The sequence below is a fragment of the Lycium ferocissimum genome, chromosome 6 (genome assembly GCF_029784015.1).
Source record: "Lycium ferocissimum isolate CSIRO_LF1 chromosome 6, AGI_CSIRO_Lferr_CH_V1, whole genome shotgun sequence".
Lineage (NCBI taxonomy): Eukaryota > Viridiplantae > Streptophyta > Magnoliopsida > Solanales > Solanaceae > Lycium > Lycium ferocissimum.
This window is the reverse complement of record NC_081347.1, coordinates 16,395,770-16,467,858: the sequence shown is the minus strand read 5'-3', so window position 1 is coordinate 16,467,858 and position 72,089 is coordinate 16,395,770. Positions and strand designations below refer to the sequence as shown.

At 36.1% G+C, this 72,089-nt stretch overlaps 2 protein-coding genes and 1 non-coding gene across 3 annotated transcripts; 2 read left to right on the top strand and 1 right to left on the bottom strand.

The window, feature by feature from the left end:
- The first annotated feature begins 21,957 nt into the window (after window positions 1–21,957).
- Window positions 21,958–50,022, top strand: LOC132061166 (probable LRR receptor-like serine/threonine-protein kinase At3g47570). The gene is made up of 4 exons (XM_059454024.1): window positions 21,958–22,315; window positions 22,565–22,714; window positions 22,801–23,117; window positions 49,927–50,022. The coding sequence occupies exons 1-4, from the start codon at window positions 21,958–21,960 to the stop codon at window positions 50,020–50,022; spliced, it is 921 nt and encodes a 306-aa protein (XP_059310007.1).
- Window positions 48,888–59,826, top strand: LOC132059427 (E3 ubiquitin-protein ligase RKP). Its single transcript, XM_059452055.1, has 11 exons — window positions 48,888–49,049; window positions 49,927–51,626; window positions 53,002–53,817; window positions 54,794–54,954; window positions 55,098–55,236; window positions 55,957–56,040; window positions 56,390–56,674; window positions 56,779–56,910; window positions 57,718–57,917; window positions 58,686–58,887; window positions 59,184–59,826. Exons 2-11 carry the CDS (start codon window positions 50,124–50,126, stop codon window positions 59,481–59,483), a joined length of 3,822 nt encoding a protein of 1,273 aa, XP_059308038.1. The 5' UTR covers window positions 48,888–49,049; window positions 49,927–50,123; the 3' UTR covers window positions 59,484–59,826.
- A 2,747-nt stretch (window positions 59,827–62,573) lies between these two features.
- TRNAW-CCA (transfer RNA tryptophan (anticodon CCA)) lies at window positions 62,574–62,645 on the bottom strand. The gene has a single exon. It is a non-coding gene; the product is annotated as a tRNA-Trp (tRNA).
- Between the last annotated feature and the right edge of the window lie 9,444 nt (window positions 62,646–72,089).

Here is a 72,089-nt window from a genome sequence, read left to right as displayed (position 1 = left end):
CTATTTCATTCGAATGTGCCTTTTGGTATAGATTCTTTTGTGTATATATTCATGGGCACGGCGGGGTCTGATGTACCCTTCTTAGAGGCTCGTAGACATTGTGTATATGGTTAGATATGTTCGGCCTTGTCGGCCTATATTTTGGGATGTTGTTTTGATCGCCTTGTCGGCGCATGTGCATTTATATGGGCCTAGATGTTAATGATGATATAGATATGTTGTCACCCGATCAGATTAGAATGATGATGAATGAAAAGTATGATGTAATTATGTGGCTCACCTAGAATATGATCTAAAGTGCGTTAAGGGGTGCCCGGGTGGGATAGCACTGGGTGCTCGTCGCGGCCCTCAAGTTGGGTCTTGACATTCTTAGAGGCTCGTAGACAGTTGTATATGATTAGATGGCCTTAGCCTTGTCGGTTCATATTTTGTATATCATTTTGATAGCCTCATCGGCTTGTGTATATGGATATGGGTATTGTTAGTGATGATGATATAAATGTGTTGTTCCCTAACGAGATTAGCACTATTGATGCATGTAAATTATGAGTAAGCCATGTGGCTCACCTAGATGTGAATATGAGAGTACGATAAGAGGTGCCCGGGTGGGTTAGCACCGGGTGCCCGTCATGGCCCTCCAGTTGGGTCGTGACACTGGAACAATGCAATCAATCTGCAATAGCTTTCCCCTTTCGCAAAGATTTAGAACGTTCAAAGTCTAGCAATCATAATGCTAAATGAGTAACAGATCATCTACTCAAAGAAACAACAATTAGGGAAGAGAACCCAACTACTTCTACCCTTTTCAAATAGGTGAACTGTCACTAAATGTGAATTCATCGTAAAATCAACCTCAACCATCATACTATTCCCAATCATGGGTTTTCTAATCAATTCAACCCTTTTACAAGCAGTTTTTATGCTAGAGTTACCATCTTTATGAAATCCTAAGTCTCAATACATTATTCTCATCCATTAGAACTTGAATTCCCACCCTAGGAAATGATAATTTATAACCTTAGATGAATAAATAACAATAAAATCACTAACCCATTCGTTGTTCAAGGGTTTCTTAAGTTCTAGGGCTTTAGTCCTTTCATTAACCATTAGAGAACCTGTAACTAATCATGGAACTTAGTAAGTTGATGGAATGAACAAAGTAAAGGGTTGAGACTTACCTTTCAAGAGTATTTTATCCCTAGCCGTAGAAATTCGCCACAAGAGTTCTTGGGAGCTGTTTTGGAGTTATGTGAGGAACGGGTTCGGAAATAAGAATATAAAACGTTGATTCTGCCTCCCGTCGACCGCTGCAACGGTCGACTTCTCCCTGTAGGGGTCTCACTATAGCGGGAAAAGTCCCGCTATGGAAGACCCCGTTAATTCCCTCGCCCCACAACCCCGGTCCCCTACCTGCTACGACGGACTCGCTTCAACGGTCCCGCAACCGCTGCAGCATTCCATTTTGACCAGTAGCTCAGGTCTTTCCACCGGTTTCTCACCCAAAATCCCAACACCAATCTGAGGCCCTACACACGCAAACCAAACATGCACATATACATTAAAACACGCTATAGACTCACCCGCGGCCTCAAAATTTCCAATGAAGGTCTAGTTTACTACGTCATCCCCATTACAACCTAGCAGGTCATTACAATAGGACTCGGTGTCATCGTACCCAACTGCAGTGGTATGCACAATAGGTGTCGTACCTAGCCGACTATAGCGCGGCTCGGTGTCATAAAATAGATACGTATATATATATATATAAAGCATGCATGAGAGCACAAAGAAGTGTTACGGCTCTATCAGAGTGACGTAAGGTCGGTAAACCTCCAATTACTATTATGGAACTAGCATCGTCAACATATCTCACCTTGAAAAAATCAATGACCATAAGATGATATCAACAACAATAAGACAAGATCAATAACCATGAGGAAAGATCGATAATATCACGAGAAAAGATCAATAACATGATAAGAACATCAAGAACATCAGCTTCTAATATTTCTAAGAGTGGAGTCATTGTGAATATCATTCGTATACGTTCATATCAATATGATCATGCCAAAAGAAAGGAAGGCGCAGCCTTAACATACCTCGTCTTCTACTTAAACACTCAACGTCTACCTTTCCAAGCTCGCAAATCTACATTCAAGATTATTCACACCAAGGTTAAGTCGTTGAAACACTCCTAAGGTCAAGTTAAACTAGTAAGTGAGCTAACGGAAATTGGACAGCATTTCCCTTATACCATATACTTCCTACCAACTCCAAAACAACTCCAAAACATCAATATCAACATTAATAATACCATAGCCAAGAGATTACATTCACACTGGACTCAAATCATTCCAAAATTTCCTTCCAAATTCAGCCCATAGCCAACAACTTCAACACAACACCTTATGATCATTCCATCATGACTCTTTTCACTTTTAAGACTTGTTAAACTTTCAAATCAACTCAACATAAGGAATAGAATGAAGAAAATACCTTATGGATTGAATAACTTCAACCCACTCAACTTACTCGTAGACTTAGTCACCACAACTTCAACTAGAAGCAAGACAAACACCTTCTACGGAATAGCTGAGGATTTTAGAGCTTGATCTTCTCTTGTATGATGGATGGAGAGCCTATGAGAGGGTTTCGAGGATTTTAGGCTTTTGATTTTTGGGAAAAAATGAGGTCCAAGTCGTGGACCACCTCTATATAACTTAACCAAAAAATTAACTGACATGCATTTCACGAGACCAATTCACGGCAGTGAAATATTTCACGGACCGTGGATTGGTCCATGGAATGATTCCAGTAACTCCACCCACTGCCACAATTCCACGGTGGCCCAACACCACTTTAATGGTTCGTAAAATTATTCACGGTCCATGGAAGTGACCGTGGAACTGCCTTGGTCCAATTTTCCGACGAAACGTATTCTTTCCGATTCGTTTGATGCCTAACCTTTATACTCTTCTCCAAACATGTTTAAGAATTTATATAACTCTGAGATGTACCCGTAGGCCTCATACACTGTCACACCCCGGTCTTACTAGGGTGTGATGGGCACCCGACCCCATATTCGGAGCCGAGCGAACCCGCTAACTCTTATTACACATATGAACTTATGAATCAGTTAGAAATGAATACATAGAATTTTTTTTTTCCAAGTAAAATCTGACATCATATAAGACTCGTGACACGAAACATAATAACATATCGGTTCCGGGAGCCGCTTCACAGTTGACAACCCAATACCCACGACTGCGTACGCAAAGTCTCTAACCGAACAAAGCATCATAGCATCTATACTCGACTCGGCGAAAGCGCTTCGGGACAAGTGGAGCCTACCAACTACTGGAACATCCTCTGTGCTAGATTCGGCCTAAATGCAGGTGCCTGCGCGGCATGAAACGCAGCCCCCGAAGAAGAGGGGTCAGTACGAGCAATGTACTGAGTATGTAAGGCATGAAAAATAAGACAAACAGGAACATAAGTATGAATACCATGGGATCATAGAACATGTGATGAGATAAAAGGATAACCTGTACATGTGAATGCCTTTTTGGCTGGATACCATGCATGCTTTGTCTTTCATTTGAAAAGCGAGTTCTTTTCCATATACATAGAAAGTAGATCTTATATCGTATCATGTTATATCATAGCATATCATATCATATCATATCATATCATATCATATCATATCATATCATATCATATCATATCATATCATATCATATCATATCATATCATATCATATCGTGTTATATCATATCAAGTCATAGTGTATCATATAGTATCGTAGCACCGAACAATCGGCTCGCTCGCCCACATTGCGCCGAAATACTCCGCTCCCATAAATCCGCATCCGGGATGAAGAACCGTGACAGTGTGGCAATGAAACATGTTTCCTTCCCATTCCCGTGTATCCCTTCCCCCCGCCCGTGTGCATATATATATCTCATATACGTATGTCATATAAACATGGGGAGAGCCCAAAGAAAGTCATGTATCCATCGGAGTGACATAAGGTCGGAAACCTCCGATTACATTATGGAATAACAAGGGTCGTCCTGTCTCACCTTAGAGGAACGATTATCATAAGGCGAGACTATCAACGGAAAATAATATTAAAAGAAAACACGGAATGAAATCATGGACATCATAAACGTTAATTTGTATGCTTTGAAATCTTTACAAAATAGTATCATAACTAAGGAGTAGAATTAAGGATCAAGAACTAGTTATTTCATACTCGCATTGGATTCTTGACTTAAGGCTCTTAGTCATGGAATCATTCTTGTCATACTTATCATAGACATATCCTCTTCCTTACATCATCGTTATCATTATCATCATAGAAATATTCTCATTAGAATAGTTACAACACTTATCGTTTGATTAAACGGAGCAATAAAGAAAATCCGAGCCGTGGGCCCACCTCGAGTCAAATGAGGTGGCGTACACAATTTACATATGTTACATTCAAGACGTCACTTATGAGAGTTTTAAGGTAGTCGGATCCTATTTATGCGAGTTCTAGGTGTTTAGTAACTTTCCAACATTTTATGCGAAATTTTAATTCAATTCTATTGAATGAAAAAGGGTTAATTTCAATCTCGGATTTCTAGGGAAGGAATTGTCCCCGAGGCCCGTGTCCAAACCTACTACGTCTAAGACATGCCAAGAAAGGAAGGTGAAACCTTACATACCTTTTCCGCCTCTTACGCTACTCCAAATTCCAGTTCCAAGTTCGCCAAAATCTACAATTTGGTCACATTTACCAATCGTCAATTAGAGCATTTAGAAGTTGAATCTTAAGGTAACACTTGCCTACCGAAATTTCGGCAGCATTTCCCCTGTAAATACTCCATCCCACCAAGTTCAACTTGGCTAATTTTAATCAACAACAATCCGGGAATTCAACCCAGCCAAACCACCCACAATAATGCCAATAATCATACTAACAATTTCAATAATCAACCCAAAGTACATTCTAACAATTTAATCACATACTACTTCCTTCAAGATCTTTTAACTCCATCTCTAACCATATTAAATCTTCACTTTTCATCATAAAATTTTTCACAACAACAATTAACATACCAAATGAAATTAGTCCATTACTTCCACCCAATGCACATATCTACACGGCCACAACAACTACATGCATGCTTTCATGAATTTTCATGCATTTTCATCCATTTCTATTCATTTCAACAACAATCAACATACTACATGTATTTAATTCATCTTCCCTACACAACACATACACCCACATCACACGGCCATATCAACTACTTTCATTTTTTCATGAACTACATCCTTTTCTACATATTACAACAACAATCAACACATTACATAAAATTAGTCCATTCTCTCTACACAAGACAACCATCCACGGCTACAACCAACATGCATACGCTTCATGAACTCCATCCATTCCTCAATACTATAACATGCATAAACCACCCATAACATAAAAAAGGGGGTGAACTCTTACCTTTTTCCCTTCAAGTTTCCTCTTGGTTGAGGTCATGAATTTTTCCAAACGCATGATTTTCATGTTCCAACAACTCTTCCATGTTGTAGAGGACCTTCCATTTACTTGAAATGCAAGAAGAAAATAATTTTTGGCAATCAATATCCATGGCTTCCATTTTTTTTTTCCTTTCCATGGTGGCCGAAACATGGCCCCTTGTTCTTTCTTCTTTCTCTCTTCTCTTGAAGTTTCATGAACTTGTGGGAATATATAATATCTTATAATTCTTCCCCTCCACTTATCTATATTTATAAATAAGTCCCTCAAAATAAAATATAAACACATGACCCCCTTCTTTCTTCTTTTCTAGAATATTCTTCCTTTTTCTTTAAATTAAACAAAGAAGACCAAGCTTCTTCTTATGTAAGCTTTGTCCCTTCAGAATTTTCTTGAACTTTTGTGAAATTACCATTTTGCCCTAGCCTTGTACAATATTACCATAAGCCATTTTGCAAATTTCCTTTTTACCCTTGGCCTTCCTCGATATTTCCATACTAATAATATTCATAAATAATATTCATAACCAACTTGCTCATTAATAAAATTTTGGAAACGGTCTTGCCCTCGACATTCCTCGACTATCTCGAAATATTCGAACGTACAAAGTACGGGCTATAACATACACAACTTCCCAAATGGTTTCTAATATGAGCCTACGATGAATGACGTAAGACGAAACTTTAGCGTACGCAAAAGACGAGGTGTAACACATACACAGTTGTCATTTAGGTCAACCAAGATACCTTGTGTAGAATTAGGCATTAGAGGGATTTATGGTGCACCATGAACATGACCATGGGACATGAGTCGTAGCTAAAAGAAACACATGCCATTACCCCCTCCCCTTAAATGGAGACATCCTCGGTGCCTTCCCGTAAGATATTCTTCAATCAGGTTCTTGAAGGCTTTGAGGTCTTTCACTTTTTCCCATATGTTTTCCTCAGCATCACATCCTTTCCATTTAGCTTGGAGTTCCTAATGGTTCTTCCTTAAAGAATGATCACCGGGTCATCAAGTGTATCTTCCACGTCTCTCTTGTCTACTAACATGAAACTTTGCGATTTGATATCTTTTTGGTTTTCTTTTTATTTTTTCTATTCTAAGAAAAAGACATAGGATATTGAATATCTTTGCTAAAAATATCACTTCTACATAAAATTGTGTGGGAGATTTACATGTACATTCCTAAGATTTGTACTTGTAACATGTATTTCTCTTTTGATTTCAAATATTACACATACCTATTTTTTCATGTTTTCAGTAACACTACAACAACAACATACCCAGTGTAATCTCAAAAGTAGGGTCTGGGGAGGGTAAAGTGTACGCAGACCTTACCCTACCTTTGCAGGTAGAGAGGTTGTTTCCGATAGACCCTTGGTTCATGTAAAGTAGATACACAACAATTTATGAAAATAAATACAGTAACAACAGCATGATAGTAAGAAAATCGGGACAAAAGAGACAATAAGTAGAACTAGAAAACTAGGAATAAGAATTACTAGAATACTAAAATAATAAAATTGACGAAAATAATAGTAATACTACTGGTAAGGAAAAGAAAAACGTGCAGCTACTCACTACTAGTCTTCCACCCTAATCCTCGACCTCCACACACTCCTATCTAGAGTTATGTCCCCGATAAGCTAAAGATTTGCCACGCCCTGCCTGATCACGTCACCTAAATGCTTCTTCGGCCTACCTCTACCTCTCCTCAAACCATCCAGCACCAGCCTCTCACACCTCCTTACCGGCGCGTCTGCACATCTCCTATGAACATGTCCGAACCATCTCAGCCTCGTCTCTCGCATCTTGTCCGTCATGGAGGTGACTCTCACCGTGTCCCATATATCCTCATTTCTGGCCATATCTCTCCTATCATTCATGTTTACTGTAATAAGAATGATATTATAATAAAGAGGCAAATAGCCCAGATTATATGAATTTTCCACCAAGTTGGGATATCAACACATCAGACAACTTTCAAAATGTGCATGAGAATAGACAAAGGTCATGTACTTCTGCAATAGGTGAGGGTTATGAATCCCTTCAAGCAAGTATTTCTTTTGGATTTTCACCATCACTTTATCTCCAACATTGTTACACCTCGAAAATTTTTCCGTTGATGCACAGTGAATAGGCTAATGAAGAGCACGAAGTATATGATATTTCAATAAGTAAGAAATAGCATTTGATAATTCTAAATAAGATTTTAAAGACATTCAATGTTAGACGAGAAAGTTGCCAAGAGAAGGCAATGTATACGATAAGTATCGGAAAGGATTTATGGGTAGTAAGTTGATGACAACTTAATGATGTTTGGGGAAGAGTTATAACACCCCTTAGATTGTTAATGAAGTGATAAACAAGTGCTAAGAAGGTTCCATAAGGATTGGAGATCAAACGAGGCGACGGGAACAACTACGGTGAAACTGTGAGTTTCACGACCATGTTCCACGGACCGTGGAAGGGTTCGTGGAACTGCCAGCAGAGATGGTGGCTGGCTGGTCATGAACCACGACCAGAACCACGGACAACACCATGTTCCACGGACCGTGGAAGTCCCGACGGGCTGAAATGTTCTAAGTCTTTATATGTGTTTCCAACTTCATTATTTCATTCCAACACTTCCCCACTTCTCTCTAAAGTCTCTAGAGCATTACATACATTTCATGAACAAGAATCCAAGGGAAATCAAAGGTTCTTATCATCAAAACAAGTGAATCAAAAGTAAGAAAACCCATTAAAGTTCATCAAAAGCAAGGAATTCAAGTGAAGGAAAAACTAGGGTTTTGCTCAAGCGAGGTATTTGCACCCAAGGTTCAATCCTACACTATCTAAGGTAAGTTTTATGACATCTCCATGTTATTTAAGGTATTTGGAAGTTGACACACTTGGATTGCAAAAGGATATAAGAAACGGGTCATGAATGTGCAATAGTGCCACTTTTGAGTAAATGTTTGGAATGAGTTATGATTCTTGATACATTATGAATATAATCATGTTATAAATGATGTTGAGAACATGGAATAGACCTTGAATATGAATGAACGGAATTATGTGATATGACCATGAATATGGATGAATTGGAGTGAATGGTGAAGTAAGAGTAATGTAGTTGACTAAAGGCTATTGTGATGATATTGTGAATGTTATTATTGATGTTTGGGAGTTGATATATGATATGGAGGAAGTCGTATAAATAAAGGAGATGCTGTCCAATTTTCTCTAGAATTAGTCATGAATGCTAAGCTATGCATTCTCTAATGTTAGTACAACTTTAATGAAGGTAAAACGTGAGCCTTGAAGAAGAACGTACAAGTGATAGAATAGTTGCACGGAAAGGTATGTAAGGCTAACCCTTCTTTCATAAGGCATGGTTCTTTGGCCAAAAATTTATCCTTCTATGAGTCTACGATAATCTCCAATGATCCTATCTCTAGAAGCTACTAAGCTTATCATGCTCAAGATGATACGATTGTACTAAGTTTCTTATACTGCGAGTAATCCTCTAAGGATAGAATGTAATAAATGAAGATAGTAAAGAATGCTACAGATGCTTATGAGCTTATATGTATATGTGCCCATGAGTGGCTATTGTGAACCCCGAGCTTATGTGGCCGGGTAGAATATAGTGAATATGTATAAATATATCTATATATGACGATGCGCGCGCACCACTGCAGTTGGGTACGGATAACCCTGAGCCTTGGTAGGGCCAGGTATGACACTGAGCCTCGGTAGGGCCAGTTATGTGAAAACACCGAACCTTCATGGTCGGGTATGCTATATAAATGCTATGTATATGACATCATTATGAGTACGAATATGCTAAGTATATGTAAGTGTTATGTAAAGGCTATGTATGGGCAATGTATATGAGACGTAAACGATATGAACATAAGTATGAATGGAAATATGAATACGAATACAAAAATGGATACGAAAGGTAAATGAGTACGAATATGGCTATATGTACACAGATACGCAATAGAAATGGAACGTCCCTATGGAAACAAGTAAGTGCTATGACGATGATGCTATTATCTCCCATCCTATGTTATTTCATATGTCATCTATTATGCTTTCATATTGATATTGATCATGCTTTACATACTCAGTACATTCTTCGTACTGACGTCCTTTTGTTTGTGGACGCTGCGTCATGCCCGCAGGTGGCCAGGGAGACAGACTTGATTCATAGCTATATTCTCAGGGACTACGTAGCGGAGCTCCATTTCATTCGGAGCTGCAGCTTTTGGTATAGATTCTTTTGTGTACATATTCATGGGCACGACGAGGTCCTGTCCCTCCCATATGTTATGATATGTCATATCTTTCTTAGAGGCTCGTAGACATGTGTATATGGTTAGATATGTTTGGCCTTGTCGGCCTATATTTTGGGATATTATTTTGATAGCCTTGTCGGCTCATGTACGTTTATATGGGCATAGTTGTTAATGATGATATAGATGTGTTGTTGCCTAATGAGATTAGAATGATGATGAAGAAAAGCATGATTTAGCTATGTGGTTCACCTAGATATGATGTGAAAGTATGTTAAGAGGTGCCGGGTGGGATAGCCGGTGCCGTCATGCGCAACGCCGGTTGGGTCGTGATAAACATGATACTCCACTAAGTAGTGATTCTAATCATCATGCTTTTTGGATCGAGCCATACATTCCTCGGCACTATTATATATGGATCGGGCCATACATTCCTCGGCACTATTATATATGGATCGGGCCGTATATTGCTCGGCACTATTATATGGCATATGGATTTGGCTGAACGTTCCTCAGCACTATGACCTATATATATATATGAGCATGATTATCATTGAGCGCATGCACGTTATTTGCCCATAGAGGCATTGCCAGCATACAGATTTATGCAAATATTTTCAGATACTTAGTCATACAGACGCAGCTAGACAGCCAGTCGGTTTCAGAGATCAGATTCAGCTCATGATTTTTATGTTTATGTTATTTCTATGCCTTACATACTCAGTACATTATCCGTAATGACTCCCCTATTGCTCGGGGGGCTGCGTTCATACCCGTAGGTTCAGGTAGACAGAGAAAGGATCCGGCTCAGTAGGACATCCCCTCAGCTGTTGTCGGTGCGCTCCACTCGATCTGGAGCTGCAGTCTATTTTGGTACATATTTTCGGATGTATATGCATGTATGGGTATAACGGGAGCCCTGTCCCATCCTTTCTACAGCTTGTACTCCTTTAGAGGTCTGTAGACAGTCATACATAGTTGGGATGTTATGTAGCCTTGACGGCTCTTATTTTGTTGTATAGCATATGTAGCGGCCTAATCTGCTTGCATTGTTCTTTCCATCTTATATATGTACAGATTATGCAGAGTTCATGACGACATTTCATGAGTCAATATAAATTCAGGTTAAGCTAGTTATGGGCCCTTGTTAGTTAATGTCATCCAGACATGAGTAGAGGGGTGTTTGGTCTCTAGAGATCAGGAACTCGTCACGACTCATCGATTTGGGTCGTGACAGAAGGGTATCAGAGCAGTTTTGTCCTAGGGTTGTCTACAGACCGTGTCTAGTAGAGTCTTATTCATGGGTGTGTCATGCACCACACTTATAAACAGGAGGCTAAAGGACATTTAGGATGTTGCTATTCTTTCTATCCTAGATTGTGCGATAGAGCTGTGAGGTAAGAATTTCCTTTCTAATAATTTGTTCTGATTTCAGTGTTGCCTCGTAAGAAAGCTACAGCTGCCCAGAAGGGCAAGGGAGTGGCTGGTGAGGCCACTAGTCGCGCTCAGTAGGCTACCAGAGCTCGGGGCGAGTCTCAGAGTGAGAGCCCATCTCAGGCTTCACATACCTCACCTCCAGCGCCTGCCCCAGTGCCCTCAGTTCCTCAGCCAGATGCACTGGGCCAGGATCTGCGGGATGCTGTACAGCTATTGACTAGATTGGTAGCTGCTCAGGCCTAGCGGCTGGGAGTTGGCATTGACCATGCAGACCGAGCTGGTAGTGCGAGGTTCAAGACTTTTCTTGGGTTAGACCCTCTAGAGTTCTCGGTGTTAAAGCAAAATATGGACCCTCAGGACTTTATTGATAGTATGCAGAGGACCTTGAGGGTTATACACGCTGATGAGGTTAAGTCCATGGAGTTGGCTTCTTATCGGCTCTATGATATTACAGTACAGTGGTATCAGGCATGGGAGCTGTCTAGGGGAGAGAATTCCCCTCCAGCTGTTTGGCGAGAGTTTTCAGATGCTTTTGTTCACTATTATTTACCACCAGAAGTCCAACAGGCCGAGCAGATAGGTTCGTGCATATCGAGCAGGGCACTATGAGTGTTCAGGAATATTGTGTACATTTTGATTTCTTGGCTAGATATGCCCCGATATAGTGGCTGATATGGAGGATCGAGTTCATCGTTTTGTGGTTAGTTTAGGACCACATTTGATTGACAATTGTATGACGGCTGCGTTACAGCCGGGCATGGATATTTCCCATATACAGGCTTATACGCAGAATCTGGAGGATCATAAGCGTCAGCAGAGGAAGGAGCGTGAGCGTGACCGGGGCCGCGATAAGAAGGCTAGGTCTTTAGATATCGGGGGTGAATTCAGTGAAGGACAGAGATAGCAGTATTCCCGGTATCTATTCCATTCGGCAGGGAGTGCACCTCTGTGATTTTCAGGTCCGAGATTTGACCCGTCTTCTTATTCCAGAGCGGGCCAGAGTTTTCAAGCATCGGGTTCTCAATACAGAGTAGAGTCAGCCCTGGTGAGACCACCCTTGCCCCATTGTGCCCAGTGTGGTAAGCAATATGCCGGACAGTGTCGATTAGGATCAGACGCTTGTTATGCTTGTGGTTAGCCAGGCCATAAGATAAGGAGTGCCTGATGAGGGGTGGCGCAGGCATCGTTTAGCCTACGGGGTCTATAGCTAGTTCTTCTTCATCTGTACGCCCTCCAGGGCAAGGTTTGCAGACCCCAGCTAGACGAGATAGAGGAAGGAGTGGAGCATCTAGCTCGAGCGGGCGTCAGCATCATGTTTATGCATTAGCCGGTAGACAAGATCGTGAGTCATCTCCTGACGTTGTCACAGGAATATTATCAGTTTCTTCCTATGATGTATACGCACTGATTGACCCCGGATCTACTTTGTCATATATTACTCTGTTTGTTGCTTGAAAATTTAGGATAGAGCTTGAGTCAATTAAACCTTTTGTGGTGTCTACGCCAGTTGGTGACCCAGTCATAGCTAGGCGAGTGAACCGAGGTTGCTTAGTTATAGTGTGTGATCGTTATACCATAGCGAATTTGATTGAATTAGACATGATCGATTTTGATGTCATCATGAGTATGGATTGGTTAGCCTCCTGCTATGCTAATGTCGATTGCAGAATGAAGGTTGTCCGGTTCCAGTTTCCAGGCGAACCAGTTTTAGAGTGGAAAGGTAAGGCTGCTTCGTCGAGAGGTAGGTTTATTTCCTACCTAAAAGCAAGTAAGTTGATTAGGAAAGGGTACATCTATAATCTGGTTCGGGTGCAGGATGTACAAGCAGAGTCACCAACCCTTCAGTCTGTTCCCGTGGTTAATGAATTCCCAGAGATGTTCCCAGAGGAGCTTCCAGGTATTCTGCCAGAGCGGGAGATTGATTTTACTAGTTACTATTGATCTATTACTAGATACTCAGCCAATATCCATCCCTCCTTATAGAATGACACCTACCGAGTTGAAGGAATTGAAGGAGCAACTGAGGGATTTACTTGAGAAGGGCTTTATTAGGCCCAGTACATCACCGTGGGGAGCACCAGTATTAATTTTAAGAAAGAAGGATGGCTCCTTATGAATGTGCATTGATTATAGACAATTGAACAAAGTGACTATAAAGAATAAGTATCCACTCCCGAGGATCGATGACTTATTTGATCAGCTGCAGGGTGCCAAGTATTTCTCAAAGATAGACTTGAGATCGGGGTATCATCAGGTTAGAGTGAAGGAGGAAGACATCCCGAAGACGGCATTCAGGACTAGATATGGGCACTATGAGTTTCGTGTCATGTCATTCGGATTAACTAATGCCCCAGCTGTATTCATGGACTTAATGAACTGTGTATTTTGACCCTTCCTAGATCTGTTCGTGATCATGTTCATAGATGATATTCTGGTGTATTCACCATCAGAGGTTGAGCATACAGATCATCTATGCACAATGCTTAGAGTTCTTCGAGATAAAGAGTTATATGCGAAGTTTTCCAAATGCGAGTTCTGGTTGAACTCTGTGGCTTTTCTTGGTCACATTATTTCAGATGAAGGCATCAGAGTGGATACTCAAAAGATTGAAGCTGTGAAGAATTGGCCAAGGCCTACGACACTAACGGAGATATGTAGTTTCTTGGGTCTACCAGGATGTTACAGAAAGTAAGTGGAAGGATTTTCTTCTCTTTCAGCCCCATTAACCAAGCTGACTCGTAAAATTAGCTAAGTTCCAGTGGACTGATGCATGTGAGCGGAAGTTTTAGACATTAAAGGATAAATTGACCTCAACACCAGTCTTGACTCTTCCATAGGGAACATATGGCTATGTGATATATTGTGATGCATCAGGTGTTGCATTGGGTTGTGAATTAATGCAACACGATAAGGTTATTGCTTATGCCTCCAGACAGCTGAAGAAGCACGAGAAGAATTATCCAACTCATGATCTTGAGTTAGCTGCGGTGATCCATGCCTTGAAAATGTGGAGGCACTGCTTATATGGTGCTCATGTTGATATCTATACTGATCGCAAGAGCCTCCAGTATATCTTTAAGCAGAAGGATTTGAACTTACATCAGAAGCGATGGCTAGAGATGTTAAAGAATTATGATGTTAATATTTTATATCATCCTGGAAAGGCTAATGTAGTAGCCGATGCTCTTAGTCGTAAGTTTATGGTTAGCCTGTCATATGTACAGCCAGAGAAGAGGGAGATGGTCTGCGAAGTTCACCGATTAGATAGCCTTGGAGTTCGGCTGTTAGATTCGGGTGATGCAGGAGTTACGGTTCAAGACACAGCGGTGTCATCTTTGGTAGCTGAGATAAACGAACGCCAGTACGAAAATCCTGTTTTAGTTCATTAGCGGGATACAGCTCCTAAAAAATAAAAGACACCTTTCGTGATCACAGGAGATGGAGTGCTCAGGTATCGAGGTAGATTGTGCGTTCCTGAAGTTGCAGGCCTCCGTCAGCAAGTTGTGGGGGAAGCCCATTATTCTATTCACCTGGGCATAATAAAAATGTACCATGACCTCAAGGAAGTTTATTGGTGGGATGGTATAAAAAGAGATATAGCAGAATTTGTCGCTCAGTGTCCAAATTGTCAGTAAGTTAAGATAGAGCACCAGAAGCCTGGAGGTTTGTTATAGGCTATAGAGATTCCGACATGGAAATGGGAGGTAATTAATATGGATTTTATTACAGGTTTGCCCCGCACTCAGCGGAAGTATGATTCAATATGGGTCATACTTGATAGGCTTATAAAGTCAGCCCACTTCTTGCCTGTCAAAACTACTTATACAGCTGAGGACTATACAAGGCTCTATCTTAGAGAGATCGTACGACTTCATGGTGTTCCTACAGCCATTATTTTAGATAGAGGAGCGCAATTTACAGCTAACTTCTGAAAATCTTTCCAGAATGGATTAGGGACTCAGGTGAGTCTTAGTATCGCATTTCATCCGCAGACAGACGGACAAGCAGAGCATACTATACAGACACTTGAGGACATTCTAAGATCTTGTGTGATCGACTTTCGAGGTAGTTGGGATGATCATTTGCCTCTTGTCAAGTTTGTATATAATAACAGTTACCATTCCAGCATCCAGATGGCTTTTTATGAGGCTTTATACGGGCGGAGATGTAGATCACCTATAGGATGGTATGAGGTTGGAGAGAATCAATTAGTAGGCCTAGTCTTAATACAGCAAGCGGTTAACAAGGTGAAAATGATTCAAGAAAGACTATTAGCGGCGCAGAGTCGACAGAAGTCCTATGCAGATAATCGGCGGCGCAAGCTAGAGTTTGAGATAGGTGATTGGGTTTTCTTATAGATCTCTTCTATGAAGGGAGTTATGAGATTTGGCAAGAAGGGTAAGTTGAGCCCTCGATATATTAGGCCATATAGAATTATTCGTACAGTGGGTAAGGTAGCATATGAGCTAGAGCTACCTCTGATTTAGAGTCTGTACATCTAGTGTTCCATGTGTCCATGCTCCGTAAGTGCATAGGAGATCCCTCAAGAGTCATACCAGTAGATAATATCCAGGTAACTGAGCAATTATCATATGAGGAGATCCCTATGGCTATACTAGACAGGCAAGTCCGTCGGCTACGAACCAAGGATGTGGCTTCTGTTAAGGTACTCTGGAGAAGTAATAACGTCGAGGAGATAACTTGGAAGGTGGAAGACGAGATGAAGACTAAGTACCCGCACTTGTTCCTGTTGTCCTAGAAGGCCCAGTTTGAGACATCATCATTCCCAGGTATTGGATTTATTTATAGCTATTGTGATTGGTCATGTGAAGTCATATTGTTGTAAATTTTAGCATGTGGCCCTGTGCAGCACTATTTTGGGTTGTTGTGCAGGATGGTAGTGATATACTTACAGGGGAAACTCTGGCAAAATTTTTATAGAAACCCCTAAGAGATTAACATTCGAGGATGAATGTTCCTAAAGGGGGAGGAATGTTACACCTCGTAAGTTTTGTACATTGAGATTCGCTAGGTGCTAGTCATTCAATTGTGGACATTGGAGTTACCTCCAAAGATATATGAGATTATATATGCTTAACCTATGAGTATGAGGGACAATTTTGATCCAACTTAGAGAAAGGATATCTTTTAGTATAGGAGTTTGGAGCAAAGCAAAAGCCTAAAACGAAGTTCAAAAATTCTAGCTTCCAACGCAACAAACCGTGCACCGATCGAACATCGAGATCAAGCGTTATCATCATTTTAAGACAGGCTGCCAGAGCAGGGATTAACTCTACGCGAACGCGCCTGGGGGTGGCGCGAATGCGTAGTCGAGCCAGGGGACAACTCAGCGCGAACGTGCCCCAAGGTGGCGTGAACGCGCTGAGTAATTTTTAGGTCTGTTGAGGTAGATTCTGGAATGTTATAAAAGGGGGCTTACCCCTCATTTTTCATTCCAAACACCTCAAATCCTATGCAAAATTCTGGAAACTTTCCCCCAATTCCCAAACACCAAATTTTAGCCCAAATCAAGTTTAATCTCCAGATTTAGGTTACGACGATATAGTTGCGGTTATAAAATTGTATTGCGGCGAGTCTTGGCTTGAACTCAAGGTGGAAAGTGAAGATATTGTGGTTCTAGTGGAGATAAGGTATGAATCTTTCTTTACTGATATTGATTTAGGTTTGTTTATGGAGATAAAGTTATTAAATAATCGTATATATTGTGGTTCTAGCGGAGATAAGGTATGAATCTTCATTTATTGATATTGATTTAGGTTTGTTTATGGAGATAAAGCTATTAAATAATCGTATAACAAGTTGGTTAGTTGAGAAATTTGGAAAACATCGTGAGGGATATTTTATGGAGCATATTGGTATTGATGATGTTATTGTTGATGTTGGTATTGTTGTTGTTGTTGTTGGTTGTTGGATTATGATTTCAGGCTAGGCATATAAACGGGGGAGATACTGCCCGATTTTCGGCAGGATATGAAGTATTTTAATTTGAAAGTTTGATATAAGTATACGACGATAAGTTTAACGATAGTATGAATTCTCTCAAATGTAGATTTGCGAGCTCGGGAGGATAAGAGTAAGTAGTAGGAGACAAAAAGGTATTGTGAGGTTGTCCCTTCTTTCATTTTTGGTATGATCCTATTGTATGAACAAACAAGCGAGTAAACGAGCTTCCATATTACTCTACTCTTAGAAGTATTAGGAATACTTCAGTCTTTGGTGATCCTGCACCCCTGTTGTTATGTTCCTTCTGTTCATGGGTCTTGAGATTTCATGTATTAGTAATGCTAGCTCAGCAGTTGTCCACCAGAGTTAGTGTGGTATCATATTATTCTGAGAGTTTTATTATTTCATCTTACATATGCATTACATTCATTATACACATGCATATTTACCCATGACCCGATGACGTTAAATACACGTATATTATATGTATATGGAGTATGAGAAAAGGGATAGGCGTTATATACTCAATACCACCTGATCAGCTGGTGCACCTGGATGATTATATATGGATCGGGCCGTACGTTCCTTAGCACTATTATAGATGGATCGGGTCGCACGTTCCTCGGCACTATTATATGGCATATAGATCGGGCTGAACGTTCCTCAGTACTATGATCTATATATATATACATGAGCATGATTATCATTGAGAGCATGCATGTTATGCGCCCACAGAGGCATTGTCAGTATACAGATTTATGTAAATTTTTTCAGATTCTTAGTCATACGAGACACACGCTAGACGATCGATCGATTTCGAGAGATCGAGATTCGATTCATGATTCTTATGTTTATGTTACTTCTATGTCTTACATACTCGCACATTATCCGTACCGACTCCCGTATTGCTTGGGGGCCGCGTTCATGCCCGCAGTTCGAGTAGACGAGAGAGAGATTTAGCTCGGTAGACTTCCCCTCGGTTTGTTGTCGGTGCGCTCCACTCGATCAGGAGCTGCGGTCTATTTTGGTATGTATTTTGGGATGTATATACATGTATGGGTATGACGGGAGCCCTGTCCCGTCCTTTCTACAGCTTGTACTCCTTTAGAGGTCTGTAGACAGTCGTACATAGTTGGGATGTTATGTAGCCTTGACGGCTCTTATTTTGTCGTACAGCATATGTAGTGGCCTAATCGGCTTGCATCATTCTTTCCATCTCATATATGTACAGATTATGCAGAGTTCATGATGACAACCTTTCATGAGTCAGTGTAAATTCAGGTTGAGCTAGTTATGGGGCCTTGTTAGTTAATGTCATCCAGATACGAGTAGAGGGGTGTTTGGTCGCTAGAGATCAGGCACTTGTCACAACTCATCGATTTGTGTCGTGACAGGCACTTAGACTTCATGAGTCACACTGTGTTATGCTACCGAGACGTCGATATTTTCGTCTGGAGTACATGTGTACACCTCATTTGCATGGCATTGCATAGCATCCATACATTATTGCATTGCATTGCACCCTAGGTTGTGATTGAGATGCTTGGTGTTGTACCTGTGATGTCGGATTTAGACTTGATGTATTCAGACTTGGCATGTTCGGGATTAGATGCTCTACTTAGGCGATGGCGTGTACTTAGAATTGATTTCATTTGATTTATACTTGTTGATTTGTACTTGTTGAATTATCCCGTAGAACCCTCCGTAGAATCAGTTACTTGATTGGTTTCTAAGTGATTTAGGATAAAAGGTGTTATAATGATGAGTTCACTCCTAGACTAAATGAACGATCTAATGATTTATGTATTGGGGAATTGCACTTGTAATATTTGACCTGTAGTTATTAGAGAGCAGTTGTGATTTAAGGGTATTGATGTTATGATACGCGGTAGATAGACGTATGACTTGATTCATTTATTATCATGGTTGTTTGTGAATTCTTTTACTGATATATGTTACTAACCATTGTTAGCCTATGATACTTACTTAGTACGCGTGGATTGTACTGATATTGCACTTGCTACACCCTTTTTGGGGTGTAGATTTTTTCAGGAGGTTGATTGTGATATGAAGCGGAAATGTGCGGTGCCTATCCGGAAGGCCTCCTCCCACTTCATTCCGGGACGGAGGTTGAGTCTTAGAATGTAGTGGTAATCTGAAATCATTAGTCGCTCTTGTACTAGTCTAGTCCAGGTCATGGGAAATTGGATCGAGTCTGTAATCATTAAATTGTTGTAATCATATTAAACCTTGAGTTTATTAATCATATTATGATGTTCCGCTGTTATTTCTAAATATCTATTGGTTAAAATGATTCGTCTTTATTTAATTGATGTATTATTCGATAGAGGGTTCGCCTACCGAGGTGGGAAAGGTAGGTGCCCGCGCGATCCTAAATTGGGTCATGACAACACTATTATTATTTCAAAAGTATTGTGTTTCTACCTTGTGTGATCATTAATAAAAGATACCGAGTTCAGAGTGAGATCCATGAAAAACATAATTTAATCTTCAAATTCAAGTTATTGGTTATAACTTTCGATTTTTGGCTATTTGTTATATTCCTGTTGTTATGTTCGTCCAATCTTTATTTATTGGAGTTGAAACTCAAATTGAGTAGTGATACTACAGATTGGAACAAGAATTGCATTTTCCACAGCAGATCATTTTGTGCCTTCTTTTTTATCCTTTTCTCCCTCTTAACGTAATGTCGCTTATAAACTGTATGGATCTTAGATTCAAACAAAACATAGGTAATTTAATTTATTTTTGATATGGTTGATGTCATCGATTGTCGAACACATGCTTCCTTTTTCCAATTCAAGCATCTTATCATGAAAACACTTCAAACATTTTTCTAAAGCAATTAGAATCTCAGGAGCCAACTATTGAATTTGTCTCTCCTAAACAACCATATGAGAATTTGTTACATCAAGAAGTAGAACTTTTGCTAATTTCAGTTCAAACTATCTGATAACTTATTTAAGGAGGAATCGAGATTTGTACAACTTAATTTCTCAGAATATATTTAGTTTATGTGCACCGTAAAGTTCATGGATTATTCTCATGGCTCATCAAATCAGTTCCTCCAGATATTAAATTTGATATTTCTGCGTTGGAACTTTACAAGCATAATTCCTGATGAGATTGGTCATCTTCATAACTTGTAGTATTTGCTCATGGAAATAATTCATTAACGAGATCAATCCCTTTGACCATATTCGATATTTCATCACTTCAAGTTTTATTTATGATTGATAACAAGATTGAAGGACCTTTACCAAGAGAAGTTGGAAATTTGACTATGCTTATCATACTTAATGTTGCAAGGAATAGTCTGACAGGTATGAAAAAATAACTAATCCAAAGATGTCATTTAGAGTTCAAGTTTTTGGATACTACTGCTAATCTCAATATTACTGAATTTTTGCAGGTGTAATTCCAGATGAAGTTGGTAAACTTCAAGAGTTGGCAGACCTATCGTTGTATTTGAATAACTTTAATGGGTCGATCCCTATTGGTGTCTTCAATATCTCATCTCTTATGTTTATTTCACTCACAAATAACCACATTTCATGTAACCTTCCTTCCACTTTAGGCCATGGGTTACCTAATGTTCGAGCAATACTTCTAGGTGGTATTAACATTATTGGTGTCTTACCTGGTTCCATCTCAAATTTGTCTAAACTTGCCCATCTCGATCTCAGTGCAAATGAACTTACTGATCCAATTCTTGAGTCTCTAGGAAAATTAAGATCTCTTGAAACTCTCAAGTTGGACACTAACTCCTTCACAAGTGAATTGAGCTTTATTACTCCTTTGGCCAATTCTAAACACTTGATAGATTTGACATTGTCTTTGAATCCCCTAAATACAATGCTTCCAAAATCCATCGGCAATCTTTCTTCTCTTCAAACATTTTATGCAGAAGGTTGTAACCTTAAGGGTCATCTCCCAAATGAAATCGGAAATTTGAGAAATCTATCATCTTTGAGGCTAAATATTAATAACAAGGTTGTAACATTAAAGGTCATCTCCCAAATGAAATCGGAAATTTGAGAAATCTATCATCTTTGAGGCTAAATATTAATAACCTTACTAGAATTGTCCCGATGACAATAATTTTTTTTGAGAATGCTTCAACATCTTTCACTTGGTGCAAATAGAATAAGTAGTCCTTTTCTAATTGTTTTATGTGAGCTACCCAACTTGTAATTGTTAGACCTTTCACAAAATCAATTGTGGGGAAGTATTTCTACTTGCTTGGGCGATGTAAATTCCCTAAGGGAGATTTATCTGGATTCTAATAACTTCAACGCTAGCATACCTTCAAACATATGGAACCTCAAAGACATTTTGAAGCTAAACTTGTCTTCTAATTTCTTCAATGGCTCTCTACCACTAGAAGTTAGAAACCTCAGGGCTGCAATACTTTTAGATATTTTCTCGAACCATATCTCAGGCAAAATTTCGAGTACATTGGGTGGACTGCAGAAATTGATTCAACTATCTTTAGCTCATAACAGAATCGAAGGATTTATTCCAAAAATATTAGGGAAACTCATAAGTTTGGAAGTAGTGGATCTTTCCCATAACAATATTTCTGGTGTGATTCCGAAGTCATTAGAGGAACTTAAGCAGCTAGACTCCTTTAATGTCTAATTCAACAGATTACATGGGGAAATTCTGAATGGAGGATCTTTTGTTCATCTCCCTTACCATTCTTTCATGTCGAATGAAGGATTGTGTGGTAACTCTCAAAAGCATGTCCCAACTTCTCCTTCTAATTCAAAGAAAAGAAGACTGATATGGATTGTAGTTTCCTCTTCATTTATCACTATAATAGGAATTATTTCAGCAATAGTTTTCGTCTCGATGAGACGTGGGGGTAAAAGAGTCAATGCTGAAGGAAAATGGTCGCTTGAGGTAGCATCACAAAGAATTTCTTACTACGAACTTCAAAGAGCAACTCAGGGCTTTGATGGGAATAACTTGATAGGAAGTGGAAGTTTTGGTTCTGTTTACAAAGGGATATTGGCCGATGGGATGATAGTAGCTGTCAAAGTTTTCAATGTGCAACTTGAAGGTACATTCCAAACCTTTGATAGAGAATGTGAAATCTTGAGGAATCTTCGTCACAGAAATCTCACCAAGATCATTAGCAGTTGTTGTAACTTGGATTTTAAGTCATTGATACTTGAGTACATGCCAAATAAGAGCTTAGACAAGTTGCTATATTCTCAAGATTATTGTTTAACTATAATGCAAAGACTTAATATCATGGTTGATGTTGCATCTGCTCTGGAATATCTCCATCATGGTTACTTATAACCAGTCATTCACTGTGATTTGAAGCCTAGCAATGTGTTACTTGACAACAACATGGTTGGACACCTGACTGACTTTGGCATTGCAAAACTTTCAACGAAAGAAGAATCTATTGCTCACACTACAACCTTTGCTGCAATTGGTTACATTGCTCCGAGTGAGTTCTTTATTTAACTTAAAATAATGTTATGGATTAACACGATAAAAGTTTATTCGCTGACATATTTTATTTTTATTTTATAGAGTATGGTTTGGAAGGCCTTATATCCAAGAGATCTGACGTTTATAGTTTTGGTATCATGTTGCTAGAAACTTTTACCAAGAAGAAACCTAGTGATGAAATGTTCGCGGGGGATTTGAACTTGAGAAGTTGTGTGCATAGTTCGCTTCCTAATGAGGTGGATCAAATGATAGATCCTGACTTACTCATAATAGATAAAGAGAACTTAAGTAAAAAGTTGCATTGTGTGTCATCCATCATGGAGTTAGCCATGAAGTGCACGGCTAATATTCCAGTGGAAAGGATGAACATGACTGATATGGTAGCAACATTGAAAAAGGTCAAACATAAGCTTTCTTCTTGTTATGTGACGACCTCACAACATGATATCATGTACTTTCCACATACCTTTCTCGTAAGAATAAAAAAAAAAAAAAAAAACAAAGCATTTGTATATTTCACGATGTACCATTGAACTATTAGTAGGTGTTCCTCCATTTTCGAATACACTTCGTAATCTGCTTAGGTGGAAGCATTACTATTGGTAAGGGAGAAGGGGGAGCAATATGGGTTGTTGTCAATGTTACAATTGATCATTTCCTCAATATCTTATGAAGTTAATCTCCTTAATTATTGTCACGACCCAACTCCGTAGGCCGTGACTAGTGCCCGAGCTGGACACTCGTATACACACCTGTTAGCTATAATCAGTCCACAACTAGCATGATAAGGAACTTATATATAAAAAGGCAAGACATCGCCTCAAAACTGTCGCCTCAAAACTGTCGCATATATATATATGTCAAGACAACCTGTCTCCTGTGGAGTCACAACTACCAACAGATAACATCGTACATAAGTCGGCAAGGCTATCATAATATATGGGAACGTCCCAACCATACACATACGCAAACCGACAAGGCTGCCACTACATACAACGTCCCAAAATATGTATACATAAGCAAACCGACAAGGCTGCCACTACATACAACATCCCAAAATATGTATACATACGCAAGCCGACAAGGCTGCCACTACGAGTGGGAACACCCCAAAACATAAGCCATACAGACACAACTGAACAAAGAACTATATACAACCCACACATATGTCTACGTACCTCTAAGAGTATCAACAAGAATATATGACGGACGTGGCCCCCGTACCCCCGGATAAACATATATACAACAAGAGGATCTCGTCAACTAAAAATCTAGGCTCCGGACAAGGGAGCACTCCAAGATAGCCGAATAGAAATCCTAAGTCGGCGGATCACCAAAGCGAGCGTACGTACCGAGTATATAAAGCATCGCGGTATGAAACGCAAAAAGTTTCCCCGGAAGAAGGGGTCGGTAAAGAGATATGTACCGAGTATATAAAGCATGAAATACAATATCAGCGTAGGATCATAACCGAAGTAGATTCCAGGAGACAAGTATAATAGTCAAAAAGTCACTGTACCTGTGCCTTACGAATGAAATCATACATATCATTATCATATACCGTAGCCGGCCCATTATGGGACTCGGTGAATAAAGTCGTGTACACGTATACCGTACCCGACCCATCATGGGACAAGGTGCCATATAATATCATTGTATCATCATATCATTATATCATCTAAATGAAATAGGATTGTAGCGTTTTGAGCATTTTAATATTAGATATCAATATATTAAATTGCAACCTTTAAAGTGCTAGACACCGTCCAATTATTCTCCCACTTTCATGAGGCAGATTATGGCCTTAAGTTTACCTTTAAATATTATCGCAATGGCAATAATGAACTTCTTGTCCATCAAGAGAATTGGCCTTTATTTTCTTACGGTTTTTTTGTGGCATAAAGTGACCATTATTCCTTGCATATCCTACTCATTACTCACCCATGTTCTCTACATAATTATAAGTTTAATATCCCACTAAACCATACCTTTCATCCATTACTATAAGGATAATATCATTCACCTATAAATTGTCATCCATCCTTAACTTGTCGAGAAGTAGAGAAAATTATATATTTGGAGAGTTAACTTAAAAAGTAATAAAAAGAAAGAGATTATTAGTTGAAGGAAGGTGTTATTCTTTTGGTGGAGCTTTGGACTCAACATCTTGTCCGAGTTTGTTGAGTTATACGACGTGATCGGGCCGTCAGTATCCCTGGAGGACAAGTCAAAAAAAAAAAAAAAAAAAAAAAAAATTATCTTCCGAATGGGTAGATTTCTTGCAGGCTTGAACTTCCTTAGAAGAAATGGTATATCCGCGCTTTACCGAAGATATTTTTATTTTTCAATTGTAATTATAATTTCATTGTATTATCAACAACATATAGTATTTAGTACATACTCATATACAATATGCAAATATTAGAAGTCCAAAAATTAATATAACTCAAAATGAAAAGTCCTGCTATTGTTGAATAGATAATATGTAGTATTACAAAGCTCCTTCTCTGTAAGGTAAATTTTCTTTTCCTCTTTGGTCTTAGAACTTTCCCTTCTTCTATTAATCATCATTCTTTGCAGTAACTTTTCAGTCAAGATTCCTCGTTTCTTTTATTATACTGGTCTCTCTACACATGTGTAACACGTGTATTTACGTACCTTTTCTGCAATGGAAGACGATGAGAATGAGCAAGGAGGAACAAGAACGAAGCTCAGGTCACCGACAACTCGAGCAAGAAGGAGAAACCGACATAGCTTTGAATATGTCGAGCAAAATTAGGGATTTGGGCTACATTTTCCTGTTTTACTCTTTCAATTTTTTTTATTTTGCATTTTGGACCTTCCACGTTTTTATTTTTTTGCATTATGAACCTTTTCTGATTATATAAAATCAGCCCGTGCGGCTATAATTTGTTTAAAAAGAAGAAGAAGAAGTATTTTCAAATGCACATTATTGACCATTTTCAGAATATGAAAACTTGTCAAGGACAATTATAAATGATTTTGTGTGTGTATATATATATTAGTTTTCGGGCACGCCCTTTGCGCGTCTACCCTATATCAATGCGTATACTTGTAAAAAATTGAATATATTAGTATGACGTGTTTGAGTTATAAATAAAAGTTAAAAGAGAATATATCATTCTGTGCTTTCCAATTTTGCTTTCAACTATCAAAATCATTCGATTATATATCCTTTTACAGGACTAATTAGCACAATATCCTAAACAAAAATAAATTAAATGATAAGTCGAAGTAATAAATTGAACGTGTGATTAATTAATAATATATTTAATCTTTATACTATTTACAACTTGTATATTTTATGTAGGTATTGAAAGGAATAAATAATGGAAAAAAGGAAAAATAAAGGGAAAAAGAGATATTCCTAAATGAAAATAACAATTCCTGGAGATTGGAACTAAAAAGAATTGAATCATCTATCATTAATAAATATAAATCAAAGATCAAATATAGTATTTAGTCATTCTCATGTACTATATGCAAAAATTAGAAGTCCAAAAATCAATATAACTCAAAATGAAAAGCCATTCTACTGTCTGTAGTAGAACATGGAAAATACTATATATTATATGTTGTATTTTCCATGTAATATATAGTATTTTCCATGCCTCGCTTTGTTTCAAAATGTTTGTTTTACTTTCTTTTTTCGTCCGTTCTGAAAAAAGAAGGTTTTTTTCCTTTTTTGGTAAATCTTTAATTTCAACTTTGCATATGACATATTTAAAATCACAAGATTAAAAAATATTTTTATTTATTCTATATATATTTAATTTAAAATCGCAATATTCAAAATGCTTCGTTATTTTTTTTAACCTCGGTGCCTAATCAAAATGAGACTCACATTTTAGAACGGAGGGAGTATATGTTTCACACCTCCCTTTAGGTCCTTCCATCATCATCAATTTCCAATAAAGTAACCGTAAAATATAAACCATTCATGAACAGACTCAATTATCTAGTGCAAAATGCCACGTGTTGACAGAAGAAGCAAAGGAAAACAGCCTTTCATTTGTGGGATAGAGAATCATATCCCAGAGACGTTTTGTGACTAATTGCTACTCCCTCTGTTTCATAATAAATATCACCTTAGTTAAAAAAAAATTATTTTATAATAAGTATTACTTTAGAAAATCAAGACATAAATTGATTAACTTTTTCCAACTCTACCCTTAGATAAAAAATGATAAGTTAAAGTAACATCTAAATAATGATTGGACAAGCTACATATTAACTTGGTATCGTTAGATTCCCAATGTCAAAAGATTTACTACTTGTGTGCTATAATCAAGAGGAAAAAGTAATTTATTTTTATTATATAGGGATAATTTTGTAAATTTCATATTGCATTATTAATTTCTTAATGTGGTATTTTTTACTAAAGTGACAATTATTATGGGACGGAGTGAGGATATATCAAGTTAACATCAAAACAAAATTGACCACTGTTGTCGAAGCACCAAGCGCATTTTAGCTGAGCCCCCTCTTTTTTATTTGCCACGTGTTTATTATACTCCTAAACGCGCCTAAACAGAACCCAAGCAAGTTGGGCTGCTAATTAAGCACCTAGCCCCCTAAAACTGGTCCTATGGTCCTCATTTTCATTTATATTTTTTTATTCTTTTTGCAATATGTTCACACCTTCTTTATGCGACTACAACAATAATATATTCAGTATAATTTAATAAGTGAAGTCTTGAAAAAGTAGAATGTACGCACATCTTATTCCTATTTTGGGAGATAGAGAAATTATTTTCGATAGATTTATGTGAACGATTAATATTGTAAAATTTGTGATAAGGTGGTAATCTAAGTTGAAGAATTAAAAGAAGCACAAGTAACTTATGCTACTGAAGTGAAAAGTTGAGTTTTATTACCTAACATCTTAATTTCAGTATTTCAGAATGGAGTGAATCTGGAATGGGAGAATTAATTTCTTTTATGTACCGTGAAATCTTGTACGCACCAAAATGATATAAAACCAAGTTGTAATCATTAACTGCAACATCGATTTCTATTCGGTGTCCGATACTCGCATTTGAACCTGACTAATCTCAATTTTCATCGTGTAAGATCCATTTAAGGAGAAATACTTTTTAATAAAAATTTTCCATACGCAGCTCCTACCTGAAACCTCTAATAATAAAAGGTCATATCCATCCTACCACAATCCATATTGCATATGTACGATATAATCTCCTTGCAATAGATTGAATGTTTGACTTGATATAGTTAAGGGAAAAGGATCAAAAATGTCCCTCTATTTTGGGAAAAGGGCTAAAAATATCCTTCATTATAAATTTAGCTCAAAAGTACCTATCCTGTCATTAAAATTTTTAAATATACCCCTGTCTTAACAGAAATTTCAACATAACTTGATTTCATTTTTATACCCGCTCCATTTAAACCCGACCCAACTAAATAAAAAAAGATTATGGGTTACCCGCTCCTATGCCTAGTGACTCAAAATGTAGGATTCGGGAATAAGTTGGTCGCATATGAATTTTTTATATAGTTGAGTCGGGTTTAAATAGAGCTGGTTTAAAAATAAAATCCGGTTATGTTGGGAATTTCCATTAAGATAGGAGTATATTTAAAAACCTTAATGACGGGAGAGATATTTTTTATCCAAATTTATAATTGATGATATTTTAGCCCTTTTCCCAAAGTATAGGGACATTTTGACCCTTTTCCCTATAGTTAATGTTTTTTTTTTTTTTTGGTAACCGAAAGTTAATGTTTTGATTGTGTAGGTTAAAGATTTCCCTTTGCCCAGTTAAGGAATATTTTCGGTAAGCTTAATGATCCCTTGTCCTAAACTAGATGTTTAGAATATTCAGTTGACTGTCAATTTTCAAAATTTCCATAGCAACATATAATTAAGATTTGATAATTTTCAGATTTGGCAGACTTAAAAAGTAGGGTTGAGATCCCCTCCAGTACTAATTTGCTCCAGTACCGTCCAGAACCTCTTTTGATTATTGACACGTGTCATATGTTGAATCTAATGAATGATATTCTCTCCACACGTCATGTGGTCTTTCTTTTGTTAGAATCAAAGTAACTCCTCTCCCCTCCTGTTTCCACCTTCGAGAAAGGTTTGAGACATGAAGAAATTGGCTAAGAAAATAAAGTCAGGTAGGGAACTTAATAGTGTATGATTCATTTTGCCCTTTTCTGTTGCTGCTACTATTTCCCTTCGGAGATTCTTTTGTTTTCTATTTTCATAACTACAAGTCTACAATGCTAGAAACAATCATTTTTAACGTATGTTTGCTTTGCCGGGGTGAAAAATACTTTCAGCTTCTCTATTAATCTTCTCTCCCTCTCCGGATGTATATTCAAATTGAAGAATTCGAAAGTCTTGGAGATGGTAGTGACCAAAATTGAGATTTTGACTTTAATCTTTTTCTCCCATTCGGGTGTCTTTCACAGAGAAATTTTGTTTAGGAGGAGGGGGTGAGTTTTGCAAGGTAGAAAAGAACAAGTGAAGAAGAGAATTAAGAAAGAGAAGGAATTTAATCTAAGCCGTTAAAATTTTAAATGGACACATGGCTTTAATCAAAGGTATTATTGAACATTACTGGAGGGTTAAATACTGGAGGGTATCCAGATGATCTAATGTATTAAGCTAAAAGCCTAAAACGTATGGGTTTTAATCAAAGTTTTACGAAAGGCACAAAAAACATAAGGTCTCTAAGGGGCAATTTGAACGATTGACCTTATTCGGGGGTGGTCTTTAATTTTTGTCCCTCAAATTGCTGGTCTTTAATTTTTGTTCTTTGCTTAAAAACTCCTGAATTTTGGATTCGAATTCCGCTCAGTTAAAAATTAAAAGAAAAAATCGCAAAATAGAGTTTAGATTCGCAAAACAGAGTTTCGCTTAAAGTAGCAAACTCTTTCTTCAGGCAGAGTTTGCATGAAACTCTACCTTATACGGTAGAGTTTGCAAACCTTCAGGCATAAGGCAAACTCTGCCTTGCGAATTCAAACTCTGCATTGCGATTTTTTTTTTAATTAAGCAGGGGTTAGTTACCAGAATCTCAAGATATTTTCAATCATTTTTTTAAATGAATTAAGGACAAAAATTAAAGATCAACCATTTGAGGGATAAAAATTAAAGACCAAAGGCCTTTGGACGACTATCCGTGAAAAAAAAAATTGATTTTAGCTCCCGTTTGGCCATAAGAATTATTCACTTTATTCTGGAAATTTTTTTCACTTTTTTCCGGAATCAGCATTTGGCCATGAAAATTTCGAATACAGCTTGAAGTTGTATTCCGGAATATCAAAAACTCAAAAAACTTGTTTTCAAAAAAATTCACTTTTTTACAACTACATTTCACCAAAAACTACAATTTTAAAAACTATGGTCAAACACAACTCCAACTCCAAAATTTCAAAAAAAGTAATTTTTTTTTTTTTTATATCTATGGACAAACGGGGCCTTAGAGTTCTTTGTTTGAGTTCCCAAGTCAACCACAGTAATGGGCCCCTAAGTTTACCAAACTTTAATTAGTCACATATGCAGCACGGCAAATCAAATAGTAGTACTCTATCTATTTTTTTTACTCTATCTATTTTACTTGGCCCTTACATTGAAATTTTTTTTTTTTTTACTTGTTCATTTTAGTAAATCAAGAGAGTTTTATTACTTTTTCTTATACTACCATTAGTATTAAATTACATAAAGTGGAGTAGTAATCAAATTTAAAATTCCAAAACATCATTAATAGGGTTAGTTTAGTAAAAATACACCCCTAATATAAGTTTTCTTGAGGGATGTTCCAAATCAACATGGACGAAGTAAAATGAAACGGAGGAGCAATAATTAAGAACATGCATTATTGTGTTTTTGTTTGTATAAATAAATGACCAAGAAGTCACATGTGTCATTAGGTCATAGTGGCAAGGGCTTAATTGGTAGAAAACGATGGCACTTGCTTATACAACTTTTTAGTTTATTTAACCGTGATGTAGTTTTCTGATTATATTTCTTTGTCATTAGACCTATTGAGCAAAAAGTACTTTCCTTGAATGACATGCCAAGTTCATATATTAATTGCATATTTTTGTAGCAAAACTAGACTGCATTGGTGATGCAGTTCATTTAGAGGCGAATTCAAGCTTTTAAGAGGATGAGTTCATTTTAGAATCTTTTTTTTTTTTTTTAAAAGACGCAAAAGTACATTTAGCAGGGCTCGATTCCACAACCTTAAGGGATTAAACCCAACACTTAATCAATGCTTCACTCAATCTAGTTTGACCATGTGTTCCTTCAGTTAATATTAGATATATTTTAAGGATTATATACATAATATACCGAATTTAGTCGGGTGATCATAGGTACACGTGATCCATTTTTGATGCATAGATTCGCCCCTGAGTTCATTTTCTTAATTTTATGGTACTCTCTCCCAATATCTCTAAAAGACTATACTTACCAAGTTTTTTCTTCTAATAAGAGCTAAGAGGTTATAAATAAATTTTATAAATAATGACATCAGAAAGTAATTAATTAAAGTTGAATTGCTTATGATTTAAGAACCTCATCGACATGTCATGCGATCCTTCACAGTAATCTTCATCAAACAAATCTAACCTTTCGGTCATTTTTTTTTTTTGGGAGAAAATCACACATAATTTAGTTATTTTTAATATGATAAAAAATAGTGTTGTGATTTTATCATGTTATAGTGAGTAAATTTCTCTTTAATGTGATAAAGAATTATTTATAACTTTACTATAATGGGAAAGTTCTCAGAATTGTCATAAAATTAACATGTTAATTAACGATACTTTATATGTGCGACAACGTACTTGATTTCGGAATATCAGGGGCGGCTCAACTCCTACGCCACTAAGGCCATTGCCTTAGGCCCCAAAATATATGAGACCTCTTATATTATATACATTTGAAAATTTATGTTAAATATTCAATATAAATTTAAATGACTATGATACTTATTATTATTATTATTATTAATGACAAGTACTCATTTTAGATCAACTATTTCTTGCCAATTTTGTCAATAATCATTGACTTTGTAAAAGCTTACTCACATTCGATTTTTACACCAAATTAATGAACTTGTGAACATGTCTTTACATTCTATAATTTATTAAAATTTAATTTAATTTAACTTTAATTGTGACTTAACTATGGTAAATTACTATAGTTTGGTATAAGCACCAGAAAGTTTTACCATTGAAACTTTTTCATGTTTCATTACGCATATTCACTTTTTAAATTGAATTGATTTTCACTTGACAACGAATTTTGTATGTGCTTTGAGCTAATTTGCTCCATATTGATGTTTTAGTCTCAACTTAGAACGAAAAACTCCAGAAGAAATTGTATAATTAGAAAATTATATTCTACTCAATATGATGCAAGCCCATATTCCATTTACAAAGCCAAGCCGGGAACTAAACATTAAAGATTCACTTGAGGCTATATACTTTTGATGACATCGATCCCAATCCATTTGTTTTTGCTAGAAGAAGAGAAATGGGAAGTTACCACAATGGCTAAAAGAGGAAGAGTTGGCTATTCTTGCAAAGGAGATTTCAAGATTTTGAAGAAAGAAGAATAGCCAAACAAGGCCCAAAATCTCATTAAGGGTGTTTATGTCATTTTGCTTTCTTTTATTTCTAGCAGATATAAATAGTTCTCTTCTTCTTCATGGAAGACTTAGACTATTTTGAATATTCATATTTGATATTGTAAAACTCGAGAGTTGAGAGATTGTAAACCTTTGATTGAGTGTTTGTTGAGAGGATAGGTTATTAGGGATCAATCCCTCTTGAATTTGGTTGCTTCTTATTCTTAAATTTAGAGGTCTTAGTTTTCTATAACTTTGGTAAAATTGAGTCTAAGTTGTGTCAAATTATCTATCTCTTTTATTTCTTGCATTTTCTTGTTGTTTCGTTTCGATTATTGCATCAATTGGTATCGATTTGGATTAGATTTTATCAAATCTAGCCTAGGGTTTGTTACTATATATATATATATAAAAAAAAAAACGAAATTTTCCACCAAAAACCCCAAAAAATTTGTGTTTGTTTTGTTATTTTGTTATTAGATTCTTATTCCTTAAAATTAGGGTTTCAAATCTTCAAATTTCGTGTCATTCGGTCAATATTGAAGAATCTACCAGTTGGGTTGAAGCTTTAGAAAAAGTTGAAGAACAACTTGGTGGGTTTTGATTTGTGACGAAAATTGGGAGTTGATAACCATTAGGCTTTGTTCTATTAGGTTAACCTAAATTCGAAATTTGGGGGTAAAATGAATTTGAAGGTAGTAGAAATTTGAATGTTCAGTGTTCTAGCATCTTCATAGATTCAAGTGGAGAAGAAGACTCAAAAGGAAAGTTAGATCCAAAAGTTTATACCCAAGTTTTGAAAAAGTGTTTTTCTACCCCAAAAGGGTAAATACTAGGTTGAGTGGGCACCAAGAACGTCATCGGATCCAAAAATTTGGTCCAAAATTCGAAATTCGAGTTCACACGAAAATCGCGAAGACAACATTGCAAATTACGAACCGTAAATCACTTTACGGATAATCCGTGGTCGTAAACTTGGATCTTGAAATAACAAAAAATTTGGCATCCTTGTTAAATACGGACCGTAAACCCAAAATATGGACCGTAAACCACAATACGGAACCGTAAATCACAATACGGACCATTCCCCGCCGTATAAAAGGAACAAGGATGGCATTCGCCTAGAAAAGACATCGTTAAATACGGACCGTAAACCACAATACGACCATGTCTTGTGGGTCGTAAAAGGCAAGAGCATTCTCGTATTTGGGCATCACTAAATACGGACACAAAATACGGACCGCCCACAATGACCGTATTCCGTCAAGCTCAAACCGTATACTCCGTACCTTTTTCAATTCCAAATTTCATTTCAACCCACTTTCATTTCTCAAAAAAATTCTTGATCCTTAGTTGATGGTCTTTATCCCTAATCCTTCAGGGAACAAAAAAAAAAAAGAATATAGAAATTTTAAAATTTCCATTATTTCAAATTGATACCTGGGATCATTTAGGACTTCAAGACCACGTTTTCAAGTTATCACCTACCGGGCCCGAAATTCGATTTATTTTCCAGTTTTTAGCATTCCATTTTCTTGTGTCTCTCAACTAGTAGCCATTTAGTAGTTGTTCCTACTTGTGTTTGCTAGTTCTTGTGTCCGCATTTCTTTCGTGCCAATTCTTTCGTGCTTTTCTTCGTTTTTGCTTCGTTGTTAATTCCTTGGTTCAAGTCCGTTAGATTGCATGAGTCGTCCATCTTTCTTAGTCTAACAAGAATCTATTCCGACCAAGAGTAGAATTTGAACCTCGTGACTAGTCGACATTAACAAGCACACAATCTTTAGCGGAAGCAATTTGTGAGGCAAATTAAAGGTGCGCACACTTGAGCGATTGTGAGTTGATTTTACTAATCTAACGTGTTTGCTTGTTTTGTTGAAAGTGTCTTTAATAGGTACCATGGCTACGGAGGATGAAACACAAGTTCCCATAACTTACGCATATATAATGAGGGCCTTACAAGCCTTGAACGATAAGGTTGGTAGTATGGATGGTCGAATGGAAAACTTGGGAAGTAGGGTGGAAGCAATTGAAGGAGGTAGTAGGGAGGTCTCGTATTCGCCCCGAGTGCAATATATATATATATATATATATATATATATATATATATATATATATATATAAAACACAACTCTTACCCCACCAAACAACATTCCCAGTGGCCAACGGAACAATCCACCCCCACAAGATCAAACTCCAAATGACCCACATCCAAATGATCCACCCCCAATCACACCTAAATGCACCTATGCCACCGAACACCATCCAAACATCCAACAACCCACACATGAGATGAGGAAGCCGTACTCGAGCGAACGATATGGTGACCAAGGTTGGAGGCAACGAGGGCAAGCACGAGGAGGTTATCGAGGGAGGGGTGGAAGGCATGGTCCTAACCCTCGCATGGGTAGGCAAAAAGGGTACCAAGCTCGTGAAGGGTACCAAGGTCGTGACCATCGGCAAAGGTTATGATGACGATGGAGATTTTCATATATCACGGTTATGGAGGAGGGCGAGACACGAGTCTCAATTCTATCAAGGTTACTCTCCCAATCTTCAAAGGAGGAAGTGACCCCGATGCATTTCTTGATTGGAGCATTGTGATAGAATTTTCTTGACGAATGACATGTCCGAGGTGAAAAGTCGTCTTATGCCATTGCTCAATTCGAAGGGTATGCCTCCACAAGGGAAACTCGGTGAACGCTAGAAGAATTATTGGGCTTCCTCCCACACCTACTTGGGATGAATTGAAGGACGCCACGCGGCGTAAGTATGTCACCGAACGCTAAAGCAAAAACAACTCAGAAGGTGTATACTTTAAGGCAAAAGCAAAAAGAGTGTGGAAGAATACTATGATGAGTTCCAAATTGTCAAGATGAGAATCGACTTTGACGAGGATGAGCTAAATGCTATGACTCGGTTCCGAGGGTTAAATGGTGAGATTGTCTCACAAATGAGACTCCACAACTATGGGAGCATTGAAGAAACTCATTGAAATAGAGGAGGGTCTCGGGAAGACAAAATCAATAAGTCAATATGTGAGTTCATGGAACAATAACAAAGAACGAGGAGCTTACCAATTGGCAAAAGAATAAGGCCCCCATACAAAAGCATCCATTTGTGAAGAATTAATAGAAGCGAGTCACAAACATCCGATTTGCTCCAAAAGGCATACGAAAACTCCTATATAAATGTCATGGCTTCGGTCATAGAGCAAGTGAATGCCCTAATCGTAGCGTTTATTTTGAGAGACACTTATAGTGAGGATGAGGGAGAATGTGAGGAAGGAGATGATGAGGGCTATCGAGCGAGAATGAACAACATGATAGTGAAGGGGATGGTGTTGAAGGCGAACACATCATACCTCTCTATGTGGTGCGAAGAACCATGATAAGCAAAGCAATGGATGACCCAAGTCAACGAGAAAATCTCTTCCACACCAAGTGCATCATTAACCAAAACACTAGCATCATCATTGATAGTGGGAGTTGTGCCAATGTTGCTAGTACCACCCTTGTTGATTTCTTGAAACTTCCCACCACCCGCCATGGAAACCTTACATCATGGCTCGACGAATGTGGTGAATTGACTAGGCAAGCTATCATCAAATTCACGATTGGGAAGTATCACATGTTATGTGATGTTGTTCCCAAAGCGTGTCACATTCTACTTGGCCGACCATGGCACATAGGTCCGTCAACCATAATGGGAGAATATACACCCTTGTCCACAATGGTGTCAAATATGTCTTGAATCCCATGACCCCCTCCCAAGTGGGTGAGATCTATAACAAAATGAGGGAGTTGAAGGAGAAGGTCGTAAAAGTGAAAAGAAGATATAAGTAGAGGAGAGTAGTTCTCAAGAGTTGAGTGGAAAGAACGGAGAGCAAAAAACCAAGGTGTCTCTTTTGGCGAATCAGTGGGAAATTAGGGAGGAATTGGGGGAGCGTCAACCGGTGATTCTCCCTCATGCATCGGGATATGCATATAAACTAACCCATTCTTTTCCTAGTTTTATTTCTTCTCTTTGCGGAATTTGATGAGTGTTCCCAAAACTCCCAATCGACCACCCTTGGGGAATTAACACCAAATTGATTTTGTCCCGTTAAGTTTTGTCAAAAGTCAAAGGCAAATAGATGAACTCCTAAAAGGGAGTTGTGCGAGAAAGTATGAGTCCCATGTGCCGCCTCCGTGATTTTGGTGCCAAAAAAGATGGATCATGGCGCGTGACATTGTCGTGCCATCAACAAGATAACAATCCGAGCCCATACCTATGAAAGTTACGTTGAATATTCGCTTTCTAAGATAGATCTTAGGAGCGGTATCACGAACGTTAATCCGGAGATGAGTGAAAAACCATTCAAGACCAAGTTTGGTCTATATGAACGGTTAGTGATGCCTTTTGGTCTCATAAAACTCCTAGGCAGAAATCAAGAAACCTTTTATTGGCAAATTCGTGGTTGTTTACTTTGATGATATTTTGGTGTATAGTAAAACCATGGATGAGCATGTTATTCATTTGAAATGTGTGTTTGAAGTGCTTAGACGAGAACAACTTTATGCCAATGTTGATAAATGTTCTCGACTATATTGTTTTCTTGGAATTTGCTAACATCAAGGTTGATGAATCCAAAATAAGAAATTGGCCCACTCCAAAATCCATTGGAGATGACGAAGCTTTCATGGCTTGGCTAGTTTCTATAGGCGTTTTGTTAAAAGATTTAGTACCGTACCCTCCTTTCGACCGAGGTAATCCGAAAGGACAAACCTTTTTCTTGGGGTACGGAGCAAGCTAATGCCTTTGACACTTTAAAACAAATGCTAGACCATTGTTGCAATTACCCGACTTTGACAAAATATTTGAGATTGAATGTGATGCAAGCAAAGTGGGTCGTCCGCTTTAATGCAAGACTAAAAGCCCATATCTCGAACTTTGAATTATACTACCTATGATCTTGAGTTGTATGCTCTTAATTCGTGCTTTTGGGAAATCTACAACAACGTCATTAGTGATACTACCATGAGTCCTTAAAGATCTTTAAAGGTTATAGGCACTTAAATGGAATTCAATCCTTCCTTGTAATCCAATACAAAATTTAACGTAAATGCCTTATCAAGGAAACATGTTTTGATCAATACTTTGTCTTCCAAATTGATGGGTTTTGAGAGCTTGAAGACATTGTATCCCGAAATCGTCAACAACAATCTTTCAACCGAAGAATAAAGGGAAAGGTGGCTAACAACATCCTATTCTAATTATGATTCAAAACGCATTCTGCCCAACGTTATTTGTGAGTAGGCACACTTTTCTACACACTTTGGGATTGACAAGAAATGGGGATTCCATTTACATTCAAATCAACCACATACAATTGTGGCCAATGCCAAAAGCTAAATCTAGGCTTCAACCCCATCTTGCATACACTCCTCCCCATCCCTCAACAACCTTTCAAATTTCAAGACTCAAGAACAAAAAGGGGAAAAATCCTTTGTTGCACAATATTCAAAACAACCCAACCAACATAAGGTTGATGAACCTCCACAAACTCAACAAATCGAATTCCCAACAACACCCCATTCTTCCACTTTTGGAAAGAATCGTAGGTAGGCTTCGGAACGAAGTTGTTGTTTTCCAACTCTTGCCAACAAAACGATCCATACCGTTGTCAACAGGGACAGGTCATCCTCATAAATACAAGAAACTATATTAAAATCACAGTAGAATAATTCTATTCAACAACTCACAAACGATTACAAACCTCAACCCCCTTGAATCTAACGCCTATCTAAATCTTCATTTTACATCATAGAGATCCACAACAACAACAACTCCAAAACACTAAGAATCAAAAGGTGGCGAAAAGGGCAAATTTAGTTCCTTGAACCAGATTCTACAAAAGAAAGATTTCCGTCCACACATGGTCCCTTTGAAGTCCTTGAGAACATTACCATGATCATGAATATCAAGTAAACACCTTCATCCATTTCTACAAAGGGGACACTACAACATGAGGACAAATTCTCATCCAGAATGACACATGCCTCGAGCCGTAAAAGGAGCCAAGCCCGGGAACTACAACACTTGCAAAGCCTTTCATGTGTAAGCCGGGAGGTTTCCTTTTCCACTTCCCAAGTCCATTCTTAAAGATGGCTGAGGAAACGGGAAGTTACCACAATGGCAAAAATGAAGAGTGGTATTGATTTCAAGATTTTGAACAACTAGAATAGCCAAACAATGCGGCCACGTCTCATTGTTTATGTCATTTTGCTTTTTTTATTTCTAAATGCATAGAAATAGTTCTCTTTTTTGGAAGACTTAGACTATTTTGAATATTCATATTTGATATTGTAAAACTCTTGAGAGCAGAGATTGTGAAACCTTTGATTGAGTGTTTGTTGAGAGGATAGGTTATTAGGGAATTCTAATCCCTCTTGGTCATCCTAAGAATTTGGTTGCTTCTTATTCTTAAATTTAGAGGTCTTAGTTTTCTATAACTTTGGTTGCTAAATTGAGTCTAACTTGTGTCAAATTATCTCTCTTTTTTATTTCTTGAATTTTCTTGTTGTTTCGTTTCGATTATTGCATCACAATATATTCTATCAAATAAAAATATTATAAGAAATTGATTATAACAAAACATCGATTAGAATCTTTTATTTTTATAAGGCTAAAAGAAAAAGTATATAATTAGGCATCAAATTAAGATTTCGCCTTAGGCCCAAAATCCATTGAGATGCCCTCGCTTCCAATTAGACGTGTGCACGAATCGGATCGGTTCGGTTTTGGTCATCATCGAGTTGAAATTTCAAATTTCGACTTTATAAAATTCTCAACCAAACTCGATCCATTCTAGGCTCAATTCGATTCGTTTTTTATTATTTATGTTCGGTTACACAAATCGATTTGTTCGGTTTATTCAAAATTTAAACAAGTAACTATTTCATTTCAGTTTTAGAGTAAACATAACAACAAATAATGAGATCCTAAATTTGCAGCCTTGTAACCAAGACATTAACCAAGAAAAAACCATAAACTTGCAAGCATAATAGCATATAAATAGCAAAACAAGAGCTTGACAACTTGTGCAAGCATACAAATCCGCCAACACCACATTACATATACCAAATTAATAATCCAAAGATCTTGGAAAGAAGACAAGCATAATAACTCAGTTTGCATCCTCAAAAAAATAAAAACAAAAACTCTAATCTGTACAGGCTAAGATCAAATCAGAGAACAAACAAAGCCATGGGTGGAGGCAATGGCCAAAAGGCAAAGATGGCTCGTGAGAAGAACGCTAAAAAGATGAAAGACCAAAAGGGAAGTTAGCCCGAGGCCAACAAGAAGGCCATGAATATCCAATGCAAGATGTGCATGCAGACATTCATTTGCACCACTTCTGAAGTTAAATAAATATTACTTCACTATTAAGTAATAACCGTATATATATTTAGATTATTAGAGTATTAGAGCCCGTTTGGATTGGCTTATAAGTTCGTTTTTACTTTTTTTTTGAGTTCCCATAAATTTTAAAGTCATTTTTGCATAAAATAAGCCCAAAAAAATAATTAGGCTTTGGCTTATAAATTTTTATCTAAAGAAATTTGTTCGAAAACAACTTATAAGCCAAAAAAAAAAAAAAAATTAGCCTAATTAACTTATTTTTTTTTTTGGCTTATCGTAATATTTTATTCAATTGCGAGGCTCTTAGTCATACTGGTCACTAGTGGCATATAAATTCGAATTGTTTGGGCCGGTTCCAATAATCGCCAACCGTATCCGAACTCGTTAAATCGTAATATTTTACAATTGCGTTCGCAAAATCGAAATCGAATTATCGAATTGATCCAAATCCGATTTAATCCCGTTCGGAAATTCGGATTGAACCGATTTGTACACCGGCATACTTCCAATCCGTTAAACTCACGTAAAATTTTAACCATTCATGAACAGACCAAATTATCTGGTGCAATTGCCACGTGTTGACAGAAGAAGCAAAGAACTCAGCCTTTCATTCGTGGTATAGAGAATCAGATCCCAGAGACGTTTTGTAATTATCTAGTTAACATCAAAGCAAAATTGACCACTGTTGGATAGTCTAAGCACCAAGCGCATTGTTGCTGAATCCCCTTTTTTTAATTTGCCACGTGTTTATATATATAATCCTAGGGCTTGTGTACTAAAGTCGCCCAAACAGAACCCAAAGCAAGTTGGGCTGCTAATTATTAATTAAGCACCTAGCCCCCGAAAAGTTTTATGCTGAGTGAGACACATATGACATAACATGTGAGGGTGATTATTTTTTTAAAAATATACTGTGGCTCCCACTTCTCTTACCCCATCTCATCCTTAGTGCTGTTTCTTTCTCCAGCCACAGCAAATCCTCCCCCGCCCCCGGCACCCCACTCTAATCATGTTCTTTTTACTCTACCGCTGGAGGCACCGTATATATTAGACTTCAAGCATGGTTTTTTCACTTTTCTACCTCATGGGGTTTTTTTCGCCAATATTTTATTTATTTCATGCATTTATTAATTTATTTGCTCCATTTGATGCAATTAGTAGTCAAACTTCTTTATAATAGCAACGTTTGTCCGAAAATCTTATGACTGCTATGGTGAAGTATTGTTATGTATGTATATTGACATTTGATGTTTACATCTCATTTAGCTGTTATGAATAAAAATACCCAAATAATTATTTTCATGTTATAAACGAAATAATATACTTGTTAATGTTAAAACCTCAATTGATTTCATATCTCATTAATTAAAAATTAAAAAAACTAAGAAATTACCAATAAATCCGTAACTAATAGTATCGATAAAGAATTAAAATCGAAGGAACATTTGCATTTAAAATTAATTGAGAATTTAAATATTTCAAGTTTGACGTAAGAATTCTACAATTGTAGGTTGTTTACGGATGGACTAAAAGGTTACTTTGATGGAAATTGGTTCTTGTTTAGATGTAACTTATATTTAACAATTAAAATTTAATTTTTTTTTTATTCTTATCATTAACCTTCTCCATTTTAAATGACATTAGCTATATTCCTGAAATTCTAATTTCATGGACATTGCTAACTTTTCACCGTGCCTTGTTGCGTTATTTAATTTCTTCAATCAGATGGCTGTGTAAACAATTTTTTTTTTTTTTTAAAAGTATGTAGTTGTGAAGCTTAACCGAATGCAAATTAGTAAGGAATGATGGTGCAAGTTATTTGGGTTAGGCGTGGGGTGAGGGGCTTCTAATGGAAGAAATAGTGGTAGCGTGGCAGGGGAAGAGAAAAGGAGAAATGACTAGTAAAAAGGCCAAAATGTGGGACCCACGGTGCATTTGTCAATTAATAGACACTCTCAAATAACTATGACATGCCATATCACACACACGGTAAAAACTTGCCTTAGTCCCCTAAAACTGGTCCTATGGTCCTCATTTTCATTTTCATTTTAATTTCTTTTTACAATATGTACTTCCTTTACGTGAACGACTAATGTCGTAAAATTTGAGAGAAGGTAGTAGTATTTAAATTTCAATATTTTGAAATATATTTTGAAATGGAGTGCGTTAGATTCCGGAATGGGAAAATAAGAAAAACATAAAGTTTTTAGGTAAAAATAGATCTTGCAACAAAATGGAAAACAGAGTTGTAATCATTAGACTGCAACGTGACTCTTCCATCTATCAGTTTTAATGCACGGATCAGTTATGTAGGGCTTAGTCATACTAGGTTTTGTTATTCGTGTAGTTTTAATTATTTTATCTTCTACCCTATATAAAATCAACTCATAAATTATACTACCTCTGTTTCAATTTATGTGACACAATTGGAATTTGAGATTCACATTTCTAAACTTTGATTGTGAATTCGAACATAGAAACTTTGAGTTTTTTTAAATAAAATTTATATATTTGAAAATTATGTAGAAAATACTATAAATCACAATAACTAACAACTTAAATTATTTAAAATGCATATAAAGAAATTCTGGCCAAAGAAAAATTTGGTTGACTCTGAAAATCTAACTGCGCCCCGTAAATTGAGATTGAAGGAATACATATTTTAATTACGTGAGATTATAAAATGATAACTAAATGTCGTACTTGATATGCTAAATATGATAAAAAGCAACTAAAAAGCTACAAACATTAGCTATGCTAATTTAAAATATAAATAATTCTCTTTTTATCCGGCAACCAAATGACCCCTTTAATTTTAATGTAGGCACCTGTTTTGTGGAAAAGGGTTTGGAGAGTACAATTCTATGATAGAATCTCCTTGCAGTAGATTGCGTATTTGACTTAATATGACTAATGTGTTTATCCGCGCTTCGTGCGGTTATAGAGAAAAGTAAAATATTGTCAAGTATTAATATCATAATTTTTTTGCTAAAATAAAATTAATATTAACTAATTAATCTTTATAGGAAGAGAGTCAACATTTACTAATCAGCCACCTTTTCATACTTCTTTTAACTGTTTATATAACTTTTTAAATAGAAAGAATTTGTGAAAAATATTTCAAGTTAAATAAAAAATAACTAATTTATCTTTTTTATATAATATCTAAACAAAGTTCTTCTCACATACAATCACATAATTGAGGCCTCTTTCATTCTCTCTCTCTCTCTTTTTTATTTTTATATATATTCCTTCATTTTGTCTTCCTTCTCGTGAAATATGGACTTTAAATAGCAGAAGGGGAAAAAAAAGTTTTAAGGAAAATTGAGAAGGAAAAAAGCAAACAAAAAACATGTAGAAAAGATAAATACTTATCTTGGCCAAAAAAGAGGTGTCAAGTCACCTAGATCGTTACCAGAATTAAGGATCAATAAATAAATATATGAAATAAGCAGCAGTCCTATAATGGATCTTAAAATCACTCATCTTTCTAGTGTTAAAAAGGAAATGCTCATAAACAGTATATATTTGGGTTAATTATAAAATAATCATATATTATGAATTATGATTATAATTAAGAAAGATTCAAGGAGCATTGAGAAAATAAAACTAATGTTTGAAATAAATCCACACAAATCTCATCATAGAGGTACTAATTCATACAATAATCTCAACAACAAAAATTAAAAAGCAAAAAAGAAAAGGAGTAAAAACATAAATAAATATTCTTGCCACATTACCTCCTAAACATATTACATACTCCAGATAAGAAGAGTGGTCTTGACAGCAAGATTGCTTTCCGACATTAGTTAAACTTCCGTATAAAGAGGCATTTGTTATTTTTCTCTTTGTAATTTCCTTTGGTATGTGCAACCAGATAAGATCTGCTAAGGGCGTCTCCAACCAATTGCACTATTTTTACATCAAAATAGTGCAAATTAACTCCAATTCATTGCACTATTTTTTACACTAAAAAAGAATAATCATTTTATATTCTTCTCTCTCTTCTATATTATATTACTAGATGAAAGCCCATGCTAGCACGGGCCCAACACAAAAAATAGTACCACATTATTTTTTTTGTTTGTCTAAAAAAGAATAATATATTTTTATGTTTCGAAATCATTTAACTTGAAACTTTCCCTTTTACCTTTAATGAAATAATTTAAATCCACACAAATACCTATAACTTATTTTAGACCACAAGTTTCAAAGATATTTCTTTTCTTTTTTAAACTTCGTGCCTAATCAAACTATGCCACATAAATTAGGAGAGAGAGAGTGCCTTTTAGTAATATAATTATGAAAATTTTATTATAAAAAGTATTATAATTCAATTAACTGAAAATATCAATAAATCATTTTATTTAGTCCGCTTCTCCCATATATGACTTTTCTGGTTTGGTTTTCCAATTGAAAGATTTGAAATATACTTTCTCCTACCGAGTTTCATGCCGTCATCTCTTTCTACTTAACAACACTGAAAAACGCTTTCATGTGTCAACATTTGCTGTAGTCATAAATTTTTAAGTATAGACCAACTTCATCATTTTAAGAAAATATGTGTATACGTTTCTTGACCGTTTATATTTCACCTTTTGATGTTATTCCTCATTATTTGTGTGAGACGTATGTGCTAAACTTATACATGTCTAAAGTTATACCCAAAGGTATAAGGTATAAGTTTTAAATCTTTTTATTTTATGACTTCTTTAGCGGTTAATGTGTTCAATTTAAATCGTTATTTTATTTTTTCTAAATTTCTCTTCTTTAAATTTTCTCTACACCTTTATCATTTTATGAACTTAGTATCATTATTTAAATGTCCATTTTATTTTTTGTTGCAATTTTCTCCTACTTCTTCACGCGGACCCCACCTTATTTTTTTTAAAAAAAAATTGGCAATTGTCTTCTACATCTTCACGTGGGCCCCACCTTAATTTTTTTATTTCTACTACTATAGAAGAGTGGGCTCACCTTAAATTTGTTTTTTTTTTTAATTTCTACTGTCATGGAAGAGTGGATCCCACCTTATTTTTTTTAAAATTTTCTACTATTATAGAAGAGTGGGCCCCACCTTAATTTTTTATTTTTATTTTTTTTTTTATATTTCGTCTTCTTGATGTTATTCCTCATTATTTGTGTGAAACGTATGTGTCTAAGTTTTAAATGTTTTAGTTTTATGACTTCTTTAGGGATTTTTGTGTTCAATTTAAATCGTTATTTCTTTTTCTTTTTTCCTTATAAATTTTCTTTTCTGAACTTATTATCATTATTTAAATGTCTTTTTTTTTTTTGTTGCAATTGTCCACGTGGATCCTACCTTAATTTTTTTTTGTATTTTTATTTTATAATTTAAATTTGTTTTTTTTTTAAATTTCTACTATTATAAAAGAGGGCCCCTTAATTTTTAATTTTTTAATTATAATAAATTATAGAAGAGTGGGCCCTAGTGGTGGACGACGGTCCATAAACAGTATATAGTTGGGTTAATTATAAAATAATCATATATTATGAATTATGATTATAATTAAGAAAGATTCAAGGAGCATTGAGAAAATAAAACTAATGTTTGAAATAAATCCGCACAAATCTCATCATATAGGTGCTAATTCATACAATAATCTCAACAACAAAAATTAAAAAGCAAAAAAGAAAAGGAGTAAAAACATAAATAAACATTGGCAAAATACATCAAAACCCCCTAAATTTTAAATTTTGGTTATATGAAAAAGTGATATTATTTGCTCCCTGAAAGCTGATGTGGCATAAAATGTAAAAATAACTAAAAAATAGGCGCGTTTAATTAAAATTAGTTCATTTTTCTTTTTTTTTTAATACCAAATTTATATTTTTTTTTATCCCCACCCCTTCCCCCACCCGTCCCTTTCTTCTTCATTTCCCCACCCCTTCCCCCACCCGTCCCTTTTATCCTTTCTTCCAACCCCTACCCATCCCATTCTTCTCTCCTCCTCCTCATTATCCATAACCCAAAAATGGAAAGTTCAAAAAAAAAAAAAAGAAGCAAACCTCCAAAACCCCATCCTACCCCAAATCCACAACCAATGCCAACACCTAAACAAAATATCCAATTTTTTTTTTGCATCAGTACATGAAAACAAGCCAAAAAAAGAAGAGAACAAATTTCATCAAGCTATTTTCAAAGAAAAAAAAAGAATGGATCCTCCCCCATTAAAAAAATTTTTTGTCCATGTTCCCCCGTTCTTCCAATTTTTTCGATTTTTGTTTCATAATTGCCTTTCAGGGGTGAAGGAGACAGCCTCTTGATAATCTTAAAATAACTATACTTAGTTTTTTTTTTTGAAATTTTTAGTAGGAATTGTAAAATGAATGGATGAAGTTACATAGAGTAAAATACTCTTGGTTTCGTTAATTTTTAATTATTTTAATTATAATAAATGTTTATTGCCATATTATTTTTGGCTTTAAGAAGTTCGAGTGGGCCCTAACACCTTTTTCTCTGTGTCGTAGTCCTGGCTTAGGAGTTCCATCACTAACCAAGCACGTTTGTCTTTGTATCTCTCATAATTTGAATGGCAAGGATATAGTTGGTTAATGTAATAGTTGATAATCATATATTATGAATTATGATTATAATTAAGAAAGATTCAAGGAGGGAATAAAGAAGAAAGGGAGGGTGGGGGAGAGGGAAATATAAAATTAAAAATTAAAGTTTTTTTGACGTGCGCGAATTGACGTAAAGAGTGTGTACTCCCACAAATCTCATATTATAGGTGCTAAAAAAATTCATTTTTCATATATCTCAACAACAAAAATTAAAAAGCAAAAAAGAAAAGGAGTAAAAACATAAATAAACATTCTAGCCACATTACCTCCTAAACATAATACATACTCCAGATAAGAAGAGTGTGGTCTTGACAGCAAGATTGCTTTCCGACATTAGTTAAGCTTCCGTATAAAGAGGCTTTTGTTATTTTTCTCTTTGTAATTTCCTTTGGTCTGTGCAATCAGATAAGATTTGCTAAGGGCATCTCCAACCCATTGCATTATTTTTTGCACCAAAATGGTGCAAATTAATTCCAACTCACTGCACTATTTTTTACATCAAAAAAGAATATTCCTTTTATATTCTTCTCTCTCTTCTATATTATATTATTTTCTTTTACTTAAATTTTATTTTTTAATTTCATAAAAATCATTTCTTTTTTTCTTTTTTACATATCCCTCCCATGTAATTCTTAATCCTTTGTTATGTAACAATTTAATATAAAATTATTTTATACCATAAATTTTTAAATAATATAAATTGCAAGCAAATATTATACGCTATACATATTAATGGATAATTCAAATAAAAGTGAAATAAAATAAAAATGAAATAATTAGGTATATTAGGAATCTAAATGTAAAAATTAAAATTTATAATATGTTAAATTAAAAGTGTATATAATAAGAAAATAATAATAAAATATTAATGAATAGTAATGGTGTAGATGAATAGGTATATTAGGAATATAAATGTAAAAATTAAAATTTATAATATGTTAAATTAAAAGTGTTATATAATAAAAAAAAAATATTAATGAATAGTAATGGTGTAGATGAATAGTGTTGCACCAAATTATTCATGCGCCAAAATGGTGCAAAAAATAGTGTAAGGTTGGAGCTCCAAAATACTATTTTTTGCACCAAAATAGCATTTGGTGCAAAAAATGGTGTAAGATTGGAGATGGCCTAAGTGGCTTATGAGAAACCTCTTTGATTTTCTTCTTCTAACCTTTCTAATTTTCTTTATCCTCATCAACGTTCCAAAACTGCTAAAGCTAATAAATATAACATTGAAAATGTCCGTTGGAATGCTGCTACAGTTATCAAAATGGAATAGTTTATAGACGATGAAAAAAAGTGTCCATCACTTTGCTGGCACTTAATTTGCCTAAATCTACATCAGTACGTATTAAGAAACATTAAATATAGGGAAGGTGATGACCAAAATATTTAGAAATATTTGGAGTTAATTCGTTTTTAGAAATATTTGGAGGCAATCCGTTTACTTTTAGCTCTCCAATGAAAATGAAAGGATTGGAAACTGAAACACTTCATGCATACTCTTCAATGTCTTCCATTTCTATTCAGCAATAAATGTAGACATTATTATAGATTTTCTTATAGAGTAACTTTAGTTTTCAGCTAATATTTTAACGAAAAAATGGCAAAAAAAGGAGAAAAAAGATAAATGTCAATCTTTATTATAGGAGAGGTGTCGCATACATCAACTGTTTACGCTTATTTTATATATATATATATATATATAGAGAGAGAGAGAGAGAGAGAGAGAGAGAGATTACTAGCTAGTTTGATTGTGTAGATTAAATGTTTAGAATATTCAATTGACTGTCGATCTTAAAAATTTCAACATGAAATATAATTAGGATTCTAATGCGAATATTGAACATCGAATGGAAAATAAAAAAATAATAATTTAATTGCTGTTTGCACCGTACTTGTTGAATGTTATTCATGAAGGAAAAATGAAATATGATCTCAAGATATTAGATTTAAACTCATAACACTATATCTGATTTTTATTAAATTATATTTTTTCTTCGCTGAGATTGTTAATCTTAAAAAGAACAAAAACTAAAACAAATATAGGGTAAAACACTAGTAATAAATTCATGCTAGATGTCACTATAAGTCGAATTATAATAATGTTTTGACTCTCCCAACAATACAAACATTATTGTTATTTTTTTATTTCTAATCCAATTTTTTAATACTTATGAAGGCTCGATTAAATTTAAGTTCTTATTGAAAAATTTCACATTGAGAGGTAAAAAGCTTCCTAACAAAGACCATATCGTATCTAATAGAATTCGAATCAGAAACATTTTGATTAAAAAGTAAATAGTAATAATCACTCGACCACAATGCTTGCTCGTGAAATTAATTAAGACGTGTGTAAGCTAATCCGAAACCATAATCATAATAATCATTAGAAAAGCGGAAGTAGGAGTCGGGCCACAAGTCGTAGCCGCCAGGCCAGGGGGTACGTAATTGCCGTATGGTCTGGTCTGTTGTAGGTTCAATTTTCTTCTTACTTCCCAACTTTCTGGCAAACACCCACACAAAAACCCCCCAAAACAAAAAAATTGCTTAAACAAAACAAAATCAAATCCTCTCTCTCTCTCTAAAAAGCAAACTCTTCATTTTCTTTCTCTCTCTTGCTTCATGAATGGCATACCTGACTCTTCCTTAGCCGCCCTTTCTATTTCTTCATAACAACCACACCTTAAAACCCTTTTTACCTTTGCTCTATCTGTAAGTATTTGTTTTTTCTTTTCCTTTTTTCCGCGAAAGTATTTTTACCGTTGAATTTTTAAACTTCTGCTGTTTACACTATATACTGTTTTTTTTTATTTCTAGTATTTGCTTTTTAATTTTTTGTGCAGTATGAATTAGAATTTGCTGCGATTTAGTCTTGATTTCAGTGAGTTTCTTAGGTATTTGAAGGGTCATTAGAAATTAAAAGCTAAAACTTCAATTCTGCTCAAAAAACACTACCTTTTCCCCCCGTATTTATCCAAGTTTATTTATTTTGCTCGCTTATACTGTTTTATTTATTAATTTATTTGTATTTTTTTTTGTGGTGTTTTGTACTGTATGAATTGTGAAATGAATTAGAATTTGCTGTGATTTATGTGAGTTTAAGGGGTGAAATGAGATTAGTATATGCAAATTCGTTCGAGAATGCTGCTAATTAGGTATTTAGTCTATTAAAGGTTAAAGTTGGAATTAAGTGGAGGTCAAAACTAATACTTTGATTCGAGTTTGAGTTTTTCGTCTAATTTGAGTTTTGGATACTTAACTCCATCTTTCATGGTGGAGAGATAATCTAACTTTTTGGGGAATATTACGCTCTATGTCTACTGGGAGAAAATATTTACGCCACGTAGCCCATATTTTGAGTTTATTACCTGTGTTTAGCCATATTTGAACACCTTTTATATGCTATTATACACTTTTATATAAGGTTGATACATTATATATAATGCTTTTCCCCAGGTTTAATGTTGTATAATATTGTATATTGGGCTACGTGGCGTAATATTTTATGTTGGGCGGTATATTTTTGAAAATTTCCCCTTTATTTTGTAGTATTTATCAACTTCTGAGTTTGTTTGTTTTGCTTTTGTAGGGGAAAGGAGCTGCAAGTTCATTGCTAAGTAAGGAAATAGTGAATGGATTAGTGTTCTTTCTGTTGGGAGAATTGGATTTTTCTGTATTCAGTTGAATGATTGATATCTCTGCTTCTTGGTTTTGACTGGAGACCTTCGATGCTGTTTTGGGATAAGGGTGAGTGAAGAGATTGCTCTTGGAGTACTGTTGTTGCTAATGGCAGAAGACGGCCTACGTCTTGGTGGATTTTCTTCTGGGTTGGCTGTGGTATTGAATGGTGAAGATAAGAAGGAGAGTTCCCAGAAAACTCGTCTTGTTTCGTATTGTGATGATTTTGGCGATCAATCTTTGGAAAGAACCCTTGAGCACATCTTTGATCTTCCATACAAGTCTATTAAGCCACTCTCTTGTTCGATAGATGCTAAAGTGGTTCGCTCAGTTATAAAGAATGAATTCCTGAAGTACCGGATAAATCAGAAGACTGGTACAGACAGAAAAAGAGAAGGGGTTTTGACTGCTGGTGATGGTTGTAAACATCAGGTTATTCGAATAGAGGAATCAAGCATCTGTGGTGATATTCGAATAGTCAAACCGCCTTTGATCGTGGAGAGTCATTCTCTATTCAGCAGTGCAAGGGCCAATGCTTGTGTCTGGAAAGGGAAATGGATGTATGAAGTAACTCTTGAAACTTCTGGTATACAACAGCTAGGCTGGGCGACACTTTCCTGCCCATTCACTGATCATAAGGGTGTGGGTGATGCTGATGATTCATATGCATATGATGGGAAAAGGGTCAGTAAGTGGAATAAGGAAGCTCAGGCTTATGGTCAGCCATGGGTTGTTGGTGATGTGATTGGATGTTGTATTGATTGTGATGGTGATGAGATATCGTTTTATCGAAATGGCGTTTCACTTGGTGTAGCATTTATTGGTATTCGTAAGATGGTACCTGGATTGGGATATTACCCAGCAATATCTCTTTCTCAAGGTGAACGTTGTGAGTTAAACTTCGGGGAAATCCCTTTCAGGTATCCAGTGAAAGGATTCTTTCCCATTCTGCCTCCACCAACAAGAAGTTTACTTGCTACTGATTTGCTTAATTGTTTTAGAAGGCTAATTGAAATGCAGCGTGTGGGAAGGGCAGAGTTCAGTTCTGTTGAGAAATTGCGAAGATTGAAAAGGTTTGTGTCGTTTGAAAAACTTTCACACCCTGTCTCTCGTGGGATATGTGAGGAGGTACTCTCTACACTTTCTGCTGAAGATGGAAGCGCACAGTATGCAGCTTGTGGTCCACTTTTATCACTGATAATGGAGGTCTTTAGGATGCATCCTCCACATGACTATACGAGTTTGGACAGCATACTTGATTCTTTCCTAGAGTTCCCAGAGTCGAGAATTTTGTTTGAACATATCATAAGGTCACTCTCGACCTTTTGTAAAACAGCACCATTGAGCCTTACAGATTGTCCTTACTCAGGTTCATATACATATCTGGCCTTGGCATGCCACATCTTAAGGCGAGAAGAAGTGATGATACTGTGGTGGAAATCTTCAGATTTTGACCTCTTGTTTGAAGGGTTTTTGTCGCGGAAGAGTCCTAACAAGCAGGATCTTCAAGGTCTGATGCCTTCTGTATGGTGGCCTGGCTCGTGTGAGGATATGTCAAATGAGGCTAGCCTGGTCCTGACTACAACTGCTCTGTCAGAAGCAATTAACAAGGTATTCTATTTGTGGATGGAACGGAACTTATATTGGTATTTTATGTGCTTCTGTGTTCCCTCATCCAATGCTGGTCCATGCTCATGTGGCTTCTTAGTCTAATATTGCTACCTTATACTTGAATAAGATAGTGCGTTTGATGGTATTCCTTGAAAGTCCTGGAACAAGATAGACGTGACTCAGTTGTTCTATGTCTTTAAAGTATTCCTGACTGGAGTATTGTGGTTGAAAGGGAAGCTCAAATCTTTTAATATGGTAGTCAGTGATGTAATACGCAGCTGATGCTTGATGTCCTATTCCAATTTCAACATTACATTTGAACTGCTTGCAGAGGAGGAATAACATCATAGTTTTTGTATGTAACAATATCCAACCTATCAGCCAAAAGTATTTCTTGATCATCAAAATGATATTTTTCACTTGATCAAGTTTAATAGGAATGTCATCTTAGCAATTTGAGAATTAATGCAATTCTCGCAGCCAGATGGCCCAGAGCTTTGACTTGAATTGCTCTCCTACTTAATGCAGTTATACACTGAGCTGCACCTATCATAAAGTTTTGGTTGACTTGCTCAGGAAATTGTAACACTGAATCTTCATCCGTAATGCTGACTTTGGACATCCAATTAAAAATATTATAATGCACATAAAAACGGACAACAAATCTAACCTTTTGAAGTCCTGACAATTCTTTTTATGTTGTTTGGTCTTTTTTGAAGAATAGTAGAAAGGCAGAATAAGATGCATAGGAAACACTCTTTATGCCTTTTGCGTAGCCGTATTTCCTTGTTCGAGATGTTTTAAGTATTGTACAGTTGATAGCCATGAATTGTATCATAAAGAGTGAAGGGTATCTCTTTCTCTTTCTTTGGTTGTGGGTGGGAAAGGGAGGGAATTTATTTCAATAGCAAAAGGTGGCGTTTTTAGATTAGAAACATCAACTTAGTTGTGTTAAAACTTTTTCATGTTATTTTTTTTTACTTTTGTACATGTATATTTCCAATAGGGCTGTGTAAGTAAACAATACTGCACCATCTTGTCACATGATTTTGGCTGGCTGAAGTCTTGCCTGATTCAAAATTATTTAGTTGCTTGGCTGCTCTTGTTTTGGACGGTGATATGATGAATTTTACTGCATCATATGGATCTTGTCTTTGCCCAGCTTTTCAGTTTAGCTGGCCTTTGCAATTGCCTTGATTCCAGTAGTGAGTGCATCTATCAGTTTTTCCTGTTCATGTTTCACTTAAGAATCATGGCATTTGATGTTTGTGACCTATCACACATACCTATCCATTCTACTAGCAAGTCTAAAAGGGCTTGCTATTTCATTTTATGTTTCTCCATCCACAAGCAGATTCACATATTCCTTCTGCAGGTTGAAGAGAAGCAGAGGGACCTCTGCCGCCTTGTAATGCAGTTCATGCCACCCACATCACCACCTCAGTTACCTGGATCTGTATTCAAGACATTCTTACAAAACATTCTACTTAAAAACAGGGGTGCAGATCGAAATTTGCCACCGCCTGGTGTTTCAAACAATTCTGTACTTGTTTCTTTGTTTGGTATCATACTCCATTTCCTCTCTGAGGGGTTTGGGGACATCTGTGGTTGGATGAAGGACTCTGGAGCATCTGATGTTGGTTTCCTACACAGAGGAGGCCAGCAAGCTTTTCCTCTAGGCTTGTTTCTCAAGAATGATTCTCATCGAGTTGATATTCCTAGGCTTGGTGGTTCATATAATCACCTAGCAAAGTCCCATCCTATGAGTAGCGAGCAGCATGAGGAAGTGATTCGGTGGGAAGAAGGGTGTATGGACGATGAAGAAGATAGGGTTACACATCTAAGTAAGCAGAAGCCGTGCTGTTGTTCTACTTATGATGCTGATTTTACAAGAATATCCAAAGATCCTATCAGACACATGACAAAAGGTTCACGGGGACATTGCAGCTCTATTCGTGAGAGGTCTGCTCATGTTGCTGCAGAATGCAGCACCAGTAGTTTGAATGATGACATAGCAGATAAACCAAGCACGAGTGACCAGTCCGAATCAGAGTATGGCTTCCGTCCTATGCAGCAAATGAGATATGTTCCCAGAGAGAACAACGTTTCTTCAGCAACACTAAAAGAAGAGGAGCTACTGGATACCATGCTTTTGTTGTATCATTTAGGTCTTGCGCCCAATTTCAAGCAGGTAACCATATTTTCCCCTTACAGCCTTACTAAAAGATAGCGATTAAGCTGCCTTTTTTGTTTGAAATATCTGAAGTGGTGCAGATGAGGTAAAGGCGCCATTTGTTTGAATTTTCGGATGTTCCCCGTTGAGCATGACGTTAAATGAAGGGATTTATGTGGTGTTGTTTAATTAAGTTGTTTTGCAGAACCATATAATAAGGTAGTGGCCCTTTAATGTACATTGCACCTTTTTTTTTAAAAAAAAAAAAAACTGGAGCTAAAGGTTCAAAAGCAACCACTTGCTCGACATTTGACCTTGCAAAACTATGACCTCTATATGTTAGTAATGGTGGCATATTCTAAGTTTCCTTGCTTGTTTGAAATTACAGTCCTATGAAATTGTTAATGGTCTCATCTTTCTTTATTGTACCACTAGCTAAGGCGTTATATGTGAAATTGATAATTGTACCGCCAGAGGGAGAAGTTCAGAGGTCGCGTGTTTTACATGCTGGATGTTAAATCATTTCCACATGCTGTCTTTCTCCATGAGAATTTATTTTCTGGTATAGTAGGTTTGAAAATAGTGGCCAGGATGACGGCCAAAGCAAATAGCGGTGGTAGGATTGAGAAAGTTGACAATCAGTATAAAAATAATGTAACTATGATGAATTGTCTGATAAAGAATAAGTGGACCTAGTGGAGTGGACACAGGATTCATTGATCGATTCCCACAAATATGGGATTGAGGCATCGTTCAGTGATATATACTGTACTACATCTGAAACTAGTTGTATCTGCTTCTCTCATCTGAGACATGGCTCCTGATATTTTATCTCACCTTTGGGGAACATGCTTCTGTCCTGCCAGTTCATTTTTTTTCCTTTTCTTCCCAGTCTTGCAGCACCTGAACTCATTGCTGCAAAAATGTAAGTGTCTTCCTTATCAAGTTTCATGGATTCACATCACACTTCAATGATTTCACTTATCAATTGTAGGCATCATCGTATATGTCTCGGCAATCACAGTCAATCTCTCTTATGGAAGAAACTGATAAGCAGATCAGAGAAAAAGTTTGCGGGGAACATGTAAAGCGCCTGAAGGAGGCTCGTAGTGTATATAGAGAAGAAGTAATGGATTGTGTCAGACATTGTGCTTGGTAATACAATCATTGTACATCTTTGTTCTATTTCCAAATAATGTCATGACGATTAAGCATCACTATGTTTTCCATATTAATGAGTAGCTGCTGTCTCTTTCAAGGAGGTATAGCTTAGTTTTTTGCTCTCTACCATCTAACAGGTATCGTGTTTCTCTGTTTTCTCGGTGGAAGCAGAGGGGAATGTATGCAGCGTGCATGTGGATTGTCCAGTTGCTTTTAATTCTTAGCAAAGAGGATTCAGTCTTCATCTATATTCCTGAGTATTATTTGGAAACTTTGGTAATAAAATTTCCTGCTCTGGATACTGTTTGGAACTCTAGCCTAGTTTGCATTTTCTTGTATCAAATAGTGACTCATCATTTGTATTAATGCTTTACTACTTTTACTTTGAGCATGAATTTTTTCTACCTCCTTGCTTGTGCCACTCAACTTTCTTCAGGCATAGATAGTGAAGCCAAGAATGACCTATGACTTCTACCGAAAGATGGTGTGACATCCTCTGTAGAATTTGGTTATCTGCAGTCACTGATAGCCAAGCGAACAAAAAACTTTACCTTGCCTACCCTTTTTATTCCATCCCTTGCTTCAATCTGCCTTTCCATCTCTGCACCTTGCATTACAAGTATGCTGCGTTTGGATAGCTTTTAGAGGAATGGGTCTGAACGGATAGAGCAAACTTGACTTGTCTTATATAATGTATATTGCATTTTCCTTACTTCCTTTCAATGTCATGCTCGTTGAGTTTTGCCTCATTTCCCTTACTTGATCTTGGGCATGTGTATCGATTTGCAAAGAGAAAGGAATAGCTTGGACAAAAAGGTTGAAACTGTTAGTCTCTATGTAGCTGTATTTCTGGCCATAGAAATATGTGAAGTGCTCTGTGCTTTCAAGCGCTTATCATTGGAAAATGTTTTTCGGCTATTTTCATGTCATTTATTTGGTTGGTTTGTTAGTTGCCACATTGTGAAAGTAATCTTCCTTTCTGTTGTTCAATGACAGGTGGACTGCTTCCACGTACTTCGTAAAAGCGACCCTCCGTTCGTCCCTGCTACAATATTTCTCAAACAAGGACTCACATCCTTTGTATGTCTTAACACACACTCTCTCTCTCTCTCTCTCTCTAATCACATGCTTTTCTTTTCTATGATACTTTCAGGACTAAGTCTAAAATGCCTGTGGTATGTGTCGTCGTGACTATTTGGATATGCTGAAATAGAATTCATCAACACCCTCTAAAGCTAACGTAACATAAGAGAAATGTTTATAAGAAAAAAATTAGCACAAGAAGATTCTCTTAATATAGCAAGATTGGTTCTGGAATGATCCACATCATTAATGATAGATTCCTTCTCGTACTTGTTTCCTGTTATGTACTAGATCATTGGGCTTCATTTCTTTTACGTGTATTTGCTGCTAACTTTTCCTTGTTCAGGTTACTTTTGTTGTCACCCACTTCACTGATCCAAGGATATCGAGTGCGGAGTTGCGAGATCTTCTTCTGCAGTCTATATCTGTCTTGGTGCAGTACAAGGAGTTCTTGGATGCTTTTGAATGCAATGAAGCTGCAATGCAGAGAATGCCCAAAGCACTACTGTCTGCTTTTGACAATAGATCGTGGATTCCTGTAACAAATATACTTCTCCGGCTGTGCAAGGGTTCAGGTTTTGGTTCATCGAAATATGGAGAATCATCTTCCTCTTCATCAGTTATATATCAGGTGACTTGATAATTTGTCTTTTTTCTACATAGTTACCATTCTACCCTGCTTACCCATTGAGAGTAACTTGTAGATCTAATTCTTCTGTCTCTCTTAATGTGAAGAAATTATTGCGGGAGGTTTGCAGGCATGATGAAGAACTATTTTCTACTTTTCTGAATCGTTTGTTCAACACTCTGAGCTGGGCAATGACGGAATTTTCCGTTTCAATTCGCGAGATGCAGGAAAGTTACAAGGTATTGTTCCCTTAAACATCTATGTTTGGATCAATGAGCCAGAGAGAAGCTAAAGAGGGTACAGCTCATTGATTAATCATTTATCTCTGGTTGTTTTGTGGTACTGCTAAGTGCTATGTACACCAAAAAGAGGTTCTTCCATATTCTCCAATTTCTGGGAGTTTGGAATAGTTAATATGCATACTCCCCTTTTAACCAAACAAAGGAAATTATGTTTGCCTTCTAGATTTACTTCCTCTCCTCCCCATTATTCTCTTGGCAATTGACCACACAAGAAATTTCTGTCTCTGTCTTCTATTACAATGTCATGTTGGTGTATGTCGTTTCTAATTTTCCTATGGTAATTCCTAAGGTCTGCATACGTCTTACCCTCCCAAGACCCCACGTGTGGGATGACACTGGGTATGTTGTTGTTGGTATACCTTTTGTTACGGATTTGCTGATATGTTTGAGAGGTTGTGCTCTATAATATAGAATATGGTTACAAATTAAATGTTTTACTAAACCCTGCATTTTTTATTAGAAATGCTTTTTTTTAAGTATACAATCTAGTGGATTGCCTCTGATGATATTCTGATCATGGTTTCTTTCGTAAAGTCCTATAGTAGAATATTGTACCAGTAAAAAACAAAGCATATCCTTGTGACACTTAAAAAAACAAGTTCGTTACATCCAGATCATCGAGTTTCTACTGAAGTTGTACTAGTTACTTGTAGCATCTTTGGGGTGGGGGGTTGAATATCTTAACCTTGCGAAGGTGCTGTTTTCTTTTCTTATGTCTATTAAAATGTTAAGTGTCCTTTCTAGGTGTTGGAGTTTCAGCAAAGGAAATGCAGTGTCATATTTGATCTATCATGCAATCTTGCAAGGGTGTTAGAATTTTGTACCCATGAGATACCTCAAGCGTTTCTCTCTGGGGCAGATACAAATTTGCGTAGGCTGACTGAAGTGATCGTCTTTATACTAAACCACTTAATTTCTGCAGCTGATCCGGATCTTTTTGACCTGTAAGTTTCAACAGTTATGTGGAGCACTTTTTGTCTTTTCATTTTATTTTTTTGGTTTATAGGTTATTTTTTGAGTGAGTGTAAAGTCATCTCTGCTTATTTCATTTCCGTTCGGACACAACCAAAGACAAATTTTATTCCAATGAATAAAAGATCTGTTCTCCAGTCGAGTTGAGCCAATCCTTTATGAGATCCTATTTTGTTTTGAATTAGCTCCCTCACGTTCAACTGTAAATTGGCAGCTACCGTCTCAGGTGACGTTACTGATACTTTCTTTTGATAACTGTGGAATCCTCTGTGGATTAGCTGGCCCATCCTAGTCGGTGCAGAGGAAGGAAACTCGGTGGATGGGCCCGTCCCTCTATCCTCTTCCCACTTATGTACTAGGCTTTAGTCAGTGGAAGTGTTCGATTAATGTCGTGCTTTTATCACACATCCTACACTGTAATGAGATTGATATTATGAGAGAAGATGGAAACCTGATATTTCTGGAAAAAAAGAGAGGAGAGATTTCAATTGGCAGACTTGTATTCACCTAAGAAAGTTCTATGCTTGCATTTATCTTAGCCCTCTTTGTCTGTGTGTGAGCAACATGCACTCATTCCATGCTTATCAGAATATAGTTGGTGCTAGCCTTTACTTTGACCGTAGCTTGATATTTGCCTGTAACATGTTATTGAGTCCCTTTGTCTACGTGTGTGTGTTTGAGTCTTGTTTCCTCCTTTTTTTTTTTTTCCCGTTGGGTATTCAGTTGTGTCAATTTTGCAGATTCCTAAGGCGTCCAGGTCAGTCCCCAGAGAAAGTGCATAAAGGCATGATTTTAGCACCTCTTGCTGGAATCATTCTTAATTTGCTGGATGCTAGCAGGGAGTCAGATACTGGACAGAATGACATGGTTGGGATTTTTGCCAGCATGGACTGCCCTGATACTGTAGTCTCTGGATTTCAGTATCTTTTGGAGTACAATTGGGTTAGTCCTTACTACACTTCATTAATTTGGTAGTGCCCTAGGGCCTAGGCTGCTTCCAATTTCAGACTGGCATGTAAAATTGGTGTTCAGCGAAGAAAATTGCTTCTTTTTTGACTAAATAATTGTTATGGGTACTATACTTTTTTTGATTTGGCAATTAGAAAGCTGAATACTGGTTGACTGGTCTGGGCGCAGTCGCTGTTTTTGATGATGGCCTATATGTTTTGAAAGGGTTCCAATAGTTATCGCTCTTTGGTTGCTTCATCTGTATTCTAACAGCTTCTCATGAATTTCAGGCTGGCTTATTCAGGTGTGATGATTATGTGAAAAAAATCAGGCAACTGGACATATTTCAAAGTCTGCTTATCTGTCAGTCAGAGGTGGTGGAACTTGAGAGAATAGGATATGGGGGTGAAACAGATGATGACAGCATCTGCTGCATCTGTTATGCATGTCAGGCAAATGCTGAATTTTTGCCCTGTTCGCACGTTTCTTGCTTTGGCTGCATTTCCAGACACTTACTGAATTGCGAGAGATGCTTCTTTTGCAATGCAACAGTTTTAGAAGTTCGCAGGACTGATGTAAATGCAGGTTGAGGTCATTTCTCAAACTTGGAAGAGTAAAGGTGGACTAGGAGGTTGTGGATAGACATAGGCTAGTACTCAGTTGTCAGCTGAGGGCTATGAGCTGTGAATTTTGCTCGATGAGTCCCATAGAGATGCAAGAAAGATCGCAGTAAAAGGCGAATACTTTCAGCCAAGCTATTATTTAGGCATTACAATTAGAATAGAAGGCATAAGCTTTTGGTATATTTATCCGAGTAGATGGGATGGGAGGGCAGCATCCGCTCTGGGTAGAAGTTTTTGTAGTGGAGGCAAGGGCATTGTTTTGTGAATATATGAGGTGTCAATTTGAAGAAAATCTTTTTCTTCTGTTCAATCTTTTTCTTGTTTTGGTTATCGGCCTCGCTTAACTTTGGCTTGTGCTTGTTTGTCTAAGCTGTTAAATGATGTGCATTTTATGACCGGAAGTAGGGAGAGCTACAAAGCACAGAGAAGTTCAAGAATTGCAAATGGTGGGAACAGTTCACACGCGCGCACAAAGTTTTGTTAGTAATTTTAGCTACCTATGCTTCTTTGTATTACCTCTTTTAGCAGCAAAGGTTGGTGAATGACCTGAACAATCAGAATGGACTGTGAAACCGCATGGATTATCTGCAGAACTATAAGATGGACCATGGAATTCTTTGCAGGAAAAAGGATGAGGAGCCACACCCCCTACCCCGACACCCAATCCTTTACTTTTACAATCGTCCTATTTTATCCTCATTTTGGTTATATACTATGTTAGCTTTGTACAAAGAACATACCCAAAGGAAATCTCACAAAGTGGGGTCTGGGAAGGGTAGAGTATACGCAGATCTTACCCCTACCTCGGGAGGTAGAGGCTGTTTCCGATAGGCCGTCAAAGACAAGGCTTGTGTTAGCTTTGTAGTTCTTTGAAAAGACGGTTGGTGTCTTTTATATTTGGACAAAAACTTATGCTTTTGGAATAAGAAATCCGAAACCCGGGCTAAAGATGATAACCTTGCTAAGATTTTGCTGTATAAGTAAGATCTGCGCTTTTCTGCTACGTCAAAGAAAGAGGGGCGAAGCACTTTTTGAATTGGCAATCTTATGATGCCGTAACAAATTGAAAAAAAGTACGTTGAAGTTGTAACAGAGAAATGAGTGAACATAATTTTTTACAATTTTAATAGAAGAAAATGACTCTTGACAAATATTTCTTGTATGTCATTTTTTAGATTTCTTATATGTAAAAGTAAAGATCTTTTATAAAAATTACATAAAATTAAAATAGATAGCTAAATTCAAGCTCTGAGAATGAAGATGTCGTTCCGTTTAGTCATTTGTGTATCTGGGGTGAAAAAAGTGGGATAGATTTTCTTTTAGAGCCTGTTTGGAAAGCCACCTAGTAAATGGAATTGGTGTAATTACTAGGGTAGTAATTACACAAATGTAGTAATTACATAATAGTGTAATTACAACGACCTATTTATTTGTCATAATGTAATTACAGTGTATTTATAAGCATGCTGTTTGGTTGCACAAGTGTAATTACACAGTTAGTTTAATTTAAAAATAAAATCTAATTACAAAAAAATTAAAATTAATATTTAAAAAATATTTACCTTTATAAATGATATTAAATTAGTTATCTAATAAAACATTGTTATTGAAAATATATTAATTAATAATCATATATTTGTAGCTAATATTGTAAAAAATAATTGATATATATTTTTCAAATTAATAATATTGAATATTAATTAATTATAAAACTTAAAAGAAGACTATTTGTGAGAACATCATGGATTGGATGTTTGACAAAAAAATAATATTTATAAATATAATACCATAACATTATTCAAAAGTTTGACACAAAAAATTCATCAAATGTAAGTGAAAAATAAATAACATGCAATGTGAAAGCAAATAACTTAAAATTGAAAATATAATCTAAATTCAAAAATTAAAAGAAAAAGTTTAACATAATACTCTTATGTCAAATTCCAACATTACATAACTAAGTTCCAATGTAACTTAAGTAAATAATTCAAAAGAAAGGGAAAATATAAGTCTATATAGGGAAAAAATATAAGTCTATAACCTCATTCACAACGAAATTCTACTTTAATAACGCACTCTTTATATGCCAAGTTTGTTAATGACTCATTCTTTCCAATATTAAGAGGTGTAGTTTCAAAAATTAGAATAATAACACGATTATGCTAAATGAATAAAATTAAAAAAAAAAATAATACGAGCAATTACATGGAACCACAAGAAGTAAAGGTCGGGAATGAGAAGAAAGGAATTGAAAAATAAATAATATAAAAAGAAAAATACATTTTAAAAAATAATTAAAAAGTAAAAATAAAAAAGAAATTAAAATAATAGAAATAAAAAATACATTAAAAATAAAAAGAAATTAAAATAAACAAAGAAGAAACAAACTAAAAAGTAACCCTGTAATTACACCCAATTCTCAACCCCACCTTCAGAATTGGAGACCCTCTCAATTACAACCAATTTTCACCTAACTGTGTAATTACTTGGTCAAACAAAAAGATCAAACTGTGTATTTATACCCAATTCCAATTACCTGAATGGCTTTTCAAACAGGCCCTTAGTGTGTTGGTCTGTTATTTTTATTTTTGGATTTGGTGGACAGTTCAATTCCAATTTACTTGATTTTCTTTAGTAAATTGTTACATGTCGACTTAGTAGATTCTTTTTTTTTTTTCTTGTTGAATTTAAGACCAAATTTTTTGTTGGGCGCTATCTCAAAAACAATCTCATTCTTTTCAACAATGACAATATACCTAGTTTCACAAGTGGGGTATGAGGAGGGTAGGATGTACACAAACCTTACCCTGCCTTTGTGAGGTAGAAGGGCTGTTTCCGATAAACCCTCGACTCAAGATAAAAGAAGACAACAGAATACGAAGATGCAGAACAAATGCAACAAGACGCACATACGCACAGCTACATTGTAATACAAAACTTAAGAAACTACGTGATAACTAAATAATATTACTAAAAAATATAAGGGAAAAGGAGTAGGTATAATTATTATTTAGTCATAAAAACAAAAAGTGTGGACCAGGTATTTGATCGGGGGATTGAACCCGACGTGAATCGAACACGCAACCTTCTGATCTGGAGTCAGACGCGCTACCATTGCGCCACGGATCCTGGTTGTACATATATGGAACCATACCTTATACCACTTATAACTACTAAAGATCATAATATTCTTCAAAAAATCAGACGTACTTAGACGCAGTTTTTACTCCATATGTCTCATTTTATTTGACATATTTTCCTGTTTTCACTGTTCCATAAGAATGACACAATATGTTAAAAAAAAAAAAATATTAATTTAACTTTTCATTTTATTCTTAATGTATTTTTTTTTTATAGCCACATATAAATGTCATGGCATATTTTTAGATTACAAATTTTAAAGTTTTTCTTTCTTTTCTGAATAACGTGTACAATCAAACACCTTCATATAAAATGATGCGAGAGGAATATAATTTCATTGAGGAGCAGTTTACTTAGATGACTCCCGTGTTTTTTTTTTTTTTGTTTTTGTTTTTGTGCAAATAAACAGGAGCTACCTATACCTCCATTCATGAGGAATTAAATTCATGAAACTAGATTCCACTAACTTTTTATTAAGTGTACCAGTGTTCCATCCTCTAAGCAACGGGTCTAGTCACTCCTGTAAACTAGATTGACACGTCGAATGAATTTTACAGATACAAGACGATTTGTTGAGAGTGTATGCATGACTATGAGAGTCATTTGGGGTGATTAATTATTTTTCTACATATTTGGCACAATAGGACAATTACTAGTATGATATGCAAACCATGTGATTTACAAATTTATGTGGAATTTGAGTTTGGTTATTGTCTTAGTAGCTTAAGTTCGATGAAATGAAGCTAACGAATCTAGAATTAGCACTATCGTCCTTGGATAAGATCAATTTGGAACAGAAACGCTTAAAGTCAGCTTAGAGCAAACAAAATTCTTTTCTGGCGAGAGAAATCCATGATATATAGTTATGATGGGTGGAAACATGTTTCAAAGAATTTATTGTACCACTAGTAGTTTAAGAAGAGTGTGGGAGAAAGACAAGTTTGAAAGGATATTATGCCTCTACAGGCTTGGTCTTCTCTAATGAACTTTATGAAAATTGCCTGAGCATAACCACAAGCAGTCAATTATCTTTCAATTATTTGGTGCCTTGTCTTTATCTTTGAGTAGGATAAACTCATAAATATAAATCCTCTTCCCACAACTACCTTTTCCATAAAATAAAAGATGAGTAAACTCAGGCATGTACAAAAAAGTTGGGAAAAATATGAAAAATGAAACTCACCTAATAACTGTACATATAAACTGTACAATCTGAACAAAAAGGCATACAAGTGAAGCACATGTTAATCTTATCGGCTAGCCTGATTCGACACATAGATAAAATATTGAAGTCATTATTGATCAACAAATTTTGTAACGAAGTTGTAAAAGCTTCAGGCTCATAACAGAGAACTGATTGCTTCGCCTCATAGGTCTTTGGTATTGAAATAGTAAAAAAATGGTGGTAGTACTTTTGCTGCGGGTCAGGAAGAAGGTTTTCCAGATCCACAGTTGTTGGAAATTAGCACCATATAGAAATTGATTTAAATAACCTGTTGCTTTGCCCCTTATGGGCCAGCTTTTATTATCTTGTTTTTCCCTTGACGACTTTATCTCAGCGTTTATATTTTTTTCTCTTATTCAATTGCTGATAAATTGAAGAACAATGTCCAACTAGCCAGTGTTGCTCCCTGGCTGTTTTGATCTGTATTTTTGTATTTTCCTTCTTTTAAAATCGATGATTAGCTTATACGTTATCTTGAACAAAAAAGCATTTAAATCATGTAAATATAACAGTGTTGCTAGAGTGAAGTAAGCGAGATTAATTTGGGTGTTTTCCGCTAATGATAAATTAAGATTTAGGAGTATGAACTGTATTCAAATTTCAGATCTTTGAGAAGTCTCATGTAAGCAATTCAACTATGGGAATAAGGCTGCTTCTTCCAGTATAATTTGTCTTCCCTTGGTTTGTATATGACATAACACTTCAACTATTTGAAGTTCTTTACTATGATGGAATTGAAGGAACGGAAATCCGGTGCAGCTTATCACAGAATTCAAGACATTTAACTTCTCAATGCATTGGTGGACGTTTTATTTTCTTTTAAAGTCTGTGATGCATATTATCTTATTGATGTATTAACATATTGATTTATGATAAGACGTAAGTATGTGGAAGTCGTCTGATATTTTTGCCCAGCAATATTCAAATGGAGTATAGACCTTGAATTAGTTCAAGGTGCCAATGAGAATCATGTAATTCCTGTGAACTCCTCTGCTTAAAGGATTCCAATAGACATACTAGCATGATCACTGTGGAGTATGTGTAAACTGCATAAGTTATTTCCGTTCTTTGTTTGCATTGTTAAAACTTTTGATAATTTAAAAGAAATGATAGATGCAAAAAACAATGTAAAGAACAAACTGAAATTGACATAAAAAAACATACCGGCAAGGTTGATTGGGCCTGCGCGCAGCACGGGCTACTCATATCTAGTAACTATAATACGAGTCATGTAATTTGGCCCGAGACAGTTCAAATAAATAAGATTCAGACGTTTGAAAAAATTTCAGGTACAAATTTCTACTATATATAAGGTACAACCAAGGAGTATTTGTAGTCCTCACAAAAGTTTCAATTTAATGTCAAATTTTTCAATTAATTACTTCTAGGTCCCAAATTTATTTTTTAAGGTCACATTTACTTTTAATTTTTATTGTATGCTTTTCATTACTTTACTACTATATAGAAGGGATAAATACCCATTTTTTGTAGTCTTCACGTGAACTTTTTTGACTCTTTTTACCCCTAGTTGAAAAAATAATGGCTTTGTGAATCTTCACACATTTTGGTAAATTTTGAGAACCTTAACGACTTTTTCATGCCACTAAAAATGATGATGTTATAAAGGTTTAGTAGCCCCACAAAGCATTCTCATACATATTTGAATCTTTTATGTAGAAATATTATTAAACTTGTTTCAAATTGTGTTTTTCCTTAAGAATTTATTATAGACACATAAAGAATTATCATGTCATCCAATTCTATTTTAATATAGGCTTAATTGTCAAACTAAAATATTATTCGTATAATACTATTTATTATTTATTGATGTTATTTACCATTTATCATTTGATATTTTAATTTTTTATTTGTCCATTTAGTAATTTCTTTTTAATTTTCTCCCACAATCTTATGTCGTACGTGCTGGCGAACATAAGTAATTTATAAAGATTTCACTTAAGTTTGGATTAAGTTTTAAATTAATAAATAAATATAAATAACTTATATCATTGTTAAATACTTCATAAATGTATCCAAAATGTAAATTACTGTCCCTTCGTCTCAATCCAAAAAATGAATTTCGAAGTACGATAGTTAATTAATAAATTTTACGTGCGCACACTATTAACATAAAACTTATTTACTATATTAAAAGAGTCACTATAAAATATTGTTTTATATATTCTGAAAATGTTTGAAAAAATAATGTAGTTAAAGAAAACACAATTTGATTTTGAAACAGTAATAATACAAGACAATTGCAAAAATTATATTTTTTTACTTTTTTTTAATTATTAAAATATTTTACAAAATATCGGATAATCAATATTTTATATAGTTTAGGATAAAATAGTTACGTTTAACATGAAAAAGTTATTACAATGTGATTTCATAAAATGGTTTATTAAATTAAGAAAAGATAATAAATGTTATTTTTTAACATGCATCTTTTGGAAGGTAAAAGAAAGCTTAAAGTTAGAACAATTAATTCTGTTGACTTTTCAGTATCTTTTTGTGATTTAAATTGAAAGAATATCTACAAAAAATTCTTGTAATATCAAGGCTTTTAATTATTTATATTTATTTGTAAGTTAATTTTATTGATTTATCATGCAACAATATTTGGGCATCAAATATTTTTGAAATAAATTGAACATTGTATCTTTGGTAAAAAAATAAGTTAGCCAATATGGATTCAATTCAAAGAAGCGAATGAGATGTCACGACCCATTTTGGCATAAGCCGTGCGGGCACTTACCTCTCCCACCTCGGTAAGCGAACCCTTAACCCGACGATAATTAAGACATAAACAATTAAATCAAGCAACGGAATAGAATAAATACGTAAGTCTCACGATATAGAATAATAATAATACTCCCAGGGTCTAGTCTGACTAATATAAGAGCATCTAAAAGAGAAATAATACAAGTCTGGAATAATAATACATAAAGTGTTTGTGTCTCTGAATAGAATAGGACATAATGATAGAGAAGTCTTCAAGGCAGCTAACGGCAATGCTCACAGTGGAAACTCGGAGATAATACTGAAGCGACTATCAGCCACGCGTAACGGAAGCGGATCTAACCTGATACTCTCTATTCATAAAGGAATGCAGCAAGTGCAGGTTAGTACAAAACAACAGTACTGGTAGGCATCATCGGCCGACTAAGCATAGCTAACACAATCCAGATAATAAAGCAGATAAACCAACAAGCATAAGTCAATGTAATCGAATCCAAATATACGTCATTGACTAAGTAAAACCTCTAATCCCAAATGTGCCAAATCTGAATATATCAAGTCCGAATCCAACATCACAAGTACAACACCAAAACATCTCAAAATCAAGCCATAATGTAATGCAATGCAATAGTGTATGAATGCAATGCAATGCCATGCAAATGTTTTGTGTACACGTGTACTCCGGACGGAAATATCGACATCTCGGTATCACAACCCAGTGTGACTCACGAAGTCTAAGTGCCACCCATCCCGGATCTTTGCCCAACAGACAGAGACGGGACCCTGAATCTTTGCCCATGGGGGGTTCTCACCGGCACCACTCTGGAGGACCCGCGAAGTCCATGCACTCGCTCAATCAACGATTCCGGAACTAACATCGGATATCGGCCATCTCACGTCATTCAAGTAAAATCGAGCCCAACTCATCAAAGTATTTCATCAAGTATCATTAGTATCTCAACAGTGTATCACGAAAATGAGAGTGCGTGCAATGCATGTATCAACATCAATAATCATGCTCAACATCACAAGTACCAACAATGGATACGCCACCAATATATCCAAAATCACAAATACCAACAGTGTGTACGCCAACAACATCTTAATCAAGATGATAAAATAGAATCCAATATCTATCAACAACTCATGACATCAAGCCAACACAATTAGAACAATCAAGTCACAACATAAGGGGGTGGCTAGCCTCAAACACACAACAGGGCCCAACCTAAGGCAATATCCAACCCAATTTCATACCTGAAGGTTCACATGCTGTCTCCGACAATATAATCTAAATATGTGCTGTGCTATACGAAGTTTCACCAAGGGTAAGCCATAACCTACCTGGATGGCCGAACCGCAACACCGACAACTCACTCCTTTGCCTTGCCTTTCCGTTGAACCTCAGAACCAAAGTAGTCTAAGCATAATCGAAATCTAGATTAGAAATCATGAAGAACGATACTAATATTGCTACCATTCAATTTAGGTCAATTCTAACCCTTGAATTTGGGAAAACGGGCCCACAAGGGCAAAGCTAGAAATTCGAAAGCAAAATATCAAATTAAGCACTAGATGATCATAACCCAACCACTAATTGCTAAATTAACTCATAGATTTACTCAATTTCGAATTTGAAACAAAACCCCCAATTCGGGTACAAAACCTAACTCTTTGATTTCGAAATTCAACGCTAGAAATGGAAGATATACGATTAATAAGCTTAGATTCATCAAGAACTAGCACAAACCCCATCAATTTCATCATTAATAAGCCTAGAGAAAATGTTCATCAAAACCCACTTACATCTTCCATTACTAAGGGGATTATTAAAGGAAAGGGGGAATCTATAATGATTAGGATTAATGAAATAGAAGAGGGATAGCAAGATTTACCTCCAAGAGTATTCTCAAAATATCTCCAAGAGTAGTCCCCAAAAGCTCTAATTTCGAAATGGAAATAAATGAGGGTCTAAAGGCTTTTAACACTTCATTAATTATACACACTGCCCGTCACCCGCTTTGGCGACAATGGGACCACTCCAGCGGTCCCTCGACCGCTTCAACAATCAAGCCTAAAATGCTTGGACCACTCCAGCGGCAGGGTTACCGCTCCAGCGGTACCGCTGCCACGGTGCTGGTGCCGCCAAAGCGGGCACCAGACACCAAAAAACTTACCCAAGTTTCACAATTGATCCAATTTTCTGACTAATTCCCGAGGCCATCTGCTCACATACCATACACATAGACACACATAAAAACATGCTACGAACGCGCCCGTGGCCTCGGAATTTCCTACGGAGGTCTCGTTGACTGAATCAACCCCTGATACCTTAATTTCAATTTTCCAACCCAAGTTCCAAAATGCATCCGAGTGCATTGGGAACCGAACCAAATGCACACACAAGTTCTAAACGACCATTCGGACCTCTCGAAATCGACGAAATTTCGAAAAAGATCCGTCTACCCAAAAGTCAACTTTGGGTCAACCATTTTCACTTTAAGCCTATATTTCACAAAAATTGCACGTATCTGGTCTAGATACCTCGGGAAGCGTGCTAACGGTCCCCTCGGGTAAAAAATGAGCTAAGTAATGCTCGGGAAAGGGCGAAAATGCCGAAAAAACTATAACGACCAAACGGGTCGTTACATGATATTAATTTAACATATGAAAACTCAATTTGGATCATCAGAGATTTTAATCTCAAAAAATTTAAGTAAAATGAAAATTAAAAGAGCTTTCAAATGTTTTTTTTTTCAATCTAATATATAAACTAAGAAAAATACTTTTCTTTAATTTTCAGGTACGTTTTTATACTTTAATATTTTAGAAGTCTTTCGAAGTATATACAAATTAAAATTTTAATGCCAATTTGGGATCAAGCTTAGCACGGACCAAATTAGTGGAAATACAAGCCTTTGGGATAAGGTTGGAAAAAGGATTAAAGAGTGTTTTTTGGCTAAAATATTTTATCGAGGCTAACTAAAAAGGATACTACATGAGAGTACTTACATGATGGGTATGATGAGTTTTTACAGCTGTTTGGAAGTATTGGTACGATTTCCGGCACGTTCAAGAATGAACATTGTTGACATCTAATTTTGGCCCACCACATATTTAATTAATTGATCAAGCTTCTTGAATCTTAAATAAAGTAAAATAAGTATTTGCAAAGCCAAAAATATTTTCTAATTAGTTTTGGTGTCATTTTACCATTTCATTTGACAAAATATCCTAATATATATTATATGTATATTACATATTATTTTCTTAATTACAAAGTGTGTTTGTCAATTCGAAAATCATGTTGTCCCAAAAAGTAAGTGTTTAATCATGTAATTTTAAATTTTCTGTTTAAAGTTATTGACAGCTTAATTATTATGATTAGTCCGTCTTTTGCAAATAAATCTTTTACTTTGTTAAAGTTAAGAAGCGTAATTACTTGGATAATCAATTCGTCTCAATTTTATTTCAAATTGGTAACATTCTAAAGGTTGGTTGGATTCCAAATCAATTATTTTAAATTTCAAACTCTCAGTTTTTCTAGGATAAGTATTAGGCTGGTTGCCATTGAGTTTTTGAGTATTAAGTTATGAGAGTTGAGTTTTCGAGTGGAGTTTTAATAGAAATAGCAGAAAAAGATCTCTACTAAAGTACTCTGTTCTTTTTCATTAAATCCTTACATATTTTGGCAATTTTGCCAAAAATTTAATGTAGTTTTCTTAATCATTTAATAGGCTTAATAAAATGGATTAAATATAATAACTCTATCTTAATACCCAATTTATTAGAAACAACCAAAATATTTTATTGCGTAATAGAAGTTTGCTGAAGGCCCTTATCTCATAAAATAATGTACTAATAGTTATCACAATCTTTGACTTCTGTTTGTATGTGTGAGTACCGTTGTTAAAGACCCTTCATTGACCCATTTTCAGTATGAAGACCCTTCATTGACCCATTACAAGGATACAGCTCCGCAAAAGAAGAAATCACCATTCGGGCTTACTAGAGAGGGAGTCCTCAGGTATCGAGGTAGGTTGTGTGTTCCCGATGTTGCGGGGTTACGTCAGAAGATTATGGCGGAGGCTCATTGCTCCCGCTATTCTATCCATCCTGGGTCAACAAAGATGTACCGCGACATTAAAGAAGTTTATTGGTGGGATGGAATGAAGAAGGATATAGCGGAGTTTGTGGCTCAATGTCCTAACTGTCAACAGGTGAAAATTGAACATCAGAAGCCCGACAAATTATTACAGGCTTGGAGATCTCGACTTGGAAGTGGGAAGTAGTTAATATGGATTTCATCTCAGGCTTACTCCGATCTCAGCATAAGTTTAATTCTATATGGGTAATTGTTGATAGATTGACAAAATCAGTGCATTTTCTACCTATCAGGACTACTTACACCACCGAGGATTATGCAAAGCTTTATGTTAAGGAGATAGTCCGACTTTATGGTGTTCCTGTATCCATTATCTCCGATAGGGGTACGCAATTTGCGGCTAATTTTTGGAGATCTTTCTAGGAGGATTTGGGGACTAAGGTGAATCTTAGCACAACATTTCACCCCAATACAGACGGACAGGCTGAGCGTACCATTTAGACCCTTGAAGATATATTGAGGGCATGTGTGCTAGATTTTGGGGGAAATTGGGATAATCACTTGCCTCTTATTAAGTTTGCATACAATAATAGCTACCACTCCAGTATTCAGATGGCCCCGTATGAAGCTTTATATGGGCGGAAGTGCAGATCACCAATTGGATGGTTTGAAGTGGAAGAGACGAAATTAGTAGGGCAAGATTTAATCCAGCAAGCGGTGGATAAAGTTAAGCTTATTCGAGATCGATTATTAACAGCCCAAAGTCGATAGAAGTCTTACGCGGATAATCGCCGACGAGACTTGGAGTTCTAAGTTAATGATTGGGTATTCCTAAAAGTGTCGCCGATGAAAGGCGTCATGAGATTTGGTAAAAAGGGTAAGCTTAGCCCTCGATATATTGGGCCTTATAGGATTATTCGTAGAGTGGGCAAGGTAGCTTATGAGTTGGATCTACCTTCCAACTTAGAGTCCGTACACCCTTGAAAATCTTCCATGTATCCATGCTCCGTAAGTGTGTTGGAGATCCTTCGAGAGTTGTGCCCATCGATGATGTTCATATTCTTTGAGCAACTATCATATGAAGAGGTTCCCGTTTAAGAATCACAAAAAAAGTTCGGAGGCTAAGAACTAAAGATATAGCCTCAGTGAAAGTTCTTTGGGGAAACAATAATAGAGAAGAAATGACTTGGGAGGCAGAGGAAGATATGAAGTCCAGGTATCCACACTTGTTTCCACTCCCAGAAGAGATTCAGACAGAGACGTCATTGTCTTCAGGTGCGTAATGCTTTCCTTCTTATAGTTCCTTGGTCATGTGGTTGTCGTTGTTATGTAGCCCTGTGAGGCACTGTATATTTTGGGT

Coding starts and splice junctions, on each gene's coding strand:
- LOC132061166 (XM_059454024.1), top strand. CDS start 21,958: ATGTCGAATGAAGGATTGTGTGGTAACTCTCAAAAGCATGTCCCAACT. Junction 22,715..22,800: donor AATTGGTTACATTGCTCCGA/GTGAGTTCTTTA, acceptor TTTATTTTATAG/AGTATGGTTTGGAAGGCCTT. Junction 23,118..49,926: donor TGGTAGCAACATTGAAAAAG/GTCAAACATAAG, acceptor TTGCTTTTGTAG/GGGAAAGGAGCTGCAAGTTC.
- LOC132059427 (XM_059452055.1), top strand. CDS start 50,124: ATGGCAGAAGACGGCCTACGTCTTGGTGGATTTTCTTCTGGGTTGGCT. Junction 53,818..54,793: donor TTGCGCCCAATTTCAAGCAG/GTAACCATATTT, acceptor TATCAATTGTAG/GCATCATCGTATATGTCTCG. Junction 56,911..57,717: donor AGATGCAGGAAAGTTACAAG/GTATTGTTCCCT, acceptor TGTCCTTTCTAG/GTGTTGGAGTTTCAGCAAAG.